Genomic DNA, 72089 nt, shown 5'->3' on the forward strand with positions numbered 1-72089 from the left:
TTTTCCTCTGATTATCATTAATTGCACAGATTTTTCCTTTATGAAGTACTTTTATACACCATTTTGTTTGAAATTAAATACGTGTCCATTGTATCATTTGTCTTTGTATCACTCTCCTTTCTTTTTTCAATGCCATTCTGACACTCATGATTATTCCAAGTTTTCAAATACCTAATATTACATTGTTAAAAGAAATTTAAAAATGTAATTTATTTTAATTCCAATACCCTTATAATGTAATATAAAACCACAAATATAAGTTATAGATATTTATTTGATTTATTAATTGCATCAAGATACTTACCTGGGACCAAAATAATATATTACATGAAATACTATGTTAAAATTAAAAGTGACATATTACAAAAGCAGTATTTCAGTCTTTTCAAACTTCCATCCTATCCCTGAGCATTAACCATATTTATATACAATCATAGAATCATAGAATCATTTAGGTTGGAAAAGACCTTTAAGATCATCAGTCCAACCATTAACCTAATGCTGCCAAGTTCACCACTTAAATATGTCCCCAAGTGACACATCTACACGTCTTTCAAATACCTCCAGGGATGGTGACTCCACCACTTCCCTGGGCAGCCTGTTCCAATGCTTGACAACCCTTTCAGGGAAGAAATTTTTCCTAATATCCAGTCTAAACCTCCCCTGGTGCAACTTGAGGCCATTTCCTCTCGTCCTATCACTTGTTACTTGGGAGAAGAGATCGACCCCCACTTCACTACAACCTCCTGTCAGGTAGTTGTAGAGAGCGATAAGGTCTCCCCTCAGCCTCCTTTTCTCCAGACTAAACAACCCCAGTTCCCTCAGCTGCTCCTCATCAGACTTGTGCTCTAGACCCTTCACCAGCTTTGTTGCCCTTCTCTGGACACACTCCAGCACCTCAGTGTCTTTCCTGTAGTGAGGGGCCCAAAACTGAACACAGGACTCGAGGTGCGGCCTCACCAGTGCTGAGTACAGGGGGATGATCACTTCCTTAGTCCTGCTGGCCACACAATTTCTGATAGAAGCCAGGATGCCGTTGGCCGCCTTGGCCACCTGGGCACACTGCTGGCTCACATTCAGCTGGCTGTCAACCAGCACACCCAGGTCTTTCTCTGCCAAGCAGCTTTCCAGCCACTCTTCCCCAAGCCTGTAGCGCTGCATGGGGTTGCTGTGACCCAAGTGCAGGACCCGTCACTTGACCTTGTTGAACCTCGTACAACTGGCCTCGGCCCATTGATCCAGCCTGTTCAGATCCTTCTGTAGAGCCTTCCTACCCTCAATCAGATCAATGCTCCCTCCCAACTTGGTGTCATCTGCAAACTTACTGAGGGTGCACTCGATCTCCTCGTCCAGATCCTTGATAAAGATATTAAACAGAACTGGCCCCAGTACTGAGCCCTGGGGAACACCACTTGTGACTGACAACCAACGGGATTTAACTCCATTCACCACCAATCTTTGGGCTCGGCCATCCAGCCAGCCAACAGCATGCCCGTCCAAGCCATGAGCAGCCAGTTTCTCCAGGAGAATGCTCTGGGAAACAGTGTCAAAGGCTTTATGCAAGTCCAGGTAAACAACATCCACAGCCTTTCCCTCATCCACTAAGTGGGTCACCTTGTCATTGAAGGAGACCAGGATAGTCAAGTAGTTACATATATGAATATATACATATGCTTAGGTGTGTATACCTATATACATAGAGAGAGATGCGTATTTATGGGAGGCTGCCATCTTTCAGCAATGCTGAAGGGCACTGAAGTTTGAGAAATCTAGCCAATGACTTCAGCAGTAAATGTAACAAGATGAAGACTAATACTCAACCTTTTTCTGCTAGTAGAAGAAACAAACTGCTCAACTGGTGGACTTCTCTGAAGAACAGCTGTTTACCACACACAAGAGGAAAATTTTCTTAATCTTTCTGAGGCATTTTCTTAACCTTATGAGGCTCCTGGAGAAGCCGATATCTCCTTAGAAAACCAGGACTATGGATTTATGGCCATGTACACCAAAGTCTCCATTTAAAAACCCCACAACTGTTTCCCTTTTAGCTGATCAGTTAAGCTGATCTTAGAAGACAATGCAAGGTATACAAGAAACAAAATCCAATACAAACATACAAAACCAGCAGCATATGCCAGACAGTATCAAGGAAATATCACAGAGATTCCACCTGAGCATTTATTATCAAAGCTAAAGAAAACTGAATGCAAGAGAATAACTACTGAAAGTGGATGATCTATGCTTTTAAAAGTATCTGATAGTACTAAACTAGAATAGCATTGCTGACACCTTCCATTGTTAATGAGCGTGCAGCTCACAAAAAGTTTCCTATTGTTGTTCATAAATATGGAGTTTTTTAAATGTGTAACAGACACTTTGCATTTAGGTTTCTGCAGGAGAACATTACTCTAGGGAGGTATGTATGGGATGGATGTACTTATCCACAAGGAAAGGATGATCCTCTTAGCTGCTAACATAACTGTCAGGAACAGTTTCTTCTCATATACAGGAAAATCCTTTAATGACAAATGTCTCTGAAACCTGCTGTCTCAAGCTTAAGTGCCTGATTCAACACTAAATTTATTCATTCAAAACCTCCCCTTTTCCTTGTGTTGGTAACCCAACTTTTATCCTTATACTAAAGGACAGCAGCTGTTTTCCTGAAGACAGAGGAAATAAGACTCTTCTTCTTTCAAAGCAGCTGTAAATAACATTTCATGGAGCCACTAGTAATATAAGTCTTACAACTGTGTTTATAATAATTGGCATTTCTTAATGAGCGGCAGAACAGTTTTATAAATAAAAATGCTGAGTACCTTTGAGAAGTGTCAGGAAAAATCACCATTCTGGAAAACATTTGCTAGGAGAATATGATAAGCTTTCAAATCAATAGTTATAACTGAATTACTAGGAAGTGATCCAGACCTAGTTCTTCTCTTACTTCTATCAGTTAGCTTCATTTGACTTATGGTAAGAAAGCTATTCCTGATTTATACCAGAGTCAGAAAATAACCTTTATATTTCATAACATTTATATCTGTTCATATTCCAATAAGACTATTTATTTTTCTCCTTTGAGCATCTCATCATTGTTGGGTGCCATAACATTTATCCAAAGTGTGACTGGAGTTGCATGCTTTTTGTTTCAAAAAAGCATGAGGTAAAAAGCAAGTGGAAACAAAACGTCTACAGATTCTACCTCCAGACACAGTAATTTTTATGTTATCCTGGGTTTGTCTTTTGGCATCAGACTAGTCTTTTGCTGAAGATATTACTATGATGCTGCAACGTAAAATTGTAAGTTTCTTTGTTGTCTTTTGCAGGTCCTGCAGGAGAGAAGTTTTTTGAGTTTATACTTTCTTTTTTAAAAAAAGAAACTGCAAAATACCAACGAATGTGACTTAACTATTATGGTCTGAAGCAAGACTTTCTAAAATTAAAAAAAGGGAGCTAATCTATAAGGTGATTTCAAATAGGCATGGAACAGTGATCATAGAGCCACAGCCACTAGAAACATTGTTAACATATTTACTCCATCTATAATATTTATAAGTGTAGATGATTGTGATAGTGATGATGTAGGTTTTACAACACATTAAACATTTATCTCACTAAAAGTCCAGGTTTCCTTTACCATGACAGTGCTTCTGAATTTTGCTAATATATCTTGCAAAAGCAATTGCCTGAAGACAATTTGAATAAACACTGTCCTAATGGAAATACCATGTTTATAGTGCACTTGGACATTTAGGACAGGGAAAAACTGCTATACTACATCAGATGTTCTTTTTTAGTGCAGTTATATAGTTAAATATTCTTAAAAAGGGAGAAAACAAATATTCTTTTAATCCCTCACTTGCAAGAATACTATATTTTTTGTTAATTTAAAAGAGCAAAGATAATATGGGAGACTAGTGTGCAAAGGTGAATATTATTTAGAAAATTATTATCAGAATTCAGAGGCAAATATATTCATGAAAGAAGAAATGCTTTAAGTTTTTTAAAAACTTCCTAAATCAATAGTGATGGCCAACATAGAAACCCCTAAATGAACAGATTAAACGCTGTTCCACTGCTGCTAAAATTTAGGTTTACACTATGTAAAATTCTGATAAGTTTTTTAGATAAAAGAATTTGGTTATGTAGTTTATCAACAATGTAAATATTGCAGGCATAAAACACTGTAAAAGATGCTTGAAATACTATGAGTGTCTTTCTTTCAAAGATAGATTATTAGCCTGCAGATCCAATAATGTTTCTTTTACAGATTTTGCCTTTCTCATGCTGTTGCACATAATTATATAAAAAGCACAAACATATGTACTTGCATATGTTTTAGCAAAAGTTGATCTATACATTTTCTTCTGTGTTTTTTTTCAAAGATAAATTCTCAGGATTTACGACATATGTATCACCTGTGCTGTGTAGTGCTTGGAGTCTTCATAGTTTTGGAAGTAGCAGCTTTGTCCTTTTGGATTACTTCATTATTATATCAGGAAACAGTAGTTTAAAAACTTCAAAAATCAGTTGTATTTTAGTTGTTGACTTTTACTCTGAACAAATAATCAATCAGCCATTAATCATAAAATCATAGAATCGTAGAAGCATAGAAGTATAGAATGGTTTGAGTTATGAGGGACCTTTAAAGGTTATCTAGTCTGACCTCCCTGCAATGAGCAGGGATATCTACAACTAGATCAAGTTGCTCAGAGCCCTGTCCAACCTGACCTTGAATGTTTCCAGGGACGAGGCATCTGCCACCTCTCTGGGCAACCTGTTCCAGTGTTTCACCATCCTCATTGTAAAAAATTTCTTCCTTATGTCTAGTCTAAATCTACCCTCTTTCACTTTAAAACCATTACCCTGTGTCTTATCGCTACAGGCTCCATTAAAAAGTCTGTCCCCATCTTTCTTATAAGCCCCCTTTAAGCAGTAAAGGCTGCAGTAAGGTCTCCCCAAAGCCTTCTCTTCTCCAGGCTGAACAACCCCAATTCTCTCAGCCTGTCTTCATAGGAGAGGTGCTCCAGCCCCCTGATCATTTTTGTGGCCCTCCTCTGGACCCACTCTAAGAAGTCCATGTCTTTCCTGTACTGAGGACTCCAGAGCTGGATGCAGTACTCCAGGTGGGGTCTCACCAGAGCAGAGTAGAGGGGCAGAATCACCTCCCTCAACCTGCTGGCCATGCTTCTTTTGCTGCAGCCCACGATATGGTTGGCTTTCTGGGCTGCAAGTGCACATTGCTGGCTCATGTCCATCTTTTCATCCACCAGTACCCCCAAGTCCTGCTCTGCAGGGCTGCTCTCAATACCTTGATCTCCCAGCCTGTATTGATACTGGGAGTTGCCCTGACTCATGTGCAGGACTTTGCACTTGGTCTTGTTGAACCTCATGAGGTTCACATGGGCCCACTTCTCAAGCTTGTCCAGGTCCCTCTGGATGGCATCCCATCCCTCAGGCACGTCAACTGCACTACTCAGCTTGGTGGCATCTGCAAACTTGCTGATGGTGCACTCAGTCCCACTATGTCATTGATGAAGGTATTAAACAGTACTGGTCCCAGTACGGACCCCTGAGGGACACCACTTGTCACTGATCTCCATCCAGACATTGATCACCACTCTCTGGACCATCCAGCCAATTCCTTATCCATCATATAGTCCATCCATCAAATCCATCTCTCTCCAATTTAGAGGGAAGGATGTTGTGGGGGACCATGTCAAAGGCTGTTGTGTTAAAGGTTAAAGGAATTTGGCAGAAAATAAACCCCCTTGCGTTCCAGTGTATCCTCAGATGTCAGAGGGGTTGGGGGCGGCTAGGTTTAGTTTCTGCGTAATGTCCAATTCAGCACTGTAAGTCCGGTAGCGTAACTGTCACGATGATGGATGTACTTATAGCAAACTGCACTCTCGGCTTAGCTGCGTTCAACGCACGAGAATTACCAGACTTAGGGATTTTGGTTGCGTTACCGAACTATCACAACTAGAATAATGAGCAGCACAGTTTATTAAAGCAACAGTACAGGTTCTTTTGGATTGCTGATGATGAATACGCTGTCTGCAAAGCATGTGCAAATATTGAATACAGCGCATGAAATCAAAAAAAGAAAGCAACTCTAAATAGAAAGATTTCTAAGTTTCCCGGGGAAGCATTTGGTACAGCCGAGTGTTTGAGTCTCACCCAAGAGGGGTCCTTATGGGGGAGAAGGGAGGCTCAGCCCATCGACTGGTCCCAGAAGTCAGTGATATCCTCCCAACTTGTCTGTGATGGTATGTTCCCTAACAGTCTTCCTCTTTTGTGGTCTTTTTATACTATTTTTTCTTTTAGGTGAAGTTTGAGTGACTCTAGTCATACATACCTTTACTTTGATTGGTATAAAGTTCTCTCACTTTGCTTTTAAAGGTAAATGCTAGGAAAAATTCAGAGCACATGCTCTGTGGGGGGCTGGTTGCACCTTGGAGGTGGGTAACTTTTGGGATGGAGGTGTGTTTTGGTATTATAATGAGATTATAATGAGTAAAGTTCACCCAAAGGACATGATGTTACATGTCAGTTCCCCAGAACTGGGCATGTGTGATATAAATCAAAAGTAGGGCATTAGGTTGACAGAACCCCCATTATTTTACCTCCTTGCTTCAGTGGATTCAATGCAGGGACCAACCGTTCTTGTTCCTATCGTTCCAGTTCCCTATCCCTGTGATCACAGAGCCTGGCTGCAGCATCTCCACTCCGCTCCACCCTCCGTGTTACTTTTCAGAGTTAGCACACCAAGTTGCCCTGGTGTTGCCAACATCAAAAAGTTGCAGGTTATGTTGCTTAGGGCACTACCATGGAACCGATTTCTTGCACATCCACTGCATTCCACCCTGGAGGTTCACCTTCCCTTGAGGGGGTGGGGTGTCATATCGATAAGTCACCTCCAGCAATCATTCCACAAAGGCCTTACAGAAGTCTGGATGATATCTGTAGCTCTTCTCTTGCCCACTAATGTAGTCACTCCATCATAGAAGGCCACTAGGTTGGTCAGGCAAGACTTGCCCTTGGTGAAGCCATGCTGGCTGTCTTGAATCACCTCCTGGTCCTCCGTGTGCCCTAGTATAGTGTCTAGGAGGATCCGTTTCATGATCTTCCCAGGCACAGAGGTGAGGCTGACAGGTCGGTAGTTCCCAGTATCCTCCTTTGTACTCTTTCTAAAAATGGGTGCAATGTTTCCCTTTTTTCCAGTCACCGGGAACTTTACCTGACTGTGATAACTTTTCAAATATCTTGGAGAGTGGCTTGACAACTACATCAGCCAATTCCCTCAGGACTCTGGGTTGCATCTTGTCAGGTCCCATAGACTTATATACGTTGGGTTCTGCAGGTGGTCACAAACCTGATCTCTTACAGTGGGAGGGACTTTTTCCCCCAGTCCCCATCTTGAGATCCATCCACTCGAGAGGTGTAGGAAGAGAGGTGGCCAGTGAAGAATGAGGCAAACAAGTTGTGGAGTACCTCAGCCTTCTCCTCGTCCATTCTTAACAGTTTGTCGGTCGTGTTCATGGGTGGGTGGGTACGCTTTCTTTGACCTTCCTTTTCTGGCTGACATACATATAGAAGCCCTTCTTATTATTCTTTTTGTCCCTTGCCAAGTTCAGCTCCAGCTGTGCCTTGGCCTTCCTTACCCCATCCCTACACAACCGCGCAATGTCCCTATACTCTTCCCAGGATACCTGTCCCTGCTTCCACTGCCTATGCATTTCCTTCTTGCCCTTTAATTTGATCAGCAGGTTTCAAGTCAGCCATGCTGGTCTCTTGCCTTCCTTTCCTGATTTCTCACACCTGGTTATTGAGAGTTATTGTGCTCTAGGGAAAGTGTCCTTAAAGGTCTGCCAGCTCTGTTCTGTTCCCTTGTCCCTGAGGGCAGTTTCCTAGGGGGTCCTATTGACTAATTCCTTGAACAGCTGGAAGTTTGCCTTCCTAAAATTCAGGGTCCTGACTTCACTCTTCACCTGACCCATATCCCTCAGGACTGCAAGCTCCACCAGTGCATGATCACTGCAGCCAGGCTACCTCCAACAATCAACAGCTGAAATACAGCTGATTGATTATTTGTCGATAGTAAAAATTAAACCTATTTTTTGTATCCAAAAGAAGGTAAGTACTGAGCTCCAGTTTCACAAGAAGTAGTTTTGCTCTGCCTAAGATTGGGTGCAGAGCCTACGCAACTGTGTCTGATCTCATTACCACACTATTCTCTGACAGCTCTGTTTTCGTCAGTCACATAACTATTCATAATGAAATCTTCTTATAAAGCTTCAAAAGAAGCTACTGAGAATATTCACTACTTTTTATATTCTGGTTTTTTTTTTACTTCTGGGCCCTTTCAGCTTAATAAGATGGCGCACTGTCTATCAGTGGAGTCAGACAATTCCAGCTAAAATCTTTCTACTTTATCCTACCTTATACTTTGACCTTAGATGAAAGGTAATTCCTGCAACATATAATACAGCTTACAGAGAGACACATTCAGTGATGTTTATTAAGGTATTTCTATTTTTTTGCTATTGATTAATATAAAAATTATTAAAACATTTCAGGTATCTCTGAGCCTTGTAGAGTGATATGTTCTACTTCTTTAAGGTTTTCAGAAGAAATCAGTCATGTGGCAATTATTCTCTTATTTCATTACTTCAAAAAAATGAAGCACTGATTTTGTATATGTTTGAATATTACAGCATTATCATTGATAGAATTGCTTTTGAAAGAGTAGAACAGGATAAGGTGGCAGGAAATGGTCTGTTATGTGATATTCCTGCAAGATACTTCCTCTGTTGTACTTTCAGATAGCTAGGTTTAATATAGAGATAAATAAACAAAAGATGCAATATGGGCATATGCATATACATATGTGTTTACTGGCTGCATAATTTAAATAGGCACACATATATATGTCTCATATGTGAACACACACAAACATTAGTATATACCCCACCTTAACTTAAGCAAGTAAGGAACATACCTATGGGAACTTTATGGAAACATGGCTTTCTATATAGACAGTGAAGAGAAAATCTCCACAAGAAAAGTCAGATATTGAATGTATTTTCTCTCTCCTAACTTTATAGGGAGCTTAGGGCAACCCTGCTGCTTGTTCTAAGTGTCTTACTTTGATACTTAAATAAGTACCACTGTAGATAACGGCAGATGGGTCAAGGCTAAAAAAGAGTAAAAGGAGAAGTTTTGGCCATATCAGCTTTTCTGTGAGAGCTGATTTCTGTGCAGGAAGAAAATGCTGTACCTCTTCATTCTTTTTTCTGATCTTTTCCTTTTCTATATCCTTTGATTAAGGCCTTTATCAGTGAAGGCTCAACAATTCGGGAATTTCAGTTTTATACTGCTGCAAAGTCCAGAGGATTTAGAAAAGGCTGTGAATGGGAATCACTTATGAATAATTGTGACATTCTACCGATTCCTAGATAAAGCTATCAGCATTATTGGATGTTTTTAGACAGGCAATCAACATTGTATCATTAATAATGGCAAACAGTAGAACAACTGACAGCAACAGGAAAGAGGTTGTGGTTGTTATGATAATCTTACTCATGTGCAAATCTATTAAATAAAAAAAAAAAAAAGATATGTGAATGAGAACACACACAAGCACTCTAGTACCTAGATTAGCCCAGGATAATGCAAACAAATAAAAATTACATATTTCTTCCCTGTTGTGGCCACCTGTGTCCAGGAAAGATTTACCCTTAGAAAAAGGAGGTAGAAGTTTCTCCATCAGCCAGCACCTTAGGAAGGTTTCTAACTTATAACAACATTTAACATTATACATGACTTTCCAAGAGCTCTGACACTAATAAGCTGCTTAGGGAGTATGTTGAATTGGTGTACCCTTTGACAGTTGCCATCACTTCTCTTCACTTTTAAGTCTGTTTTGGCTTCTGGAAGATTCCTTAATAAAAAGAAGAGATGAAAGTTGATCAAAGGTAAGCATTCAAGGAAAGCTTTTCAAAAGCAGTTAGTCTGTGTGAGCCTGTCCCCGTGTAAGGAACATCAGGCTGAGCTTGATCACTTTTGAAAATGTTACCTCTAACACCCTCAGGAACTATGATGTCTTCCTAGTAGTCAGTATGATTATATGCCCAAAGGAAAATACAGGCCACTGCCATGAAAGGTTAATATTCAAGCTTGGGTTTTGGAATCTAGATCATGCTATAATAAAAGGGAATAGCTTATGGGAATGGGGATATAACTACAGATAATGTGGCAATGTGTTTCCCCACCTTATCAATACTGTGGTCTTCCACAAATACAGAAAGTAAAATGTTAATTTATGATTTAATTTAAATATCTGCTTTAAACAATTGCCACTTCCAGCTAAGGCAGCATCACAGAAAAATTCCTGTTCTGAACAATATGAAAGCAGCAGAGAAAGGAGAGAAATCAATGACAGAGCGTGAGTACTTTCAAATTAATTGAGAGGGATAACGTAAGAAAGTCACTTATGTATATAAATAAACAAACAATACTACAAAAGGAGTACCAAAATCATGGTACCATAACAGAACATTCTTGGGCTTTGAAGAGATTGATCTGTATGACTTTCTGATATAATCACAGATTGTGACAGAGGCTTGTAAATGTTAATGACCTCTCATGAGGAAAAAGAAGAAACAAAATGGAGACAAAAAAAAGGTAATTCTATTTAAATCAGGATCATTAAACTGACATTAAATAAAAATATCACAAATAACATCCATATTTGTTGATATATTAATATAAAGAAGATAAATATTAATATGAATAACTTACTGGGAAATAAATTTACACTTCTGACCCTGTTTTTAAATGAAAGTTTTATTTTGTTGGGTTTCTTTCTGCAAGAATGCCAGGTAAGCAGGATCCTCTGAATTTATCCACAGTGACATCATTATTCTCAGGAGAAGAGGTTTGACCTAACCAAAGTAATGGATATTATACATGTATATGGACTTTAAGGTAATTATACCCCATTAGGGATTAGGTAAATGCTAAACTCTTGAACTGCTTGGCAGTAATTTTTCACATGACTGGAGACTTAAGATATAGATTCATTGGAGGGTTTATGGGATCATTATCCAATACACTGCTAAAAGTGCATTTCAGCAGTCTCTGTTTCTAGTGTAATTCTCACCCACAGCTATAGAAAAGATGCCAATGGGTATACAGATCTAACCTCTATGGACTTGCATTAAATAATCATTGGATAAAATATAAAACCAATACAGAGGCAGGGATGAAAACATCATCTCATTCTATCTAAGAATTGTCCTAGCCATTAGATCAAAAAGGTCTTAGTTAATCTTGTTAATTCTTTCTTTTTTGAAAAATTAATCCTTAATTCTGTTATGCAGTGAGGAACAGCTGCATAAGAATATGTCCACAAAAAAGAATAACCTGCCAAAAACCTGACAAAGCACAGGTTTGACTTCTTCTCTTACAGAAAAGAGGAATCTACAACATCTTAAATAGATATTGAGTAAAATAGATTTTTTTTTTTTTTGAGGGAGGTGATGTGTTATTTAACAGAATGAGGTAAAAAAACAAAAAAATAATGTGGTACAAATTCTGGCCAAATGTATCTAATCACTTCCAAGATTAAGATGTATAAATTCTTGATAATATGTTTTTAGTATATATATTTCTGGTTTTGGAGTGTCTTGTTGATCAGATTAAGGACATTTCTATTCATGGTACTGGTTGCTCAGAGTCCCTTTCCTGCATGCCTCACTATTTCATAGAATCATAGAATGGTTTGGGTTGGAAGGGACCTTAATATCTTCTAGTCCAAACCCCCTGCCATGGGCAGGGATACCTTCCACCAGATCAGGTTGCTTAAAGCCCCATCCAACCTGACATTGAACAATTCCAATGATGGGGCACCCACAACTTCTCTGGGCAAACTCTTCCAGTGTCTCAGCACCATCATCATAAAAAATTTCTTCCTCGTGTCCAATTTAAATCTACCCTCTTTCAGTTTAAAGCCATTGCCCCTTGTCCTGTCATTACAGGCCCTGGTAAAAATTTGTTCCCCATCTTCCTTATAAGCCTCCTTTAAAGCATTGGAAGGCTACAGGAAAGTGTCCCCAGAGCCTTCTCCAGGCTGAACAACCCCAACCCTCTCAGCCTTTCTTCACAGGAGAGTTATTCCAGCCCTCTGACCATTTCCATGGCCCTCCTCTGGACCTGCTGTAACAGGTTGTCCTGGGTTCAGCTGGGATAGAGTTAATTTTTACAGGAACCTGGGAGGTGGGGGGGGGGGGGGGGGGGCATAGCCGGGGCAGCCGACCTGAACTAGCCAAGGAGCTATTCCATACCATGTGACATCATGCTCAGTATATAAATGGGGAGCGGGCCGGGGGGAGGGCTCTCGACTTTCAGTGGCAGAGCGTCGGGTTCCGGGTGGTGAGCAGTTGCACTGTGCATCACTCTTTTTTGTATATTCTTTCATTAGTACCGTTGTTGTTGTTGTAACCTTTTTTTTGTGTTGTCCCAGTAAACTGCCCTTATCTCAACCCTCGAGGTTCCAGGTTTTTTTTTCTTTTCTCTCCTCCGTCTCCTCCCTATCCCACCGGAGGGGGGCGGGAGGAGTGAACGAGCGGCTGCGTGGTCCTTTGTTACCGGCTGGGCTGAAACCACGACACAGGTCTATGTCTTTCTTGTACTGAGGACCCCAGAGCTAGATGCAGCACTCCAGGTTGGGGTCTCATGAGAGCAGAGTAGAAGGGCAGAATCACCTCCCTCGACCTGCTGGTCATACTTTTTATGCAGCCCAGGATGCAACTGGCTTTCTGGGCTGCAAGCGCACATTGCCACACATTATACACAGAATGTGATAGCAAGGCTTTTGGATTCTGCAATAGCAGTCAGGTACTTAAAAAATAGTTACCTTGGTACTGAATGTTGAAATATTTAGGAGAAATATGTCTATACATCTAAATAGTAGCTCTACCTGAGTGATGTAGTTGATGAGTAATATGTTTAGAAGTGGGTTGTATGAGGATCAGCATACTGAATTTCTCTTGGACTGAACATCATGCACGTTGTTCAAAGGTATATGGAAGATCAAGCATTTCTGCATTAGGTATTGGAGGGCATTTGACAAGCACCTGGAACAGAATTTCCAATTAAGTTTTTTTCTATAGGAAGGGGATTTTTTTCTGGGGAAAAAAAAAAGAAAGCAATAGTTTACCTTCATCAAACCTCATTAAAACTGCTTCAAAAAAACAACCAATGAGTGCCATGGGATGATCAGGAGAATTTCTTCAAAAACATACTTCTGTTCCAAACTACAGTTTAATGTAGATGGGGCCTAAAGTAACTTAGCTTGGACTAAACGTTTATGCAACAAAGGCAAGTGTTCAAAATTGTTATGAACTAATGTTGCTGTGGGACTGGAATTCACGATTACTTTTGTGACTCTGTCCCTAAGAACTATTTAAGTAATTAAAGATTCAAGTAGCAAAGGTGACAAATTCTAGGCATGATTTCTGCATCCACTGATAAACCTGCTCTTGGCTTTCATGTGACAAGATCAAGCTCAAAAATATGTGATGTCTGATAATGAAGAAAAAGTATCTGGTTACTAACCACTGCTGTGTTAAGTTTTCTATGTGCAGAAATGATACATTAAGTCAGTTACAGTGTTTGGAAAATTTGCTGTGTTATAGTAGTATAAGATTGCAAGAAGAATATCATAATTTACAAGCAAAATATACCAACTGTTGACAAAAACAAGATATTAAATCAAATGTTAGACAAATTACATTTGTATGTTCAGTGACCTACAAGTGTGTAGGACATCATACATTAATATAATAATTGATAGATACTTATGTACTGAAGGATGTGAGGTTTTGTTTCATCAGAGGTGTCTTATTTTTTAATGTTAATACATTTTAAAGCTTGAAAATTATGAAATAGAAGAATTTTAATTGTCCCTGCAGCATAATTTTGACAAGAATGCCATAGAATATTTCACTTACATCTCTAAAATATTCCATAGTAACTAAGGCTGTGGGTATGCATTATTTAAGTGTTCTTTCTTTACTTGAAAATTGTAAATGGAGAAAAATGGTAATATTTTGTCTTGCCCCCAAGAAAGTGTTTATCTCAATAAATAATGATTTGATATTATACATATGCCAAGTACTGGTTTAATCTGAATTCACTTTCAGTTTCTAATTAGACATCTGTTGAAGTCCATAACAGGAAATCTAATAGAGTTGTGTTGTAATTTGTCAAAGTGATTAATGATTCACAGTGTTAAAGTGTCCATAAATGGAACTCTTATGTGAATCATTATATAAGTTGAAATTAAGATCTTTTGCTTTTATGAAGAATGTTTCAAACTTGTATTATTACCAGCAATTATAACAGCAAAACACCCCAAAAAAGAAAAGATCAAATGGTAAAGCTGTTTTTTTGCCATCATTCCCTAATTGGAATACTTACGCTCAAAGTAACTGCCAAAACTAATGAAAAACATATTTTGTCTCTTTCTCTCTCTAGCTTTTTGACATTCCAAGATTTTAATGAAAATATGCATAGAACTCTTAACTGTACATTTTCCAAGTTGATGGGAAAATTTGTGAAATACCATTCATTCTTTTTGGTACTATTTAATGGGTTACACAAAAAATTCTCTTGTATTGAACTCATTCATTCTGAGGATTGCAAGTGCAGGATGCATATTATTTCCTATAGTCATTTACAGTTCTTCAGAAAGTCAGCAGAAAGTCAATATGACAATTAAGTATCACAGCTGAGTTAAGCAAGTTTATTTATCGCACTCAAGTTTAAAGTATTTTTTCAGTGTTTGGTAAATCTGTGTCTTATTTTGCTTTGGGTTTGATTTTTTAAAAAACATTCTGGACAATAAGGACAGAACATTTCCTTTGCCAAAATAAATAAGCAAGTAAATAAGTAAATAAATCTTATATGTCAGAAAAGTTACCATGGTCGTTGTGAGCCCAGTGACTAAACAATAATTTATTGGGTGAAAAAAATGATGGTAATCTGTTAAGTCACTCATGTTCTGTCATGTGAAATTCCCTTCACACATCTTAGAAGGCAGATGGTATACAAGATTTTCTCCCGCTGCTCTAGAAAAAATGTGTTTTTTCAACAGTGTGTAGCTTATGTGTGGCAATACCTTCTCTTACTCACCAAGCAGGTGGTTGGTACAAAGTACTACAACTCTGCCCACAGTTCTTGTGCACCTTCAAAGCATTTTTAAGATGCAGCAACCTTCAGAACTTGCAGTATTGTGTCTTTTTTTGATAATGGGAATTGTTCCCTATTAGCAAAAGAACAGAACAATTCACAACTGTTTCCAATTGTGAAAGTACATGGTGAATCAGAGAGAACACAGTGTACAAGGTCAAAATTCCATCTGGTTTGCTGGAGCAAGCTCAGTCGTGTTCAGCATGAGATCAACAAGTTCCATTTCATATTGATTGTGCTTTGGAAGGTATCTTATTTAGAGTAGTTTATAAAAATGTATGGCCTTGTAAAGGGTCGTATATGCTTTCCAACACACTTGACTTAAAATAAACTAGAAAACATGACATTTAGAGGTTACAGATAATTTTTTTTTAATGGAAAGAAAAAAAAAGATTAATCCAATGCTAAAAGAAAAGAAATCTTGTACTTTATTAACACCAAGGAATATCTGAAATTCCCTATCTGCCTGCAAAATCATAAAGAATTATTTGAAAGCAGTATATGAAAATTGTAATACTTCAACAGATATTAATAAATATAAATATGTGCAATATACGAAAAAAATGCCGTATAATGCCTTAAAAGTCACTCCACAGAATAACAATATATTTGAGCACTTAAACTGATGGAAATTTATTTTTGGAAACAGACATAGAAAAACATCCTACTTGGTAGAATATTTAAAACTTAAATTTATTGCCAAAAAAATCCCAACTTCAATTCTTATTTTCAAATATTTAAACCCAGGATCTGATACTACTGTGAACCTCTGTTATCTCCCACTAAGTTACATGATTAGCTTGAAACAGATGTTGAGACATTTTCTTTACCATTACAAATTACTGGAAACTTAAGATAGCTGTAGGCACTAAAATGCGAATTCTTTTCTTCACAGCAAATGTCTGAGTTAAACCACAATTTTTTCTACTCAATTAAGAAAATCACGTATTTTAAAACATTTTAAGAATTAAAAACAAGACAAAATAAGACAAACAAACAAACAAACAAAAACTAGCCCTTACAAATCAAAGCAAAACTGAAGTGGATATTTGAAACTGTTCTGAGAAAACGAAAAGACAGACATTCCTGCACTTTGAACATTGTGAATAGAGTTCTGTAGTCCAACAAGTAGAACCTAACCTTCACACTTTAGCAAACTTAGTTATCTACAATGCTTTCTGATATGACTGGACTCTGACAGCAGTATTAATATATTGCTTTTCCTTTTGTACAATATGTGCTTCTCACATACTGTGTTACAGGTGGTTACGTACTTAAACTTGTGTAACAGCTCAGAAGTACTTAAGTGAAACCAAACAACTTAAAATAAAAGATTTAATTGCATGAATGGATTTGTTCACTGACAAATCTCATGTTGACCATGGCCAAGTCATCCCACTGAAGATTTACACCTGAAAAGGGAATGTAAAAGTTAATTCGGATGTACTAGACTACCTGAGACTGTTACTCCCTGGATAAATTCAGGATGCATTGCCAAGAGCCTCTGGAATACAACTACACTAAGCTGAAAGGGCAAAACTAGACTGTTTGCATGATGTGTGACATCAGGGGAAAGTAGTCCCCCTTTGAACATCATACGTAGTAGTCGTTGCCTTGAACAATCTGGCAAATTTTGATAAAAGTACAGAAAAGTGAAAAAGGCCTAAGACTTATGGATCATATTTTCACAGCATATTTACCCCATTTATTTAGAAACAGAGCAAATCAGAGTTAAAGCTACTGCAGGTACGCCATGCTGAAGTACTAGCAATTTGCTGTATCTTGTTCTTTTACAAAGAGAGCTGTGCCTGCTGCACCTGTGTCTAGACTGTCAAATTTTAATCTGAGGGGCTGATAGTCACCAGCCACTGCTGTATTTTCTGCAGAAATCCCTTATTAGGTCAAGCACACTGCCTTTCCATCAGGGATAGATGATGTCCAAGTGTCTTTAGGACTATTAAAAATGTGTGGTTCTTCTTTGAGCAAATACACTTGCAGATCTGCCTGTGGTTCTTGAATCTAATATTCATTCTCTGTAACATTAGTCAAATTATGGTATGTCTCTTTCCATCTGCAAGTTAGGATAATCCTACTTTCTTTTTCCATGTGAAGAGTATAAGACATTCAAGTAAGGGATGGTCTTCTGATCTTTATGTAGTGACCTGTTAGATTGTACTGAGATAAAAATTATTAACAACTACTTTAAAAATTGTCATAATAAATTACTTTTTACATGTCAGAAAGACCTGCACTTGAGGATGGAAGGATGCAGCATAATTTAAGTTATACTTACGTAAGTGTAGTTATATAGCATAAACTATAACTTAAGTTATAGTTTACACTATAAACTATATCAAGACCAACTGAGCATTGATTCCTAGATCAAATAGACTAATATTGACCCCTTATGTCCAGGTCTTGCATCCTGTGAAGCAGTCTGGTGACTTATTATTTGGGATAAGTAAGTCTGGCATGATATCTGCTCTACCGTTCTTTGACCCCACAGACCTCTTTAGCTCCCAGTAGCCACTGTGCTAAATAATTTTTCATTCTGGAAGAAGAAATTTGAGAAAAACAGAGAGGTCTCATGTCTGTAGCCAAGGAAAGGAACCCTGAGCTGAGATGTGAACATTTAGCATGATGTCACTAAATACCATGGTGGGGACAGGGCTGTTTAACAAAAACGGGCCTTGATATAATTTTGCTTTGCCTGTGCAAATATTATTTGGCATAATTTTTGGCATGACAAAGAGCCACCAAATCACTGATCTAACATAGCTATAAGCCCTTAGAATAACTATAAACCACAACAGAATTTTTGAAGTAACAAACTTCTGTTTTAATACAATAAATACATAAGGAACAGAATAAAACATAGGAAATGAAATAACAGTGCAGTTAAGAAAGCTGCAGAACAAGCACAAAAGGCAAGATTATCTCCGAGTCAGTTTTGGGGTACCAACTCCTCCAGAGAAACAGCTTCAGGACAAGGATACAGTGACCAGAGGACACAGTAACTGGATTTGGGAAGTGACCTAGCAGAAATAATTAACAATCAGTCTGGAAAAATGAGGATCTAAGGAACAGAAAGGCACAGGGCATAGTGTCTGGAGGGGATAAAAAACAACCCAAAAGATTACCCAAGCAGAATCAGTAGAGCACTGAACACCCCAATGATAAGAATCAACTACTGCAAAGCATCCTTTCCAGGGCACCTTGACACATGAGGCAGGATGCCCCTGGATGCTTTATGCCATGAGTGTGGACTTTCAGGATCTGGGGATTGCCTGTCATAACCATAATGCTAGGCTGCTAGTATTTCTATGACAACTTGACGTTGTATTTGTTAGAAGTATCCACTGTCTTTACCATACTTATCTCACAGTTATCTCATTATGGTAGTGGTCTACTACTATGGTTTAGTTTATAGTTAATAGTTGAATATTGCTAAACGGTAGTTTTATCCACTACAGCTGTGCTTGTTACACAGGCTATTGATCAATGTAAGCTATTAAAAATCATAATATATACCTTAAGCAGTCAAAACTTCTTTCCTTACCAGACAATACTGCTGTAAAATTTCCCCTGTAAAACTTTTCTTGCTACGTAATATGCCATAAACTCTTTTTCCCCTGCTTATGCATTCCATGCACAACACATAATTGCATCAGCATACTTTATAATACAGAAACATGCTTATGGACACCAATTGCTATTTATATCTCATGTGAGAACCTCTTTCTTGCTACATGGTCCTATGGGCCTTTGTAAATGTAGATGACTGAATGCGGAGATGAATCTCACATGTAACTCTTGGTGCAGGGGTTGACCCACCTGTTGTGATTCAAGATCTATTGTCTCTCTGTGTGGTAAAAGATCTCTGAACAAAAGTGACAAGAGGGGATGATCACATCACATGCTGTAACCCTCCCTTTGGATCCTTCTGTTTACAAAACTTGGAACAGTATAAAAGTACCCTGCAAGCAGGATACACACAATTTAAGAGCAAAAGGACTAGGAATAAGACCACGCAGGACTAACCAGCTACTATGCAAAGCATTACTACACTCACCATGCAAGTGATGCTCCTAATACATCTTTGCTGACCAAAGTCTTCAATCAGCAGGGTGATGGTCAGCCTCTATTACTGCTTGAATTGGTCTAATCCTCATTGCTCCTTAGTTGCCACCTTCTGATTTTCCAAATGTAATTTTTTTCTCTTTAGGGTTTTATACCTTTCCACGGCAGTGATTATTATCTTGAATATTGGAGCTGCTATTACTATCTGAACAGTTATACTTTTGTCTGTGTTTTTACTTATCCTGAAAGGCTTTAGCTTTCTTATGCTCCCACATATTAACAATTCATTTTCTTATTAAAATTAGCTGTGGTCACACAGCTGTGCTGCATCAGATGACTCCATGAATCACAGGTGGACAAAACTCCTTGGATGAGAGTTAAACTATGGAGCTCAATGTAGCTGCTAAAATATAGCTCTCTACTCTAGTGTCATCTGAAGATGTGTATATTTAGACACATGCCTGGCCTCTATCTGCAGTAGAGGTGTCTCATAAATCATGTGTCACATCTGGCAGTGACATGTGGATGTCTAGGATGCCTTAGAGTGTTTTAAGTGGCCTTAGGTACCTGTGTTTAAGCAGTTGATTTGTGTCCATGGTGTTAGATGTTTGCTGTAGGATTTGACAAGTCCACCGTTAGGAGGTCACAATGAGTCTGTAGTGGAAGCTACTCATGGAATGTAAATTTTGCTTTGTAGAAGGTTTTATAAACATGTGCTTAGTGTTGCAGCGCTTACTTCAAGGCCCTGGATTGCATGCATCCAGAAATTTTAGCATATGGTGGGCCATATTTGAAGTCCTCTACTGGAAGCTCAGTGAGTTTACCATATTTTAGGAATCCATTCTTTTAGTGAGACTATCTGACAGTCCTGTGGCAATTTTGGACTCCTACTAGGCAGTAAAAAATCATTTGGTGTGGGGAAGTCCACTAGAGGCATACTGGATCTGGAAGGTTGTATTGCCTTCTCCCAAAGTAATTCCTTAGTTCTGGGGGACTTTTATTTGGTTGGCTCTGAACATAGCATCTTCCATGGGTTTATTGTTTCATTGCTTGGAAGAGACTCAATCTTTTATATTTTAAGACTCTGCAAAATTACTGGGACAGAAGCAACTGAGGTTATTATGACCTAAATTTCAGTTTGCTCTCTCCCATCAGAGTAGGCTGGCACTGGGAACAGGATGGGAGGTTCTCCTTCTATCAGAATCTTCAAGGCATCAGCATCCAGAATCTCCAGGGTGAGAGTAGCTGTATGTACCCTGAACTATCCTATGTTTCTCTTATATTCACACTTAAGTGGATAAGTATCACACATTTTTTTCAAATAGACCCTAAACTTCTGCAAGATTAAAGTTGAGTGCTAATTTCAGCCACCTTGTTGAACAGGCTGAACTCCAAAGTCAAGATGATGGCATCAGTCTCCATGTTTTGCTGTTAACAGGAACAGTTTGTTTGATGAGGCTAACTTGCTATTCTATCCAAATTATTTTCAGCAAGGCAGGATTATTCAGGTCCTAAACGACAGGTCCTAGCCTTCCACCATTGTGATTAACAGCTCCGGAGAGCGAACTTAGTGCATAACATTGTTAGCAGTCATTTAGGTCAAGGCAACCAACAACAGAGCAGGACACAATGTCTGAGTCCTCATGGTCAGAGAATGAGGTCTCTGAATGACAAGAACCATACCTAGATGTTCATAAACCCCCTTTTACACTTTTCCCCCAGATAAACAAAGCATAAATACTAACCAAGCCCTTTCTAAATTCTGCTAACAGAAATGAATCCCTTCCATACTCATGCACAATATAACAAATACACTCAATCCCTTCTCCACATACATATAAATTAGACATTTGGCTTTGTTTCTGCAGTTCCATTAACCTTTGTGAGTGTATTTTCCTTCACCAATTAAGTCAAGAATGTAGTGGTTTGACCCTGGCTGGCAGCTAAGCTCTACCCAGCTACTCACTAACTCCACCTACTCCCAGAAGGATGGGAGGAGAGAATAGGAAGAGCAAAAGATCCCAAAACTTGTGGATCAAGACAGAAATAGCTTAATAAGTGAAGGAAAGAGGAAGAGGAAAGAAAGGAGAAAAGCAAACAAAACAAGTGATGAAAAGGCAGTCACTCACCACTTCCCATAGTAGACTGATGCCCAGACAGTCCCTAAGCAATGGCTACCTACACAAAACCCTCCTCCCTTCTGTTTTTTATAGCTGAAGATGACTCTATATGGCATAGAGTATCCCTTTGGTCATTTTGGGTCAGTTGTCCTGGTTATGTCCCATCCCTACTTCTTGTGCACCCCCAGCCTACTCACTGGGGAGCAGTGTAAGAAGCAGAGAAGGCCTCGACGCTGTGTAAGCACTGCTCAGCAACAACTAAAACATGGGTGTGTTACCAACACTGTTTTGATCACATACCCAAAACATCACACAGCAATGGGCTGCTATGAAGAAAATTAACTCCATCCCAGCCAGACCCAGCACAAAGAAGGAAAGGTAGATGTGGCCTTCTTTGTACAGCTGGCAGAAGCCTCATGTCCTTGTCCTTATGGGTGGCTTGATCCAAAAATCTGCTGGAAGACCAACACAGCAGGCTGTAAGCAAAGCAGGGTGTTTGTGGAGCACATTGTTGACAACTTCTTGACACAAGGGGTTAAGGAACTGACAAAGGAAGACACTCTGCTGGAAGTGATTCTTACAAACAAAGAACTGGTCAGGAAAATTAAGCTTGGAGACAGCTTTGGCTAAAGTGACCATGGAATGGTGAAGGTCAGGATCCTGAGAGGAGGAAACAAGGCAAATAGCAGGATCACAACCCTGGACTTCAGGAGAGTAGACTTTGGCCTGTTTAGGGACCTGCCTGGAAGAATGCCAAGGGAGAGGGTCCTGGAGAGAAGAGAGATCAGGACAGTTGGTTGATTTTCAAGGATCACCTTCCCCAAACTCAAGAACAGTCCATCCCAACGAGCAGGAAAGCAAGCATCTGTTCAACATCTTCATTAATGATGTGAATGTAGGGACAAAATGCACCCTCAGCAGGTCTGCAGATGATACCAAACTAGGAGGAGCATCTGATAGACCTAATGATTGTGCTGCCCTTCAGACGGACCTCAACAGGCTTGAGAAATGGGCCAAGAGGAACCTCAGGAAATTAAAAAATTGCAAATGTGAAGTCCTGCCCCTGGGAAAGAATAAACTCATGCAGTAGTACAAGTTGAGGGCTGACTGACTGAAAAGCAGCTTTGAGAAAAGGGCCTGGGGTTATAGTGGACAGCAAGTAGAACATGAGCCAGCCATGGGCCTTTGCAGCAAAGAAGAGCGACAGCCCTTCTTCCTTGGCTGCACTAGAAGTGCCAGCAGGTCGAGGAAGGTGATTCCTCCTCTCTACTCAGCCCTGATGAGACACATTTGGAGTACTCTGTCCAGTTCTGGGATTCCCAGTACATGACATGTACTTTGCACAAGTCCAGCAAAGGACAACAAAGATGATAAAATATTGGAGCATCTGTCATATGTGGAGAGGCTGAGAGAGCTGGGACTGTTCAGCGTGGAGGAGAGAAGAATCAGGGGGGACCGAATCAATATGCATAAGTGCCTGATGGGGTGGAGTAAAGCAGACAAAGTCAGATTCTTTTCAGAGGTATCCAGTGACAGGACAAGAGGCAATAGTCACAAATTGATCTACAGGAAATTCTGTTAAATGTAAAAGAGAAAAAAATCACAATGGGTTTAGTCAAGTCCTGGAACAGGTGGTGGAATATCCATCCCTGGAGCCAGTCAAAACCTGCCAGGACATGACAGTTGTCCAGCAACCTGAGCAACCCATCCTAGCTAACCCTTCTCTGACCAGGGCAGTTGGACTGATCACCAGAGGTCCCTTCCAACCTCAGTAATTTTATGACTCTAATTAGTTTACCACAGAGTCAGGTATGGAAGGCTGTTCTTAAGCCTAAGAACCAACTTTCCTTGAAATAAATTATACTTTTCTTTCATCTGCTGTCCTCCTACACCTTCTTGAGAGTTCTGCTTCTTCAGACTTGAGCCCTCCAGGCAGCTTTCAGTCCTCGGCCATCTGGCCTGAGAAGATGACCCATACTTCTCCCCAGGGGAGGGAAAAGTGTACAAAGAGTCCCATGAATATGTACAGAGAAAAGGAAGTATACTACTTAAAATATAAATATGAATATTTCTTTATACAAAACACACAAAAATACAGGACAATATTGCTTCTCTTTTCCTAAAAGACTTAGTCTAAAGGATTAAAACACACTGAGACAAAGTGAGTGGGATTTATCCATAAATTCTAACAGCCAAATTTAGTCAAATTTAGGACATCTGCCAAAGTAAGGGTCCGCATGTTGAATCACATGTCTAAACTTCTAGAAGCCAGCACAGCTCAGATAAGTATGTCAATGTGTGCTGAGATGCATCAGAACAACACATTTCATTGTGAGCCTTCATATGCCCCATTTAGGGGTTTTTTTTAAGTTAAAGAAACATTTTTTTTTTGCCACTGTCTTCTGGCTATGATCCAAGCACATAAAAGTGAACAACCTTCTTTTCTCAGAGTCCTAGTAATGTCTCTGGGCCTTTCAGTCATTATCACATTTTTATAGATGTTAACAACAGGTTAACAAACTAACCAGCTAGCTGAATAATAAGTAGGATGCTCTGCAGCCTGCAGGAATAGCATTTTTACAGAATGCATACAGACATATTGAGAGATACAATGTGTGAGTTGTGTTCATGGGGGTGTTGTATGAAAGAAGGGAAGTGTCCTGTGATGCCTTATACTGCTGGAATTGAAATAGTTTGGAAGATTGGGTGGGAAGTGTTAAACTAGCTCTTTCACTGTCCATATTGTTTGTAGGGAGCAAAAAATTTTCATAATTGCTTTTTTATTTTCTCCTGAAGGAAGCTTTCTGGTTTACTAAAAATGAATATCCAGGGACAAACCAGCATAAGTCCAGTGCAAAGGACCTAGGGACCAGAGCTTTAGGGTGAAACACAGAGTGACCAGACAGTATAAACATACCTAAAATCTGTTGTCAATCATTTCATTACTCTCTTGTAATGAATCAAGTTAATTGAAAAGAATACATGACTGCAGTAGTAGCTTTTGTATCTCTACTATCTGGTCACTGAACATACTGGAAAGAAAAAACATAATTACAAATAAAAAATATATTGCAGAGATGTCATGGCAACAACCAAAGGAAACTAGAGAATAGGTCCCTCAGGACAATTTTCACCATATGAGCAAACAAGGGAACAGGGATGAGGGAAAAGCAATACAGAAATATACATGAAAGAAAACCTACTTGTTACCTGTTTAGGAGACAACTAGTTCTTGTTAGTTCCTTTTCTGGTAAAACACTGGTTTAGTTTTACTTTGTGAGTATGCATTCTCAAGCTAAGCGTAACTGCTACCTAAGTCCTGCTGGCCCCCATCAAACCTTCCCTGACTGTGAAAGGAAATATTCACACGAAGGAAAAGGGCTACTGTGCAGGCACCCATGTACCCCACCACTGCCGAACGGCTCACTTAGCAGCAGCTGTCAAGTATGCGAGTGTAACCAGGGGGGTGTGCACTTATGGGACACACAAAACTGTCTGAGAGGGTTTGTGCCTGAAATGATCGTGTTAGAGAGGAAGACAACCATCAGCAGGATTAAACAGCAACCAGGAAATGACAGACGCTTCTGAAGAGGTCAGTCTTAAAAGAAGTACAAAGGAAGCATGGACATTTGTGACGTAGGGAAAGACCGTGGAGAGGAAGCAGCAGCTGTCAGAGGGGGTCTGTCCCTGCTGACAGTGTCCGCAGGGCACCCCGATCCCTGCCCAGACCAGGCAGCGTAGCCCCCGCGGTGGGGTGCTGGGAGCAGCCAGCACCCAGCAGTGGGCTGGCAGAGTGGGGGCAACACACAGGGAGCCCACTTCAGGGCACAGGGACACCTCCCAAGATGCCTCCTCACCATCAGGTGCATCAGGAACGGCAGACGGGCATACAAAAGTGGGGAAGTGGTGACAGCAACCCCTACATCCAGGGACTGTATGTGCACGTGCCCGGGCTAGACCTTCACAGGATTAGCTCTACAAGGCTGTTTATAAATTTGTAGGTGTTTATTAGCATCTCCTATTTTATCTATAATTGTGATTTATCTGTTGTATTAAGGATGCTGATTCTGAATATACAGTTCATGGATTGCCAATTAGTTACATGTCATTAATAAATCAATAAACTACTTCAATCCTGATTTCATTTAAACCACCTAAGTTGAGCAGTTTTTCCTTCTGACAGGATAGTGAAAATGACTATCCACAGTCTCAAAAGGACATGCTCTTTTAAATGCCCTCTGATAAAAAGAGCAACTTGCTGGTGCTGCTTGCAAACTGCATCAATAAAATGTGTGATAGCATGCTTTGCTTTTAAAACATCTGAATGAAGCTTTATAGCCTTATTGTCTTCAAATCCTTAACTCAGAATTCACCAAAGCACTTGAGTCACTTAATTTTTATCAGGCTTCCTTGCAGTTTTTGGAGCTTGGTGAGGTTCTAGAAATTATGAGTTCTCAGAAATAATCTCTACCCAGTTTAACACTGCTTAAGAAAAGTTTGCTTTGTTTTTAACTTCCTCACTTTCCACCCTTCATGTCAGAATATGGAACTACAGTAGAAGGTACACATCTACCTTCTTCCTCTTCCCTTGTCTCCCCTGTCCTCTCTGAAGCAGATCACTGTAGACGGATGTGATGATATACTCCCCTTGGACATACTTTGTATAGAGCAGTATGTGCATTATAGCAAATTATATGCACCTCAAATACAGTTGCAGGCTCAAAGGTTGTTTTCCACCTTGAGCTCTGTGACCTCTGCAACACTTGGGAAAGGTTACAAAAAGCCAGGTCTAGTGGATCATTTTCTTTAAAGGACTGGGATATCTGGAGTGAAGGATGCAGTCCATCTGACTGATAATAGAAAAATCATTGTTTGCTGGGAAAGAAAGTATTCAAAAGAGGCAATCAAAGTGGAGATGACATTCAGAACAACAAAATTTGGGACAACAGTATGTGGGTCCTGAAATTCTGGGGCTGTTAAAAACCACACTTTTCCCTATACACCATCTTTGTATTGTGGTTACCCGTATTCTAGTACATGGAGTTCTTTTTACAGTGTGATTAGATAAATGACAGTACAGTAACCAATTTACAGCATGACATGGTCTTTGTGTAATGCAAATTGACACTTAAATTATGTTATCTGCGTTGGTATCTGGTGCAGTGACTTTTAGGCATATCACACTTGCTATCCTAATGCAATATTTCCAGTCTCCACTTGCTAATAACACTTTCAATTACATGGGGAAAAAATAGCAAGGTCTCATTCCAAGAGACAAAAACATCCCTGTGTTAAGGCCTAGATATGACTCTCAGAATCCGTTCTTATTTTTCTCACCCAGAAGTGAACACTCCACACCATCATTGTTTGTAGATGGAATTCATATCAAATATCTACAAAAACAGTGGAAAAAAACCCCATGTACTATCTGCCCCTGAGACAGTTTGATGTTTGCCAAACCTTTCATCTTTAAGAAGTAGGTTACCTCATCCATTTTTTGAATTGTCCTTTGGAGGTGCCAGTACTTTATTTTGATTGAAATGGAGATTTGACTAATAAGCTCCTGCCTTGGTTGCCTCTCTTAAGTGGCTAAAGTGAGATGGAATCTAGGCTAAGGATTTGAGTAATATAAATATATCAATCGGTAATCTATGAACTGGACAAATTAATAAATCAATTCATTTTTTACTTTCATGTTTTAATTCCACCTGAAGTACTTTCATTTAAATGCTTTCATTACAAATTATTTATATATTTAAACAATAGACCATAAAAACCGTTGTCATTAGAATTTGTTTTCAAATGCACAACATTGTCCCTCTTCCTAGCATTTAAAATAACTTACATTCTTACTCATTTAGCATGGTTCTATATATCTTTAAATCCTGAGACTTGGCAATCTGTGCCACTTAAGTGGTAGAATAATAATGAAATAAGTCATATTACATTTTTATGCCATTATCTTTGAAAGATAGTCAGACAATTAGGGGGAAGACATGCAAGCCAACTGGAGTCTCAGCTTCTTGCTATTTTTCTAAGACTGTCATTCATGAGACTAGCAATGATAATGATAAATATCTACTATATGGAAAATGCACATAAGAGGATTACGGATGAGTTTTATACCATTAGAGATATACCAGTTTGTTCATTTCCACTGTACCTAATTTGTACTAAATGTAAAATGATAATGACCCACCTCAAGCCCTTGACTAATTTGACATCCTGGTCTGGTTCGTATTTTCATATTGCTCCTGATCCAGAATGATAAGACATTTATCTAGTTCTGTCATTTAGTTACGCTGACCCTGTTTGGGGTTTTGGGTTTCTTTTGTTTGGTTGGTTAGTATTTTTACCTCTATGAATGTCCTCCTGGTTTGGGTTTGTGTGGTGGGGTTTTGGTGGCGGGGTTTTGGTGGCGGGGTAGGGGCCGCAGGGCCGGCTCCTGCTGGAAGCTGCTGGAAGCTTCCCCGGCTGGGAGCCGGACCCACCTCTGGGAGAACAGATTCCAGAGGGGAAACCTGCCGGGAGTCGGGGGATCGGGATGGGAGAGGAACCCCTGTGCAGATCCCGAGGGCAGGGAGGAAGGAGGGGATGCCCCTGCAGCCCGTGGGGAGACCAGGCGGCAGGCTGTCCCCCCCCAGCCCACGGAGGGGAGCGGGGGAGCAGATGCCCACCTGCAGCCCGGGGAGAGAGGAGCCCACGCCGGAGCAGGGGGTGGAGGCCCCCCAAGATGGCCGCCGCTCCCTGGGGAAGCCCGCGCTGGGGCAGCCTGGCACTGAAGGACTGCGGCCTGCGGGAGGGACCCGTGCTGGGGCAGTTTGTGAGGAACTGCAGCCTGTGGGAAGGAGTCACCCTGGAGAAGTTCGTGGAGGATTGTCTCCCGTGGGAAGGAGTCACGTTGGAGAAGTCTGTGGAGGACTGTCTGCTGTGGGAAGGACCCCCCGGCGGAGCAGGGGAGGAGTGCGGAGTCCTCCTCCCCCTGAGGAGGAAGGAGCGGCAGAGACAAGGTATGACGGACTGACCCCAACCCCCATTCCCCGTCCCCCTGCGCCGCCGGGGGGAGGAGGGAGAGAGAACCGGGAGTGGGGCTGAGCCGGGACGGAGGGAGGGCTGGGGGGAAGGTGTGCTAAGGTTGGGTTTTACTTCTCAGTGTCCTTGTTTTGGTTTGAGTGGTAGTAAATTAAATTGATTTTGTTCCTTCCCGAAGTCGAGTCTGTCTTTTGCCCGTGACCATAAGTGGTGAGTGATCCCTCCCTGTCCTTGTCTCGACCCATGAGCGTTTCTTTATATGTTCTCATCATCATCCCAAAGGGGGAGGAGTGAGCGAGCGGCTTTGTGGTGCTTTGTTGCCAGCTGGGCTTAAACCATGACAACTGGGTTAGTCAACTTTTTTCATAGCAGTCAGTGTGCTGTTTTGTTTTGGATTTGTAACAAAAATTATGTTGACAGTACACCAATGTTTTAGCTATTGTTGAAGAGTGCTTACATAGCATCAAGGTCTTTCTCACTCTGCCCCACCAGTAAGTAGGCTGAGGGTGAACAAGAGGCTGGGAGGGAACACAGCCAGGACAGCTGACCCCAACTGACCAAAGAGATATTCCATACTATATGATGTCATGCTCAGTAGTAAAAGCTCAAGAGGAAGGGGACATGTTCATGATTATGGCATTTGTGTCCATTACGTGTGCTGAAGCCCTGCTTTACAGGAAATGGCTGGACATCTGCCTGCTGGTAGGAAGTAGTGAATGATTACCTTCTTTGTCTTGCTTCCATTTGAAACTGCTTCACTTATTAAACTGTCTTTATCCCAACCCATGAGTTTGCAGCTCTTGCTCTTCCAATTCTCTCCCCCATCCTGCTGCTGGAGGAGTGAGTAAGTGACTGGGTGGGGGCTTAGCCTCTGGCCAGGGTCAACCCACCACAGCAGTTCAGGAAGATATTTTCTTTAAAATGTGCTATATTTAAATGCATTAAATTAAGCATGTTATAATAATGAAAAAAAATCTGATACTATAGATTAAGATAGATGAAATACCTAGTTGTATAAAATTTTGTTTGATGTAGAATTCAGTGGAAGCACTGCTGAAGAAGCTTCCTAATAATTCTTGAAAACAGACTTTAGTATATCTAATATAAAATGTAAGTGCTTTAGGGTATATATTTCAGGGTTGAAATTAGGGAGTATATAAAGTGATTATACCTGGTTTTAAGAGGTATTTAGATTCACTATTTATGAATTTTGGGTTTTTTAACTGAAAGTTGGCTTATTTCTTCTTTATAATCTGTTTACTCACTACAATTCCTTACCTGATATGCATGCTTTCTGTCTGTAATTTTTTTCATATGGTTTAACATATTTTCATTGTTATGTCTCCTAACCATTCTATAACCTATCTTTATTCTTTAAAATATAAATGTTTCCTACCATTAAATTTTCTCTTTTTGTGTCATTACCTTTGTATTTAAATCCTAACCACTACTAGTTAACAAAAACAATAGAGTCCAAAATAAGCATTGAATCATCAACAAGGAGCTTCAGGCACTGAAAATTAAATCAACACAGGATCAAAAGCAAAATATGTAACCACTTAAGGCAATGTGAAAAGAACAAATTAGTTGTAATGATGTTAATAAATATTGTTTCCAGATTAATATGATACCAATAGTAAGGAAATATATAATGTAGAGCAACATGTGCAATTACAGTGCCTACAGACTGGGTTATGAAATGGATTACATTATGGATTATGAGACATGGCCAAATGTCTTTAAGCAGGAAGCATGATTACTTGTAGAGGGTCACTGTGTGTCCCATTGTTCTTCAGCTGTACAGTGTAGTCAGGGTTGAAACATTAACATCCTAATGTCCCTAATGCTGAAACCAGGAACCACCGCCTCAGAGAAGCAATAAACACCAAACTTTCTAAAAAGTCATCAACAGTATTCTTCTGTCCCTGCAACTGATAAGGCTTTATTTATGTATTTATTAATTTCACGTGGAAAGTACACATTTGGGTTTGGGTGAATGGAATTATTTACCTTTTGTTTAGCACATTCAGATGTAACAGGGACAAATCTTCCACCTTTTCTCATTGAACTCCAGAACTATTAGTTTCTAGTTCCAGTAAACCTGAAATTCTCATAAACTGAGACCATTATTTGGTTTGTCTGCTGGTTTCACCCCCTGCTTGCCCAGAGGAAATTAAATCACAAATTAATGAGATCCATTAATATTGTGCTCATCCAGTGTGCCGAAAGGTACTTCTAAACACCTGAATTTTCTCTGTTACCCTACTTCCTCTGCCTGTCCTCCCCCCTTATGCCTCACTGTTGATGCATTTCCACACCATTTGGAACAATGAGAAACATAGGTCTTAGCTTCAGTTGGCCGTGCCGATGTACATGATTTGGTATGATTTGGCAAGTCTATCCCCAGCCCCAGTTTTTGTCTCAGACTGCTGCTTCTCATCTTATGAGAAGTCTGCTTGTATACACACATGTAAATGTGAGTGTGCCCATGTATGCACATGTATAAGCATACACACATACATATTTATAGCCAGATTTCAGCTTCTATCTTGATACAGAAATGTCTGGGTAGTCCCAATAACATTTAAGTTAGCATTTATCTGTTTAATCTTTTTGTATGCTCAGATTTCCACATCTGAGATAATTACTTGCAGCTCCTTAATAGACAACAGAAAATAACAATTGAGAGATGTTGTTCACATATCATAGTATATTATATTAATATCTATTTTGGAGTGTGATTATTCTCTCCCTAAACCTGCCTGTTTCCTCCATTGACTAAAAAGGGTGTTTGAATTTGATACATATATCTACATTCAGTGAACTGAATCTGACCATGGAACAAGAATCCTGTGTGCAGACTGGATGTACCTTTTAATTGGCTAGGTTTCTCTCTAACCCTGTACCTTGACTTGATTAAGTATTTTGCACTCAGTTGTCTGAAAAGGACAACACAAGAATACCAGTTGTAACTTTTTTAATATAAGATACATCCAGTTGTAAGTCATTTCTTATGATTAGATATGACAGCCCCACTAGATACTCTCTAGAATAATCCTTTTTTATTCCCTGGGAGTATTGCAGCGTGTTTTGATCTTCCTCCAAGATTTAAGAATATGGCTAACAAGATGACACTTAGCTATCATTGCAGGAGAGAAGAAGAGTTGGCAGACAGTTCTGCCATGACAAAGCTAAGGAGTTAAATAGTACTATGAAACTGAGCTTCGGGAGGGGTTCACCTCAAGATTAAGCCAGTTCAAATCAGGTTTCTATTGTAGGAGTCTGCAAATGAGCAAGATAGCTAAGCTTCCATTGTAGCCAATAGGAGAAACAGTATATTTGCCAAGATGTAGGTGGTTTTTAGTATCAGTTGGGACTCCTTAGGTCATCCTGCCTTGCCTCCAGATGCCTCTCCAGAGAGGCGGGTTTCCCATACATCATCTTTCTTATTTGCCTGTGCCCTGCAGTTTCTTGAATATTTTGTGGCATCTCAAATGGTGCCTGATTGAGATAGCCATGTTTAAGCAACTGGACTGAACCCTAAGTCTCTACTTCAGTGTGTGGAATCACTTTCTGAGCTCCTTCGAATGAACATCTTCTTAAGGGCTCTTTCTGTCTTTGAATCTCAGCTGTTTTGTGGTTCTGTATGAAGCAGTTAAAAATCAGTGCAATTATTAATATTGGTATTTCTTCTGATTTTAACTGTATCAGTGAATGCTCTAGGAAAACTAGTGTTCCTAAAGGTCATTGTCAGTATATATGAAAAAGCCAAATTACCTTTCTGTTTTCCTATTGGCCTTAAAGCTACCTACCTTAAATTTTGTAAAATTACATAACTGTACCAACTATAACAAAGTAGGAGGGCATCGGCTGCCCTGACATTGCTTCAAAGGCACAAGGATGATATCTCTTTGGAGGAACACTTGCAAATGGGCAAGTTCCTTCTTCAATTCAGAGACTACTAAACTAGTTTAACTGTTTTGCTTCATGGCATGGCTGGAAAATCATCAAATATGTAGAATATAGATAAATAGATAACCTTACAAGGTGCAAATTTCACTAATAGCAGTTATAAATATTTTAAAAATAGGAAACAAACCCAAATTAAAGTAGTTGATTTCATAGCATTAATATATTATTTCAAAACACATCATATAACCAAAGAAACAAGACTGTGGTTTATGAATATTCTAGCAATGAAAAAAATGTATTGTCTTTTAATTAGTATTAGTACTACATATAAACTGGAAAGATAGCCTGTGTTTTTGATGACTGGAGACTCAATACCTTGCTGTTGTTCCTCTCTGCTGGCAAACCAACAGGCTGCTTCTGCTATAAATCACTCCAAACCAATTTAATATTAGTGCAGATACAATATCAAAGGCTCTAGTAAATGCTTTTCATGTCATCACATATCTTTGCCACCAGCAGGCTTACAAGGGTTGTTTACTAATTTGAATGTAGAGACTGTCAGGGCAATGATAAATGAAGCAGCCCATTACAGTGAAGGACGTTATTAAACCAACTAAAATTATGACTTTAAAAGTTAGTGGAAATCTTTCAAATATACTTATGAACATGCATAAGTAGAAACAATTGAAATAGATTGGTAAAATACTTTATCTTAAACTTGTATCTTAGAAAGAATATGCATCTAATAAACAATAGATATATCACATAAAATGAATTACTGTAAATACAGTACATTAAAAATCACTGTTGAAGCAGTCTGTGGTATATGCTTCTAATGTGGAAACTGAGGAAAAATATGCAGTAGTGTGTGCAAAAAAGTTTTTTTTTTTATTAAAGATTTCTCTCAACAGTGAAGTGGGTGTGGGTATGACTGTGGCTATGGGTCAGTGTAAGAGTGGGAGAGGGCTAATTGTGAATTAATTTCATGGAGAATTAAGGTAGCAAATCTTGTCTCTGAGAAGTGAATAATGAAACAGCAACCTTAACAAATACACATTTTGGAACTATTACCGAGATAGATTTTAACAGCCAATTTAGAAATTATTTTCTATGTAAAATTTTTTATTGTTTTAATACAAGAACTTTTAAATGTTTTGATCAGGGGTTTTTTTTGTTTAGTTGGTTTTGTTTGGTTTTTTTGAACATGGTCCAGACACTTGTAGCTGGCCTAATGAGAGCACCCTTTAGGAACTCTATGGCCTTAAGCATGTTATTTTTTCCTTTTATCTCTCAATAACAATATGGACGTGCAAATACCAATATTAAGTGCACAATCATTTTTTAAAAAATAAACTTAATAGGCAGAGGAGTATTATTCTAATAAATCAGCAAGTTTGGAAGAAAAATAATAATTTCAAAGATAGTGTTTTTATGAAGGCTTACTTTTCCAGAAATATAACAGATCACTGTACATTCAAATAAATCAGTATCAATTTTGTATGTAAGAAAATATACTTATTTCATATATGTATTGGAATGCTCTTTAATTTATAGGAGTTACAAGCCAAGATCTGTGCTACCATCTCCAAACCAAATACATTTCACAGCTTTGTTCTACTTAGCATTCTAACTACCAATATATTTCATCACTACTGCTATTAAACTATCAACAATTCCTAGTAACTGATGGTTTGCATAGCATGAAACAGTTTAAATACCTTTTGGATATAGTTAAATATGCTCAAATTTTCTTGCTCAAAATTTTCACTTCCAAAATATAGGTAAAGTTCTATGAAACTGTTCCAATAACATTACCGATTATTCAAATAATCACATTACATTTTGAATTACAATTATTATTTTTTAGCATACATTTGTCATAAATTGTATCAGTATCATCTTCTTCACAGTCATAAAGATTATTATGCACACATAAGAATACATGAGGTTCTCACACAGTTAGCTAGTATATGCGCCTTTCTAGAGATACTATGTCCAGGTTTAAGCACAAAGCAGATTAAAGACCATCTAGGAGAGAGCAATAAAAATTTTACAAAATATGAAGTATGAAGAATTACCTATTTACCTTTTTTTAATTCACAGGTAAGAAAAATTAATGAGGTGTAGGTAAGAAAAATTAATGAGGTGGTATACATAAAAGTGAAAATTTTAGTTACTCTCAATGTCCAGAGACAGCATTGTCAGACTCTATTGATCCAGCTATCCTAATCCCATGAAATTTAAACACCACCTTTTTTAGTGGCTTTTGGTTGTGCAAAAATGGCCACCTAGTTGTGTTTCTTGTAGGTTTGCCTTGACTATTGCAATAATCAAAGCGATACATTGTATTCATTGCTATCTCACATCCACATCTCCTTTTCAATAAATTGCCAATAACATACCCTTCAGCAACACATACTTAATAGAATAAAACCTGTAATTCTTACTGCATACTACTAAGTACTAAGAAGTTTGGATATTCTACAGAGAGGTTTAAAGAGAGGTCAGGCATTGCAACATCTGTGAAGTGCTTCATCTAACTGAGTATCTATTAGACTTGGTGGGAGGTAAGAGCATTTCATAGGAAATTGGTAAAAATAAAATGACAGATATTATTTTTAAAATACATCGGTAGTATCAATCTGCTGCAAATTAATTTTATCTTTTACTTTTTTATTTATAATACAAAATCATTCATAATCATGAAGACTTGGTAGTGTGTAAACCATTAGTGGGGCATTCATCTCATTTAATTCAGGCCACCTAAAAGACGCACTAAAGCTAGGAATCTTACTGCCTTGCATTCCTTCTACAGTCAATGGAGATACAGGATACAGGTGTGGAGTATATTGGCAAGGTATTCACTATTAGGTGGAATCATTCTTCTTAAAGGAGCTATTGCAGTCAGTCATTATTCACCTCAAACTTGACTGGAAAAATAGTATAAATGGGAATCAGGCATTCACAATTATCCTTGTTGTGAATATTATTTTATACTGTAAATAAGCATATAATTAGAAGCGATATGAATTTATTTAGCCTGATACTAATAATGCTGTATGTATTCCTTCTTCTTGAATGCCTAAGGGAGAATTTGGGGTTTGAAGATACAAAAAGTGAACCCAACTGAGCTCACTTGGCAATAAGAACGCGGGGCCTCACATACCAGTGCTTTTAATTTAAAGCTTTGAAGAAGCTTGCTCCAGGGGCAAATATGAAGTACAAAAATTTATAGGTAGAACAATTTCAGGGTGTACAAGCTTGGTTTTCCTTTGCTTGACTGGGATAATGGGGGAGAAAAAAAGTCCTCATAAAATGAAATGGGCTCACTGACAACTTTTCCTGAGAAATATTTTGTATGATAGCAATATGCAATACATTTCAAGTGGGAAAGTTAAAACATCAACAACAACAAAACCCCTCAGTTACTCAGTAATTTTTTGAGGTTATTGGTGTTATGTTGCTTAAAATTAATATAATATCAAACATTCATATAATATTTCTATGTATTTTTTGTTTATTTAAAGCTATAATGAGAAAAATTAACAAGTAAAAAGAACACAGCCACTCAGCTGTACAAAGGGAACTCCTGCAGACCTCATTATGTTTGCAGTATTACACTGCCTGCACTGAACACAATCAAAGACACACATGAATGCCAGTCTGCTTTTATTACGCTCGTAAAGAGCAATCCGGGCTCATAAAAAGTGTAGCTGGCAACTTTGTAAAAACATAACAGCTTGTTTGTAGTGGTTCCTTCATAGCTATCTAACAAAACAGTGCTTTCCAAAAAATAGCTAGCAGCTATTTATGTTACAACTGCCTTATTTGTCACTGTGAAATGAGTATTCTCACTGTATTCTAGTTCATAAAGAGAACAGACCTCCCCTACCTACTGTTCAAAATCAAATGAAAAAAAAAAAAGTTTGATGTATTCTAAACATTAAGGATTAGAACTGCCTGAATAATACAGAAGTCACCTTTAGACAGATGCATTCAAATCCCACTTTGACATTTTTATACATTTTATTGTTCATTTTCTGAATAATCTTATATGAACACTCTGTTCTCACAAATATTTAGGGCATTAATATTCTCATTAAAAATATTAATACTTCCTGTGGACAGCTGCATTCTTTTTTCATTTTTTACTCATCATTCATCTGCTTATTTTCCCATTTTAAGAGTTTCAGTTATTCAGTCACAAAAAAGATTATGTGTCACCTAGGTGAGCTGTCCTGCACTGAAATGAAAGATGGCAAAAGGGAATAACCACAGAAGTCTAAGAACACTCACAGATGGCATTTTATTTCATTTTTCAATGGGAACTATTCACAGCTAAAGAATACATTTGTAAAAACCTGTACTGGTTCACAAATAATCTGTTATCATAAAAATGGCTTACTTTGTCAAATAGCTTATTCACAAAATAGCTTGACAGTTTCTTGCTTTATTATGCCTTCAATCATGAAAAAGCTCCAAAGGTTGACTGTCAGGATTTACCCTACTTTTACTATATAAAATCTTACGTATTTCAAATGGTTTGCATGGAGGAAAAAAAAAAAAAAAGTGCAAACACAAGCTTACGTCAATTAGTTTTAATTTCTCTCTGACCTGGAATAAATTCTGACAGAATTATTTACAGTCAGATTCAGTTAAATTTAAAGTTGGGTCACCAGCTTCTGTCATCATTTGCAAAAGTATTCTTTTTCTAGCATGGAATCCTTCCCCATCAACATTAAGAAACAAAATAACAAACTAGATGATGCAAATGGCAGAGGTAAATTTTGTCCTTCCATTTCCCATATAAACACAATGCCCTGATTTAGGCATTAGTACAGCATGAAGAAAGAAAGAAAAAAAGGTTCCCTTTTGAGGGCTTTCTGTACCTTGCCATACTGGGAAATTTTGGCAAAAACTCCTGGTTATATCAAAGAATTTTGATTTCCACGGGACTGAGTTCAGTTAATGGAATTTCTGTCACAGATGGTGGTATGCATTAGGTGTGGTTGTTGAAGAGATGACTCATCTTGCCTGATTATCTTTTATCCAGAGGTTGAAAAGGCCTGAGGAAATTTTTAACACACACAACCCAGCTATACATGGCCATTTTAAGTGGTATCCTTCTTCCACAATTGTCGCAGTTTAAGCCCAGCCAGTAAAAAAGCACCATGAAGCCACTTGCTTACTCCTCCCACCCAGGCCCCGGTGGGATGAGGAGGAGAACATATAAAGAAACGCGCGGGGGTCGAGACAAGGACAGGGAGGGATCACTCACCACTTATGGTCACGGGCAAAAGACAGACTCGACTTGGGGAAGGAACAAAATCAATTTCATTTACTACCACTCAAACCAAAACAAGGACACTGAGAAGTAAAACCCAACCTTAGCACACCTTCCCCCCAGCTCTCCCTCCGTCCCGGCTCAGCCCCACTCCCGGTTCTCTCTCCCTCCTCCCCCCGGCAGCGCAGGGGGACGGGGAATGGGGGTTGGGGTCAGTCCGTCATACCTTGTCTCTGCCGCTCCTTCCTCCTCAGGGGGAGGAGGACTCCGCACTCCTCCCCTGCTCTGCCGGGGGGTCCCTCCTGCGGGAGACAGTCCTCCACGGACTTCTCCAGCGTGAGTCCTTCCCACAGGAGACAGTCCTCCACGAACTTCTCCAGGGTGACTCCTTCCCACAGGCTGCAGTTCCTCACAAACTGCCCCAGCGCGAGTCCCTCCGGCAGGCCGCAGTCCTTCAGTCCCAGGCTGCCCCAGCGCGGGCTTCCCCAGGGAGCGGCGGCCATCTTGGGGGGCATCCACCCCCTGCTCCGGCGTGGGCTCCTCTCTCCCCGGGCTGCAGGTGGGCATCTGCTCCCCCGCTCCCCTCCGTGGGCTGGGGGGGGACAGCCTGCCGCCTGGTCTCCCCACGGGCTGCGGGGGCATCCCCTCCTTCCTCCCTGCCCTCGGGATCTGCACAGGGGTTCCTCTCCCATCCCGATCCCCCGACTCCCGGCAGGTTTCCCCTCTGGAATCTGTTCTCCCAGAGGCGGGTCCGGCTCCCAGCCAGGGAAGCTTCCAGCAGCTTCCAGCAGGAGCCGGCCCTGCGGCCTACTCCCCTGCTACCAAAACCCCGCCACACAAACCCAAAATGCCAGTACATCTGCTGTGAGTTTAAGGAGAAAGTTTTAATCAAGAAATAATGTATGTTTTGTTTTGTGCTCATTAGTATCTTCCTGGTCAGTGTCCGGAACATATGTCAAACACTAGACTTTATTTCTATTATTTGAGCGTGTAAGAATTAAGAGCAGATGAATCTATTTCTCCAAAGAGTTTATTGTAGTTTTCACTATGTACTGATACTGAAATTTCCAAAGAACCCTCTGTTCCTCTCTTCTGTTTTTCATACAAATTGGCCTATTTTTCAGCAGTTTCTAAAAAGATATTTCAAAATGTTGTGAAAAAAATGAATCTTAAATTCCAAGGAGACATTACTGTGTGGAATGTATGAGAAATGTTAACACCTATCTGCTCTATAACTATTCTCATCTCTTGTAGCTTCATGACTTCAAATGGTGTTCTGGTTTTGTCTGGGTTAAAGTTAATTTTCTTCACAGTAGCTAGTATGGGGCTGTGTTTTGGATTTGTGCTGAAAACAGTGTTGATAACACAGGGATGTTTTTGTTACTGCTGAGCAGGGCTTACACAGAGTCAAGGCCTTCTCTATTTCCCTCTTAGCCCCACCAGCAAGCAGGCTGAGGGTGCACAAGGAGTTGGGAGGGGTCACAGCTGGGACAGCTGACCCCAACTGACCAAAGGGATATTCCAGACCATATGACGTCATGCTCAGCATATAAAGCTGGGGGAAGGAGCAAGACATTCAGAGAGATGGCATTTTGTCTTCCCAAGTAACCATTATGTGTAATGGAGCCCTGTTTCCCTTGAGATGGCTGACCACCTTCCTGCTGATGGGAAGTAGTGAATGAATTCCTTGTTTTGTTTTGCTTGTGTGTGCGGCTTTTGCTTTGCCTATTAAACTGTCTTTATCTCAACCTGCAAGTTTTTTCACTTTTACCTTTCTGATTCTCTCCCCCATCCCGCCGCAGGGGGGAGTGTGCGAGCAGCTGTGTAGGGCTTAGTTGCTGGCTGGGGTTAAACCATGACAAATGAGCAGGGAACTATAAAAAAGTATTCTCATTTTACTGACATACCTGGGGAAAATAAATGGCACCTACTGCTTTGGGTTTGGTTGTCATGGATATAAGAAGCAGTAGCTACTCTTTCCATAGCCTACAGTTGGACAAAAATTAAAAAGGCCAATGAAAGAGCATAAACATTGTGGCAATGATGAACGACAATGATAGTAAGGAACATAAGATCAGACTAAATCTTAAAATCAGTGACCTTGCCTGCAGACACACATGATCCAGAGCCTTATCTTCTGATTACCTCACAGACTTCTGGTCAACATGAGTTTGTAGGTCATACTTCCTTTCAGTTCTGCAGTCTTTCATCAGTACTTCTGGTAGGTCTTGATGTCTATAAAAATACTCTTCCTCATGACTGTAAAAAAGGAAGAGCTAAAAATAGAAAATTTATTTCACATCAGGAATTTGTGATTTCTCCACACAGTGGACTTGGCCCAGAATCCACCCTAACATTAGGAATTTTAGATGAAGACCTTGAGTTTGAAGCATCAAACGCTAATAACCAATGGCTTAGCTTCCCCTAGGCAGGTAGTAGATAGCAGACTACCTCATCTTCATCAACATGAGACAGAATGCACCCTCAGCAAATTTGAGAACAATAAGTAATGTGAGGGAAGGAAAAGGCTTGATATTCCAAATAGCAGACCCTTATCCCAGAGAGACTGTGATAAACTTGAGCATTGGGCCAATAGAGACCTCATGAAGTTCAGTGAGCAGAAATGCAAAGATCTGTGCCTGAGAGGGAATAAGGCCGCATAGCAGCAGGGGAATCTGGGAAGCAACTGGCTGAACAGCATTCCTGGTGGAAAGGACATGGGAGACACAGTGAACACTACGCTGAATATGAGCTAACAGTGTGCTTTTATCTCAAATAAAGCAAATCTTGCTTTATGCTTGCTATGCTACATTAGGGGAAGTATGATCAGCAGAATGAACAAAGTTATTATTCCTCTCCACTCAGCTCTGGTGAGGCTGCACCTGGAATACTGTGTCCAGTTTTGGGTCCCCCGATCAAAAGGAATGTGGAGATACTGGAGAAGGCGACCAAGATGGTCTGGAGCCTAGAGAACATAAATGCAAACAGAGATTGAGAGAGCTGGTGTCCTGGTTTCAGCTGGGATAGAGTTAATTTTTCTTCCTAGTAGCTGGTGTAGCGCTATGTTTTGGGTTCAGTATGAGAAGAATGTTGATAACACACTGATGTCTTCAGCTGTTGCTAAATAGTGCTTAGACTAAGTCAAGGATTTTTCAGCTTTTCATGGCCAGCCAGCAAGAAGGCTGGAGGGGCACAAGAAGTGGGGAGGGGGCACAGCCAGGACAGCTGACCCAAAGTGGCCAAAGGGGTATGCCATACCATGTGACGTCATGCCCAGTATATAAACTGGGGGGAGTTGGCCTGGGGGGGGATCGCTGCTCGGGAACTAACTGGGCATCGGTTGGCAAGTGGTGAGCAATTGCATTGTGCATCACTTATTTTGTATATTCCAATTCTTTTTTTAGTATTGTCATTCTATTATTGCTATTATTATCATTATTAGTGTCTTCCTTTCTGTTCTATATAAACTGTCTTTATCTCAACCCACGAGTTTTACCTTTTTCCTTCTGATTCTCTCCCCCACCCCACTGGGTGGGGGGGAAGTGAGTGGGCGGCTGCGTGGTGCTTAGTTGCTGGCTGGGGTTAAACCATGACAGCTGGTCTTCTTCAGTCTTGCATAGAGGAGGGTAAGGCATGATCCAGCAATGGCCCACAACTACCTGAAGGGCAGTTTCCAAGACAGAGATTTGGTTTAATTATATTAGAATATAAATTACTGAATAATAATTAATATGCTAACTGGCATAGTAACATTATTGTAATGCATGTTAATTGTAGTATACAGTAATAGTCTTTCAGTGTTTCAATCTGCATTACAGTTGAGGACAGTTACATTATTTATAAAAATCTTGAGAAGAATTGTTAAGAGTAATTATTTTTTCCAAAAGCAAATTCATGACTTACTCCTACTAATTCATATTTTTCAACCCTTGAAAACAGAATTGTATGACAAAAAAATAGTAAAAATAAGTACTCTGGAAGATGACTTAAAAAAATTCCTCTGTTTCTTTCCATCTGATATAACTTATTTTGTTTTATTTGTAGGTAACATGATTTATATGTAAGGTTAACAATTTCCTTGGGTATTGTCTCTCATTCTTATCCTTTCTGGGATATTAATAACCATTATTTTGGGGCTTATGATAAAAATCACCACCTCTATTATGATACAAATAATTTATACATATTTTACAGTGATTGTGAATAATAGAGCTTTCAGGTGTCTACGGCTTTAGTAACCATTTAGTAGAAGTTCTTTCATTTAACGTTACATTTTAATACAATTTGAATTAAACTAGGTATTGAGGGTTGCACCTTAGGCAATTGCTCCTCCAACAAATAATTGTCTTGGCCTGGTAATTATTCTTCATATTCAGCTTAAATGTTACTTCTGTAAATGTCAAGATATTTTGCATTATATTCTCTTATTCCATCCTGGATAATATATTGTTGTATGCAGTATTTTTTTTTTCAGATATTTCTTCAGATAGTTATAGAATATGGGTAATATTAAAAGGATCTGAACTCTATATTCAGAACAGATTGAGGCTCCAAAGAAATCTGTCTATTAAATTGCCTGCCTTTTAGTATAATCTCACCTATCGTTAGGATCTTAAAAGTTTAGAATGGTAGTCTAGGTTGTATTTCAGGATGGAAATATACTTCACCTTGGGAACCCTGCAGGTTTGTTCTCTCCCTCTTCTCTCCCTCTTTCTTGCCCTCCCTCTGTAACTACAAAGAGAATTTAGGTTGACTCAGCTTTGGGACCATTCTGACAAAAGTATTTCATTGACAGCAGATAAGGTAAACACCAGCTGGTATTTACTAAAACTGTTCAGTAAATGAAAACTATATTTTGCCCAAGTTGGCAATATTTCTCAATCTGATTCTTTTCCAAATTATCATGTAAATTAAAACATGAAATATAAATTACCTTTCCCTACACTTAGACAACCTTCCAATATTCTGAATTAATCCGAGGTAGAGAAGCTACCTTTGGCGCTCTCATACATTATATGCATTCTGAATAAACTAACATAGATTCATCTTTAATTACATGGAAGGAAGGAAGGGAAGAAGAGTGGGAGGAGGGGATTGAGTAAAAGAGAGGGAGGGAGGGAGGGAGGGAGGGAGGCATGCATGCAGGCCAGCATGTTTGCTTGCTCGATGGTAATGGAAATATAGTAAAAAATTATTAACTGAAAAAAAATCTGCAACGAGTATTCCTAATTTGTTAATGTGTTTTTTTCATGTGTACTTTCCTCTGAACACATGAAAGGGATATGCCACCTTAAAATGCCAAAGTGAAATTTTCCAAATTACATGCTAGTCAATGCCAGACTCATGATGTAGTTAAAAACTCTTCAAGTGAAACATGGAGACTTTCTTTACTGTTAGAAAATAAACTTCCTACTCTAAAATGCCTGCGTGAGCCCAGTGGTCACAGTGCAGTTTATTACTCAAAACTAATACATTGGTAGGAGTATGCAAGCATTCTTAATCTATGATCACATATAGCTTCACCTCTTACAATACCATGGAACATGATAGACACCTGTAGTGGAAGAGTTTGGAGAAATATAATTTTTTTTTCAAATTTCCTTGTTTTTAAACTTGACAGATTCTATGAGCATTCCAATTCCCACATTAATTTCTCAGTCATTGATTAACTGTCTTTTTAATGTCATAGTCTCTGGATGTGGTGGGTTAGGCTTGGCTAGCAGTCAAACTCCCACCCAGATGCACACTCACTAACCCTCCTCAACAGGAGGGGGAGAGAAAATAGAAGGAGAAATCTTGTGGGTTGGGAGAACAACAGGGAGATCGCTTACCAATTACTGTCTCAGGCACACAAGGCTCAACTTAGGGAAAATTAATTTATTACCAATTAAAATAGATTCAGGTAGTGAGAAACAGAAAGACAAACATTAAACCAACACCTGTCCTCTACCCTTTCCCAGGCTCCACTTTGCTTCTTCACTCCAGACTCCTCTACCTCCCTCCTGAATAGTGCAGGGAGGCTGGGAGGTGAGTGGGTATGATCAGTACAGGGAAGTTTCTTTCTGCTGCTCCTTTTTTCTCACATCTTTCCTCTGCTCCAGTGTGTGCTCTCCATGGGCTGCATTTCCTTCAGGAATACCCAGCTGCTTCAGCATGTGGTCCTCCATGGACTGCAGTGTGGATATCTGCTCCAACCTGGTCTCTTCCATGGACAGCACGGGGAACATCTGCTCTGGCATCATGGAGCACCCCTTCCTCCTCTTCTGAACTTGGTGTTCCCTTCGCTGATTCTCACTCTTTTTGCTTTTTCCCCCTCCTCCTCTGCCTGTTTATTGCTTTCCGGCCTTTCCTAAATATGCTTCTGCAGAGGTACCACCATCTTGGCTAATGGGCTCAGCTGTGCCCTGTGGTGGGTCCATTTTGGATTGTGTCTGGCACAGGGCAGCCACTGACCTCCTCACACAGAGGCCACCCCTGCAATCCATGCTACCAAAATCTTGATACCTTTACCCACTACAATAGAGTAGACTTTGGAAAAAAGGAAGGGGTGGGGGGAAAACCAAACAACTCTTACATTTTTATAAGGAGTACAGCAGAAGATAAGATTATATAAAACAAAAGTTTAATGTACCCAATTCTTATCTGTAATCAACATTTATCTTAATAACTAAAGCAAGAAAACAACCATTCTGAGGAAACCTATGTGAAATGTGCAGCATGTGAAACATATTCTCTTTATGTAACTGAATGGGCAGAGACTATGTACAGAAGATTTATCTCTTTATCCAAACTGAATAGTATGTCATTCCATGGATAGTTTGAAGATTTATTGAAACACTTGTGGCTATTAGCACTATGCTACATTTAGAAAGAGTGTGTGAATATGGACCAAAACATATAATAAATGATTCACAGTGACTGGTTGTTACTGAAGGCACCCAGTTGAAGCACAAAGGACACCTGTAACCTATTTAACTTTCTTGTTTATAAAAATTCTATGATTAATGAAAAATATTTCTTCAGTCCCTGGGCATTGGGAAGAATGCCATTATGTATCAGTTTGACTACCTATCTGTAGTAGGGCTAGGTTGTCCTGACGTAAAAGGTAACACACAGACATGGAAGAAGGTAGAAGGGAGATGACATTATTGACTAGTTCACTAGTGCAGCTGCAGAAAGAAAATCTTCCTGTTTAACCCAAAGCAGAAATGTAAAGTGAGGATGGCAGATATGTTTATTGCAGCAAAAACCAAAAGTTGGTGAATGACTAAAACACAGGTAGTTTCTGGGTCAGTAAAGTGTTTTAGTAATTTCACCAAGCATGTTGCACTAGGATTATTACAATGATCAAAATCATAAAGCCATCATCTACATATGCACTTATAATAATAAACACTTAGTGAAATAATTGATGTAATTTACTAACATTAGTAAAACTTTGAGGAGTCTGAATGCTCAGAATTTTCCAATATTGAGTTAAAAAATAACAGTATTCTTTGTGGCATGCTAACATAAGTAATACTGTATCAGGTTCACACATAAAACTAGATTCTTCTGCCAAAGCAATACCAGTGATGGACATTTCCTGCACCAGATGGTGGAGTCTGCTGTATGACTTCAGCTGCACAAAAGCAGCAGAAAAGCCAATGGATGTTCTCCACAGAAATTTCTGCTTAGAAGTCCTGAGTTCATGAACAGTCAAAACAATTTTTTCAAAACTAATCTTGGAACATACCTACAGGACAACTCAATTGCCCGTAGATATCCAGTCTGAATTGTCTGTGCCTGACAAGCTTCAAAAACATGGTAATTTTTTCAAGTAACTAAAAGCTCATCTATTATTTCTAACTGTATTTGTTGGTCCAATAAAATATTTTACATCTATGAACAGTGCATAATTTAGGCAAGACAGCCTGTTTTTAAGCAGTTGGGCTGATGAATCCCAACAGAATTCAAAGCATATATTAATTTTTGTAGATTTTTAATCTCTAGTTGTCCAAACAGTCCCTTGGCATCAGGAATCACTGGTATAACTTGGTCCTAACAGTATTTTATAAAATGTATAGCTATTCTTTAGCTGATGAGAACAACTTTTAGCTTTTCATTAGCTCTTCATTTGTTCTCAAAACTACCAAGAAAATATATAATTTAGCACTAAAACATCCTAAGTATTTTAAATAACTCTTCATTTGAAAATGCAGTGAATGAATACAGGCACTGAAATACCACCATCTTTTACTTCCACTAAAATTAAACTTCAACATAATAGAACATTTTACGACTTTATATGAAAAAGTGTGCATTTCAATCTATTCTCTACAGTCAGGAATTTTAACAGAGCTTTTTAATGTTCCTGTAGATCTAAGAAATGAATAACATTACATGACCTCAGTCAAGACATGTTTTATCTGGTGTAAACTGATATATGGTACAATTAGAACTTAGGCTCACAGAATTTTGACTTAGTAGACACACCTTCATGCCATGGAGTTCTTTGAGCAGTTAAAAGATATATTAACTTCCTTAATGGTCTATATTTTTGGGGGGCCTATAAAATACAAATATTTGAAATTACTAAAGCAGAGACACCCACAGAATTAGCCATTCAGACTGTCATACAAAATACTGCATTCCCAGAAATAAAATCCTCTACAAAAGAAACACCAAACCCACAACGAAGCAAAACAAAAAAAACCAAAACAACAAAAGGCTCCACCCTTAATGAAGTCATTACAGTATAAAAATTCTTTATGATAGCGATAATTAATTCTTTATGATATTACTACTGTTCCTAAGTCTTTACTTTCAACTTACCCTCTGTATTGGGTTTACCTGGCAGGGTTTTCGTAGTGGGGGGGCTGCAGGGGTAGGTGCTGTGAGAAGACACCAGGAGCTGCCCCCATGTTGGGCAAAGCCAGTTCCAGTGGCTCCCAAGATGGACCTGCCGCTGGCCAAAGATGAGTCCATCAGCAATGCTGGGTGATAACATGTTTCAGAAAGGGTGAAAACTGCTGGGCAACTGCAGCCAGGGAGAGGAGTGAGAACATGTGAGAGAAACAACCCTGCAGACCCCCAGGTCATTGCAGAAGGAGGGGGAGGAGGTGCTTCAGGTGCCAGAGCAGAGATTCCCCTGCAGCCCGTGGGGAAGACCATGGTGAGGCAGGCTGTCCCCCTGCAGCCCAGGGAGGTCCACGGTGGAGCAGAAATCCACACTGCAGCCTGTGGAGGACCCCACGCTGGAGCAGGTGGATATGCCCTGAAGGAAGTTGCAGCCTGGGGAAAACCCACACAGGAGCAGACTCCTGGCAGGAGCTGCAACCTGTGGAGAGAGGAGCCCATACAGGAGCAGGTTTTCTGACAGGACCTGTGGCCCTGTGGGGGACCAATGCTGGAGCAGTCTGTGCCTGAAGGATTGTACTCATGGAAAGGACCCATGTTGGAGCAGTTCTTGAAGAAGTGCAGCTTGTGGGAAGGACCCACATTGAAACAGTTTGTGAAGGACTGTATCTCACAGGAGGGATCTCACACTGGACCAGGGGAACAGTGTGAGGAGGGAAGGAGCAGCAGGGACAACGTGTTACAGACTGACCGCAACCCCCATTCCCCATCCCCCTGCACCGCTTGGTGAGAGGAGGTGAAAGAGTCAGGAGTTGAGCCTGGAATGAAGGAGGGGTGGGGGAAAAGTGGTTTTAGTTTCGCTTTTATTTCTCACTATCCTACTCTGTTATTAATTGGCAATAAATTACATTAATTTCTCCAAGTTCAGTCTGTTTTGCCTGTGACAGTAATTGGTGAGTGATCTCCCTGTCCTTATCTTGACCCATGAGCTTTTTGATCATATTTTCTTCCCCTCTCCTGTTGAGGAGGGGGAGTGATAGAGCGGCTTGGTGGGCACCTGACAGCCAGCCAAGGTCAACCCATCATACCCTTCTATTTCATTTCCTTTGCCTGCTACATCCAGCAAGACTTATCATCACTGTCCAGAGGACTAATCTCTTTATGTCTTATTTAAATTAATTGATAACCCAGAGATAACTACAACAGTGCAGTAAAGTGTGTAACTTCCTTGATTCTATGAGAGGGAATTACTTTTCCATTTACTATCTTATCAGAAGTACAATGGGAAAACCCTTTGGCTTACAGCACTAAATGGGAGAGCTTTTATGGAGGCAAATGTAGAAAACTGCAGAAAATTTTGACTACAAGAAACACAAAAAGAAGTATTTGGTTTTGTGTTAAGAAGCTAATGACAGCATGTTTCAAATGACATAAAACTTAGTAAGCTATCTGTGATGCATAACATACGGTACCTAAATCAGGAACTCATGTTAGGAGTCTAATTAAATTTTAGGCATCATTTTTGTCACTTCATATAGTCTAGAGAGGCAAGCAAAAAGCTCGTGCAAAGGGTGATGAAAAGCAGAATACCTTACAATCTTATTAATTTATACAGTTCATAAACTTTAATATCTGACATAACTAAAACAGTATAGTTCCTACTTCAGATTCATCAGTCTGCCAGATAAATGAATGAGAAACTTGCTATAGCCAGTTAAAAGAAACTGAACATTTTTTCCTCATCTGAATAAAAGTAATGCCCAATTCATTATGTCAGTCTTACACTTACAGTATTCACACTCTTCAATAGCACCAGTTAATTCTATAAATCTCTGATATTAATATTCTCAAAATCCTGTCAAAATTATATTTACTTTATGTGTAAAAACTGCATGAATGGGAAACTCTGAAGTATGAATACTGAGATAAAAGTTTTTCATACGCACATCAAGCCTAAATATCATGGCTGTAAAACAGTAGTATTAACATCATTCCCAAGAAAGTAGTAAAGCTACTGTCCTGGTTTTGACTGGGATGGAGTTAATTGTCTTCCTAGTAGCTGGTCTAGTGCTGTGTTTTGGATTCAGTATCAGAAGAATGTTGATAACACACTGATGTTTTCAGTTGTTGCTAAGTAGTGTTTAGACTAAGTCAAGGATTTTTCAGCTTCTCATGCCCAGCCAGCAAGAAGGCTGGAGGGGCACAAGAAGTCAGGAGGGGACACAGCCGGGACACTACTACTGTCATTTTATTTTTGTTGTTATTATCATTCTTAGTTTCTTCCTTTCTGTTCTCCTAAACTGTTCTTATCTCAACCCATGAGTTTTACCTTTTTTTTTTTCCCCAATTCTCTCCCCCATCCCACTGAGGGGTGTGGTGCTTAGTTACCAGCTGGGGTTTAACCACGACAGCTTTTCACACACAGATATATACATATGTGACTGATCAAAAAAACCCTACCATGGAAGAAGGGTCAGAGGAGATGAGCGCAGGTGATGTGCTTGTGAAGCTCAGGGTAGAATATGGGGAGTGATCACAGCTGCTGTAAAGATGAACTTATCTCAATACAAAGGGGACCAGAGGGTGGCCAGAAGACCGTTTATTTAGATAAATGCATCAGCTGTCACTTTATCAGTTGGGTGGATCAGCTGATTGTGCAAGTGTCCTTCTCTGAGTTAATCAAGAAAAGTTGTGAATATCTTCCTGACTGAGCCAGACCAGCATGGGAGAAGTGTATACGCCTCAGCCAAACCTAAAGTAAAAAAACTGAGCAACCAACAAAATGACTCTTGAAGACAGCAACAGGCTTGAATCTATGTATTCCTTCCCAGTGATTGGGGCTGCCCAGTGTCATGATAGTGAGCATATAGAGATTGGTAATGGGAATCATGTTTGTATTATGATCTAACTCCATATTAAAACTGGTATGTAGCGCTTCTGTTGTGATTTCAATACGTTGCTGTATCACTCTACTAAATCACGTGAAGCATCAAGTATCTTCAGATAAGTAAATTTGGTCTTAAAACATTAAAACCTCCCTGTGTGGTATATCTAAAAGAACCTGGTCAGACAATATTGGACTCTGACAACATATGCATATTCCCTTCGGGAAAAACAAAATTTATGTAACAGTAATTCCATTAAGCCCAACGTATTATTTAGAGAAATGTGATTTTTGCAAGGGCTGATTCTTAAACATTAGAAATATTTGTTGTTATCTGTCTTCTTTTAACATTTGCTTTTCAGTAAGACCTTTAAGCATGTTATTTTCAACTAAAAGGTGTTAAGGCCCTACACCTAATGTATACTTAATTTTTAGCCTAAAGTTCTTATATTCATTTCAGTAAGCATGAATTTGCAGGAACAAAGATTAAGTTATTTGCAAAAATGTGAAGTATGAGTCCAAGGATACAGTTACGGTTTTTGCTTTCCTATTATGTTCTTGACAATGTATCATATTTTTTGCAAGCTGAGCAAAAAGCCACCTCAATTTTATCACTTATAGTATCTGCTGCCCTTTAAATTGTATCATGGTCCTGGAGTTAGATTATATCTTTAAAAGAAATCAACCATTAATAGACCTTACCTTCCCATCTCCCCAAATACTTATCTAAATGCTGAATATTTAATTCTGAGGATAAACATATTTTTTGCTTCAGATTAGTGGAAAAAAATTGTACTTAACATTTTAAAGTTTTATTTTGGCAAGTTCCTTTAAAAAGGTGAAATTTATAACAAATAATCAAACAAACAAAAATTCTTATTAAATGCTTGCTGTAGAACTAAGCTTCCCTGATCGTAGTTTTATGGCTCAAATGTGGCAAACAGTAAACTTGAGAATTATATTTGAAGGCACCTTACAGATGTTCATGAAAATCTTAATTTTCTCATTTGTCTAATGCAGGGGAAGAAGATAATTATGTTTTCCTGTTTTATTTTATTTCAGTTGAAATGGGCTACGTTTAAAAGGATTCAGTACCTGTTACTTCTGCTTACTCTCTTAATTCCACTTCTTTGACCAGAAAGTTTGGTGTCCCACAAGCAGGGTTCAGTACCCAGTGTGCAATGAGCCAATCTTACACACAGAGCCGAGATATTTGTTTATTTCATGTCTGCGCAGAGATGGGTGCCAGCTGGTAACCCCACCAAGCTGGCACGGCACACCACACCAAAGAAAAACAATGTATTTATTCTGTTACATGATTAGTAAAAACCCGCCTAAATTTACATTCATTGGTTAGTAGTCACCATCTCATCTACTATTGGCCAGTTATATTTAAATTAGCTTCGCTTGCTACGTAAATTAGCATGCATGCTCCTTGCAGGTGTGTCTGTGGGGGGTAAGTTCTTCTAGCCTTGAATTGAGTCAGAGGTCATAATCTTCTCCTGCCACCTTTACTTTTCTCCTAGTTCATGTTGCTTTGGCAATCATCCGACCTTCCGCACCTTCTGCAGCAGGATGTTTCCTTTTATCAGTCTTTACTTCCCTCTTTGAGGGCATAATCGTTAGTAAAGTATGCATAGTTTATACAAAGTAATCAGGCTTGCCTATTGAGGCTATCAAGTAGTGGTCCTCTTTAAAGGACAATGTATCATGTTTAACCCTAAACTGAGCAGTATCACCACGGCTAGGCTGTAAATCAAACATATGACTACACTTTTAGTTTACAAAAGATACTTCCTAATTTTTGTTCATAACGAACCAGTCAGAACCTTACAGTCCCTTCTGCATGTTGACTTCAAATTTTGATCTTTTCTAAATGAAGATTTCATAAACAGGTAATTTCAAAGGAAGATGTGTAATCACCACTGTATGGGTACATAATCTTGGAGATATCATCAAAGCTTCCTATGTAACTGGAAGAGCATCTCAAGGGGAGTTCCAGTGGGGCATTCCCCATATCACATTTCTTTGGATTTTTCAAGTTGAATGATGCTAGAGATTCATATTTAAAATTTTCCAAGGCTGTCAAGCTGAAAAATGGTATCAACACTTTTGAGAATGCTGTCAGAATTCAAAATGTTATTGACAAACTGAAGGCACCATCCAAAAGGGAAGTCATGAAATAAATTAAAGGTAAGTGGTAGGCTTGAAGTGAAGAACTTAAATGCCAATTTACCAAATATGGAAAAACTGCCTTGGGAACAGTGCATGCAAAAAGGATTTGGGGATTAGACTTATAAAAGGGTGAATATTAGACAACAATTTGTGAAAACAAAGAAAAAGCATGGAATAGTTTCCGGGGAGATAATACAGTAAGTGCTAATAAAAAGCAGTTGCTCCCTTCTACATGGCATTGCTGAGGACCCTGAGGGAACAGTGCACAATAATGATTGCCATTTACAGAAAGTATTAGGGGGAATAAATGGGACACAATCTAGAGGAAAGCAAGAGAAATACTATGAGGTCTGGAAAACATGACCTAGGTAGATTGGTGGGGAGGGATGGGTGGCAAGGGGCTGCTGAAGAGAAGCTTTCTGGAAAAGGCCAAGGGGACATGATAAAGCTTACAAAGCACAAACCACCGATAAACCTGCCTGGAGTCTTACTTATTCATACACATACATATGGGAGAGAAATATAAAGGAATTAGCTTGCCAGATGCAAATACATACCATGTTAACTAGCTGTGACTGGACCTGTAACAGAACTACCTCCCTTCCCCTCCACTGAGGAAAGCTCTTGAGTGCTCCTCCTGACAGAGTCTCAGAGCACACACTTTTCTGCATTTTGAAGCTCCCACTCCTGGGAGCACCACGAGTGGGAGGCTTTCTCATTCTGAAGGAGTTCACAAGTATGAATTAAATCCCGAATGTTTTCCATGAGAACCTAATGAAGAACAGAAATTCAATTAATGGGTCCTTCTGACTGGGCCTGTATTCTTAAATAAAACAGGCTGATGCTTTGGCACTGCAGACAGCTGATATGCCACAGGTCTTGTCTGTAAAACTAAATTCTCCTTCCCTGCCCTTCCCTAATATGGTGACCTTGGCTGTGTGGTCTACTAGGTATAGTTTCTCGTCTGTGGTATTCTTTGAATCATGCTCTGCTATTGCTTGTGAGACTGTTAGTTGGCACTGGTCAAAGATACTTTACCGATCTTAAGTGCATTCCAATCCTACTGTTTTGTTGTTGTCCTGTTTAATTTGCTAGTGTAGAAATCATCTTCTGTTTATAAAGTCCATATGATGTTTACTCTATCAATAAACAGAAAGTTCTTTCCTAGAAGTTTCTACTTTGTTTTCAGAAAAATTCTTTCCTTCATATAGGTTTCAGTGGTCTAAAATTTCGTACTTTCCTAGGTTTTCTCACATAATGATAGGCTAGATTTTATTTGGTGGGGTTTTTTTGGTTGGTTGGTTGGTTTTGATTTGTTTGCCATTCAAAAAGGCTTTTTACATATTCATTTTACTTGGTATGATGTGTCTGCTGAGTGAATCATGCATTTTAAACTCCAAAGTAAATGTGGAAGATTCCCACACTGAGAAAAGTACAATTAGATGCAGAGTGAGATATACTTCAAAGGAAAGTGAGTATCAAAGTTGCCATCAACTATGAAATCTTAAGCTGAGTAAAATTAACAGGAAGCCTGTGTTCCCTGCTAAGGGAATGAGTTAAACAAGTTATAGATGCAAAAAAATTCTGAAAAATTAAAGCTGCCTGTAAATTCTCTTATATATTTATACTGTGATGTAAAAAAAAAATGAAGACAATATTTGATATGGAACATAACATTTTATCACATAAAGCATATATGCCATTTCACCATATTTGGATCTCCAGATTCCAGTGGTGCTTGCAGTCATGTACATCACAGTATAATGTAACAGGATGAAGACTAATACTCAACCTTTTTCTGCTAGTAGAAGAAACAAACTGCTCAACTGGTGGACTTCTCTGAAGAACAGCTGTTTACCACACACAAGAGGAAAATTTTCTTAATCAGGTTAGTCAAGCAAGACCTGCCTTTCATAAACCCATGCTGACTGGGCCTGATCATCTGGTTGTCCTGTACGTGCCATGTGATGGCACTCAAGATGATCTGCTCCATAACTTTCCCTGGCACTGAGGTCAGACTGACAGGCCTGTAGTTCCCTGGACCCTCCTTCCAGCCTGTCTTGTAGATCAGCGTCACGTTGGCTAACCTCCAGTCAACTGGGACCTCCCTGGTTAGCCAGGACTGCTGATAAATGATGAAAAGTGGCTTGGTGAGCACTTCCACCATCTCCCTTAGTACCCTTGGGTAGATCCCATCTGGCCCCACAAACTTCTCTGTGTCTCAGGGGTGTAGCAGGTCACTAACCATTTCCCCTTGGATTATGGAGGCTTCATTCTGCTCCCTGTCCCTGTCTTCCAGCTCAGGGGACTGGGTACCCTGAGAACAACTGGCCTTACTATTAAAGACTGAGGCAAAGGCAGCATTAACTACCTCAGCCTTTTCCTCATCCTTTGTCACTATGTTTCCCCCTTCATCCAATAAAGGATGGAGATTCTCCTTAGCCCAACTTTTGTTGCTAATGTATTTATAGAAAAATTTTTTATTTTCTTTTATCGCAGTAATATAGTGACATAACCCTTAGAACTGATGACTAGAAAGTGAATTTCAAAGCTATCATCTATGCTAATAACTCACAGTCGTGGACACTCTACAGTCTGAAATACAAGCTATTAATCTAGTGATTTCTGTGTACAAATTATGATATATGATTACAGAAGTCTATCAATGTTACAAGAAAACAATTAGCAGTAACAGCCTGCAAGGAAAAGACATGCAAATAAAGTGGTCATGCAAATTGAAAAATGTTAACAAGGACAAAGAGGAAGCACCTCATTCTCCTGCCTGAGCATGAATGTCCTTGTGGCACAATTCTGGAGAGCAAAAAAGCATGCACTTGTGAAGAATCAATAAACAGAAATAGATCAAACAAGTCAAGAAACAAACTGGTTGCAAGCTTATGGAGAAACAAGACTACAGAAAAGCTTTACACAAGAGAAGCTGCCCTGGGTGTACCTGCTTGTTCTATTAGAAAATAAAACCAGCAGGGTTACAAGTTCAGGGACTAGCCTAGTGGTGAGATCAATAGCAATTACAAGGGGAGATGGCTTGGCTAAGAGGCTCACATCCCCTGCTAAGACACCAAGGCAGCAAAGAAAGGATCTGTTAAATACAAATCAATAACTGCATTTTCATTTCTTACATTTTTAGTGGCTTTTTACAGCTGAAAATGCCCATGGGCCCAAGACCCTCTTTCAGTCCAGACCAGGGCTGTCAGTTCCCACACCAGCAACACTGCAGCAGCACTGATCTCCAGCTCCACCCCAGCTCTGCCCTGCCCAGCCATGGAGGGGTCTGACCAGAGCAGGGTCTGACCCACATGCTGACATCCCAGCCCGGCCTCATCCCATCCCCATGGCACTGTGTCGTGATTTAAGCCCAGGTAGCAACTAAGCACCACATGGCCGATGGCTCACTTCTCCCCTGCTGCCCCCACCATGGGATGGGGCGGAAATTTGGAAGAAAAAGGTGAAGCTTCGTGGGTTGAGATAAGGACAGTTTAATAGGTCAACACAAGGAGAGAAAAAATAATAATAACAATAAGACTAATAAAAGAATATATAAAGCAAGTGATGCACAATGCTATTGCTCACCATCCAGAACCCAATGCTCAGTCTGTTCCCGAACCACAATCACCCCTCCCCTCTGGCCAGCTCCCCCAGTTATATACTGAGCATGATGTCATATGGTATCGACTATCCCCTTGGCTAGTTGGGGTCAGCTATCCTGGCTGTGCCCCCTCCCAGCTTCTGGTGAAAATTAACTCTATCCCAGCCAAATCCAGGACACCCCGCTGTCCTGGGGCTGTGTGTGACCCAGTTCCCCCTTGAGTCTGAACCTGACCCCTGCCCATGGACTGACATCCTGGACTGGCCTTGGCTTGGCCCCATCCTCACTTCAGTGGGCAACAACAGAAATTCAGAAACTCACGCTCTTCTCATAGTGTAAACATTGCAAACAAAACAAAACAAAACAAAGCAAAGCAGTAGAAATTAGTAAAATATGAGAAATAATTTACAACAGCACCCCTCCTCCCCTGCATATCTACCACTTCATAATGTTACACTGAAGTAAAAATATAGTGTTTCAATTTGCAAACTAGAAGATGGCAAAGCTAGGAGAACTTCATATGATCAATTTCAAAAGGGTATTTTTGGAAGCTTCTTGCTGTACTGATGTGGAAAGATTGAACTTCAGACTTTGCAATGTATCTTAAAGCAAAACACTTCCTTGTATTAATAATGCTCTAATAACAATAATTAAAACTTATGGTTATTTTGCTCTTCAGTAGATTAGTAAAACATACGAGAGATGACATTAATATATTCTATTAGTACAATAAATGCTTGCATAATACTTCAAATTAAGTATTTAATAATTACAGTCTAAATTTATATTAAAAACGTGTTATGGTTGCAAAATCAAAACATAGAGGATGCCCAGATTTGATCTTCTCAATAGTATTATTTCAGCTCCTTTATACAAATGCTGTTACGATACAGCGTTTAGTTATATTATTTTTACTATAGCACCTTTATCCCATACCTGTAATTCAATGAGTAAATGTGTGTAATCAGGTTTCTAGAAAAGGCCAACTATGTTTTAAATCAGTTACTGTCAGTAGAATAGTTGTAGATATCAGAAGTTCAATAAAAGGAGCAGGAGCAAAACAATTTGGTCTTGTGACTGTGGAAGCTGACCGTTGCTGTAGAGGACAAAAGTGTCTGCTCTCTCCTCTGCCACTGATCTCTTATAGAGAAATGGAGCTATTCAATCTTTTGTGTGTGTTGGCTTTTTGTGTTTGGTTTTTTTTTCCTTCTTTTGCTTCTTTGTTATGCCTAGGAATAATAGCAAGAAATAACTACTGCATATGTTAGATCATTAACTTTTCAGCATTGTTGAAAGTATTGTGCTTTTACATTAAAGATCTCTGGGGTTTCTTGGGTTAAACAGTAGATAATTATCATTGCTGCCCTTCATTTCAGGTGGCTGGGAAAAAAATTAATTTGAAACAAAGACAAATTTGCTGAGAAAATAAAATGATAAACACTTCATTTCATATTTATATCACCTAATTCCAGGCACTAAACTAAGCTAAGTTTAGAATTTTGTTGACCAAAGTTCCCTCTATGGTCAATTGAAAGAGAAGGGGACCCCAACAAGGAAACTTTATATTGACCAAGTCACTGTCTACTGTCACCATGGGATGAACTTGTTAATACACATGCTTTGATGAAGCACTTAAAAAGAATTTAGGTTTTTGGTGGGTATTGTTTTCAGCTACAGTGCATGTGGGATGGAGTAATTTTAGGTGGAGAATCCTGAAGAATCCTGAGATTGTGAGAGAGCAATTTAGTCTGAACCAGCAGTGAAACCTGGTAGAGAAAAGTTTAATACTGTATTTGTCAGATCCTGCCTCTGCCCAGGTAGGATTTTCTAAATGCAACAGCCTACTATTTCCAACTTGGATTAGAATGTGAATGAGAATGGGAACCATATGTTACAAGAAAATTATCGAGCTTTCTGAGGATTTTGTCAGGAATGTCTCCTTTGGAGTTTTTGATGTTATGCCAATTAACTTTGTCACAGTGAATCTAAAGGGATATAAAATTAATGACTATTTTATTAAGTATCCTAGTATAAACAAGTAAGCAAATAATAGTCTGAAGAAAAAAATAAGATGAACAGGGGTAAATGTGGACTTATTAGCATAAAGTAAAATAAACTCCATCTTATTAATTATGTGATAATGTGCATATTCAATTGACAAGAAGTGTTGATATAGGTATTATCATAGCGTTAATTTGACAAAGAGCCAAGCAGCTCCAGAGATTTGTTTCAATGGATTTAAAAGCCATTATTGGTACTGATTATCTCTAAGGAGCATCTCATTACTAATACCAGCATTTTACAGTTTGATCCTGAGATAGTATTTCTTTTGTTTTCTTGAGGATTTTGAGTCACCAGAACACAAAAGGAAGGAAATGACAATTTGTCTTCCCTGTTCCACAAAGTGAGCTGTGTGTTAAAAAGGTAGGCACCACTTTATGCAGTATAAATGACCTAGTGTAATTGCAACATTAGTATTACATACTGGTAATAGATTGATTTGAGAATTAGTAACAGGAATTTTATTTTGAAACTGTTAATCTGTAGGGTATATAACATTTTGAACTTACTAATTTTTTTCAAAAAGGGTAAATGGATTCTGTGTACCACTTATACTCATTCTGACTTGAGACACTGTTTTGACTGTCTCCTGTTCTGTCCATAGATACTTGCTTGTATCTGCAAGAATTTGAGTCAGCTTTAAGGCTTTAACAGCCTTTTAAAAGCATATACACCCCCCCCACCAAATACCCCCCCCATCTTTTTCTTTCCCAGCTTTGTATTAAATGCTCTGCTGCCATTTGCCTACAAATCTCTTTTGTTTAACAACTTGATTAAGCTGTTAATTGTATTCTCAGCTTGTTCAATCCTGACCTCAAAGATGAGAAAGATTTCTCCCAGATAAAAACAAACACACAGACAAAACCAACCAGACTTAGGGCATAGCATTTCTAATATAAAGAAAAATAGATCTAACTTCCTTATCTTCCTAGAACCGATAACTAAATATATTTCACAGAAATATAACCTTCATATTCCTCGGAATTCAACATTTTCACTGTTGCAAGAATAATGAATTAGTGACTTTGTGCTTCCAGGTGGAGGAATTCCAGGACCAATAGTGAAAGGCCACAGCCAAGAAGAGGAGAAGAAGAGGGAAGGAGGGGAGGAAGGCTGGGTACATTTACTTGAGTTCAGGAAAAACACTGTTTTCTCTGAGTCTATGCAAAAAATACTGAGGAGCAAGTAAAGAATATTCTTCTCCCTTTTGGGAGTGAAACAGATGATAGAAAACATGAAGACAGCTGCTCTTAGATATTAAGGAATAAATGCTTTACTTGCTATGATAATTTATTTGATTATTTTTAAAACAAAATTAAACCAATTAAGAACGTTAAAAACAGAACTCCACAGTGTTCTTTTTATTCAAAAAAAAAAATAATTCCTCACTTACAATGCCTTAGTTATTCTTACAAAACAGAAAATTGGTTAGTTCCATTGGACAAATTATATTCATAATTATTATCTTTTAACATTTGACAATATCCTGAATGTTGAATGTTGTGTTTCATCTTCTATGAAAACAAGCTGTGTAGTGGCAGAAAACACAACAGTAAGAATGTGTTTATATTAAGTAAATAATTCAATTACTGACTGTTTTCATAGTCTGGTTAAGTTTTATTCAGTGTTTGGCCCCAGCCAGCTATAGAACTCTTGTTACAGAAATATTTATAACTAACAGCAATAATATCTTGAAAGAAGAAAAAGTAGTGCCACAATTTTCCTTCCTGTAAGAAATTCTATATATCCGTATTATACACAACATAGGCTAGCTCTAGTGTAGCTATGTATAACTGAGTTTTCCCAGACTTCAAAACTTCTTCAAAACAGAGAACAATCTCTCTTGGTTTGCCAGGTCTTTGAACATTTACATTTCATCATCTGCCTCATACTGATTCTTTTCTAGGAAGTTTCATTTGGCAGTATTCAGCTCAAACAGCTTTAAGATTTTTTTTTCCTTTTCCTACCACGAAACATCTTTGCAAACATTTTATGGAGCAATACTTACAGACTTGAAATACTGATACGAGGGACAACTTTCCAGGTAAGTGCAGGAACTGAGAGTAAGAGGGTGAGGTGAGCTCTTCTCGGTGATCTCATCACTCACATGCAAGAAGCAGGAAGGGGAAAGCAGGTAGGTTTGTCTACAGTTAAGAGCACTAAGGGACAAAGAAAAGCAGCATGTCATAGACATGAAGACATGGGAGGGTGTTTTTCAGCAATCAAGGTTTACTAAACTGCAGAATCATCAAAACAAAAGAAATTAAGGCAAAACCTGGAGAGGGAAAAAGGTTGGAGGCTAGAAGGTGAGGAATAATGTTGGAGATGCTTGGAATAGCTACACTGGGAGCAAATCATGTACAATTATTCACTAAAATTGTCTTCCAGAACCTGGAGCTAGATTTTTCAATTTGTACAGTATGTTACTGACCTCTCTTTGCAACTGTTCCACACAAAAGCTGCAGCCTGTGGCTTTTATCATTTAGACTGTCAGCTTAAGCAGTAGTATGAGTCTGTATTGTAAATTCAAATGTCTAAAATTGTTGAAAATATTTTGATAAAGAAATTAAAATCTAATATAAAAGAGTTTGGTTTGATTAAGAAGTAGAAAATTGTGAAGCATAGGTATGGGAGTGTTAAGTTTGAAATGTAGTCATAGGAACTTAGGAACTTTAGAAAATGTACTATGTGTGACTATAAGAATTCAAGTATTGTCTAAAATCAGTTAACCACAGAAACTTTGACAAAGATTTGTTGGTTTGTAGTGTTTTGTTTTAGGAAACTAGGGAAACCGTTATGGACACCAGTTTGCTGCCTGGAAACCCCTTACCCTTCCCACCTCGATCTAATTATCGAGGATTCCAATCAGTAGAGTTAAGTGAGATTAACCAATGATTGTTTTAACATAAGAATATTAATAAGATGGTGTGACTGAAGGACCAATTATTAGAAAGGTTAAATTTAAGAATAGACGTAGTATGCATTTTTATGTAAACTAATATAGATGATGGTGAGAATCATACTGCGCAGAATCACCTGAGAGGTCAAGAAGCGGACAAGTGAGGAAGACTATGGAAGACCACCAGAGGGCTTCTGAAGACCACCAGAGACCTTCACTGCACTTGCGTAAAGGACATTTACATATGTTAATAGTTTCCCGGAAAACTAATGATTATGTATAACATTTCTCGGAAATCTAGTGAATATGTATAACAGGTGTGCATTTAACCTGCATAGTTAAACCAGACAGATGCACACGATAGGTGGAGCGATCCCCCATGTGCCCAGCGCTGCAATAAAGGAGTGCCTGCTTCTTAACTTCTCATTGCTGTTAAGGAGTTTTATTCCGGATTTCGGCAACAAAATTCTCAGATGATACAACTTGGAAGGCAGGATAATAAAATCTTTGTTTTCATTTTGCACTTAACGTAAGAAAATAACAGGAAAAAACTATCATAAAAAGTCTACAGTTTGAGATCATGAACTCAAAGACCATAAACTTCACAGTTAAGTTTTGTTTGTCAAAAGTAATTTCATCTGTCTTGCCTTATATTTAGATGTCTCTTCAAAGCAGCATTAATTACAGAATAAGAATGGCTGAGGTTGGAAGGGAGTTCTCGAGGTCACCTAGTCCAATCCCTAAGGCTTATGGGGAGCCTGCCCCCCCCCTCCTGTTTAGGGCCCCATAGAACGGGCTTCCCAGGACTACATCCAGATGGCTTCTGAATATCTCCAAGGATGGAGACTCCACAACCTCTCCAGGCAACCTGTGCTAATGCTTGGTCACCCTCACAGTAAAAAAGTGTTTCCTTACATTCAGAAGGAACCTGCAGTTCTTCAGGTTATGTCCATTGCCTCTGGTCCTGTCACTGAAAAGAGCCTGGCTCCATCTTTGTTGCACCCAACTTCAGGTAAATATATATGTCATGGTTTAAGCCGAGCTGGCAACAAAGCACCATGAAGCCGCTTGCTCACTCCTCCCCACCCCAGCCCCAGTGGGATAAGGAGGAGAAAATATAAAGAAATGCTCGTGGGTCGAGACAAGGACAGGGAGGGATCACTCACCACTTATGGTCACAGGCAAAAGACAGACTCAGCTTGGGGAAGAAACAAAATCAATTTCATTTACTACCAATCAAATCAAAATGAAGATAGTGAGAAGTAAAACCCAACCTTAGCACACCTTCCCCCCAGCCCTCCCTCAGTCCTGGCTCAGCCCCACTCCCGGTTCTCTCTCCCTCCTCCCCCCGGCGGCGCAGGGGGACGGGGAATGGGGGTTGGGGTCAGTCCGTCATACCTTGTCTCTGCCGCTCCTTCCTCCTCAGGGGGAGGAGGACTCCGCACTCCTCCCCTGCTCTGCCGGGGGGTCCCTCCCGCGGGAGACAGTCCTCCACGGGCTTCTCCAGCGTGAGTCCTTCCCGCGGGCTGCAGTTCCTCACAAACTGCCCCAGCGCGGGTCCCTCCGGCAGGCCGCAGTCCTTCAGTCCCAGGCTGCCCCAGCGCGGGCTTCCCCAGGGAGCGGCGGCCATCTTGGGGGGCCTCCACCCCCTGCTCCGGCGTGGGCTCCTCTCTCCCCGGGCTGCAGGTGGGCATCTGCTCCCCCGCTCCCCTCCGTGGGCTGGGGGGGGACAGCCTGCCGCCTGGTCTCCCCACGGGCTGCAGGGGCATCCCCTCCTTCCTCCCTGCCCTCGGGATCTGCACAGGGGTTCCTCTCCCATCCCGATCCCCCGACTCCCGGCAGGTTTCCCCTCTGGAATCTGTTCTCCCAGAGGTGGGTCCGGCTCCCAGCCAGGGAAGCTTCCAGCAGCTTCCAGCAGGAGCCGGCCCTGCGGCCCCTACCCCGCTACCAAAACCCCACCACACAAACCCAAAACATGCAATTCTCCACTAAAGTGCTACCTTCAAAACTCTCTCAAGTGACAAACCATCATTAGCTTTAGCACCCTGATGGATTTATGGAGCAGTTCTTTGTAAAGCTAAAACAAAATACTCAAAGCTTACACCTGTTCAGAAAGGTTACTTCGTGCTCCTGAAATACAAGTGGAGTATAATAGGGCTGTTTGCTGATGTTATTTAGGTCTTGTCTACGCTAAAGAACCTCTGGCATTAAAAACATGACCCCCACAGTAAAGACATAGCATTTGCTGTCTGAAGGAGTTAATCTGCTGGTTTAGTTGTAAAACATGCAAAATGAATTAACCCAAACTTTTTTTTGACAAAGCAAGCTTCAGCCCAGGAGATTTGCCAGTAATTGCTGCCCTTTAATTCAGCTGCCTTCGGAGTTTGCTCTCCATGCCATATGTCCTCAGCTTTATGACACTGCCCTGGGAGTCCATCTTAAAAGCTTTGGTGAAGTCAAGGTATATACTGCATCTACTGCTCTCAGCTCATCCACAGAGGCAGTCAGTTCATCATCAAAGGCATTGAGCTTGGTCAAGCATGATTTTGCCTTGGTAGATTCATGCTGATTGCTCCTGATGACATTCTTGTTCTTTCCATATTTGAGAGCATATTCCAAGAGGATGTGCTCCACATTCTTCCCAGGGACTAAGGAAAGATTTCATAGCTTATAGCAACCTGGGTCCTCCTTCTTGCTTTTCTGAAAGATGTGCTTTGTATGTCTTCTTTTCGGTCTCCAAGGGTCTCTCCTTAAGTCAGGGATTTTTCATATCAGGTGAGGGAAGGGGATACAGTTGTGAAAAAATGATGGAGAATGAATGTGATAGCTGTTCCTTCGCAACAGATACTTAGTCAAAAGAGAAAACAATACGCAAAGATGGCTATGAGAATTGTTACTATGACTTAGTATCAGTTGTATATGAAAACAAGTATGTTTGTTCTACCAAATTTGCAAAGTGAAAAAGGAGATATTATTTAGATGGGACAGATACAGATTTGTGTATAGATCATGAGTTAGAACAAAAGAATAATCCTAACCATGCAGAATCAAAGGTGGGAATCCAAAACTGGAAAAAATGCACACTGAGATGAAATGGAATTTGAAATGTATGTTTATCTGTCTAGAGACTGGTAAAATTCAAGAAGAAATTAAAGGAAATCTTAATTAAAAAAAAAAAAAGTTTTGATAGTCTATTCCAAAAGAAAATACATTTATATCAGTATATCATCTGTATAAACCAGGAGACTGAGGGAAGACTTGGGCAAAAAAATCAGAAGGGCAAGTGAAGCTAGCAAAGTCTGACAGAGAATAATGGACTGGAAGTTTTAAGAGGTCTATGATTAAGTGAATGGATGGAGAAAAAAGGATTTGTGAAGATAGTGGTTGATGAGGACAGAAGGTTGTGGACAAAAGGGTTAGCAGACAGGGAAATACTTTTTGTGACAATAATCTGCATATATATTTAAATTTTGCATCAAAATGTATAGACATTATCAGCCCACAAGTTCTTCAGGAATTTTAAGGCCAGCATTTCCTCTCCTTTGAATACTGATACCCTAAATCTATTTTGTTTTATTTTTTACCTTTCTTTACACACATGTATCTATATATGTCATATATATGTATGATTGATTATTCACTGGTCTTCAAGGTACCATGAGATCTAGTTTATTAGTTGATACCACCTTTTCTAAAAAATGGAAAAAAACAGAATTCAGGAATTCTATGATTCTATGAAAGTGCACAAGGGAGATGTAACTGGTGAGTGGAAGAACAGTAAAACCTCTCTTGTCCTTTCCTGCTCTCACACTGAAGAAACAGCACTGATACTGCTTCACTGAATTTGTCTACATAAACATCTTATTAACATGCCATCGACAGCCTAAAGTTTGGTGAAATACAAATCTTGATGGTACTCTAAAATGTGAGGTATCAGATGATGCACAGCTTCTAAGTGTAAACCAGACCTCAGCTTCCTCTTTAAAATACAGACTCTCAGTAAAGCCTTTGAAAAATTATAAGCAATTTAGGACAGTAGGTCTCACTGTGGTTTGCTTCACTGATGGTACTGTAAAACAGGCCAGTCTACAGACTGTCACTGGGAAGGTTTTACATACTTCTGGAGCCTTTTGAGTTTGTTTTGCAAAATATACAAGACTTAATGTCTTTAAATAGGCCATTCAGTTCAAATACTGTGAGAGACTGAAAGAGTTAACGTCTCAAACATTGTGGTGGGGCAAGTTCTGAGTAACAAGGAACCTGCATAGCAAGGAACAGCAGGTGAAAAGCAGCTGATCAGCACCCCTCAGCAACAGGAGGGTGTGACATGCCGGAGGTTGTGCAGTTCCCGGTTCTGACGTGCTGAGTGGGGCAGCTCGCCGTGTGTGGGCAAAGATAAACCGCCGTCAGGACTGCAGGGAAGGGGACATTACTCCCCAGATAGCCCACCGACCCATTTCCCGAAGGTTCTGGAAGCCCAAACCGCCCATCACACCTAATTAGCCTAATGAGCTCGAGTGCCCGCCCGAAGGAGGGGCCAGGAGAGGATAAAAGGGCGCGAACTGAAGCTCCGCGTGCGCGCGCCCTCCAGGACAGGCCCCCTCGGCTGAGGGGAGCAGCGCTGGAGCCAGGGCCGGTGAGAGCGTTCTTCTTTGTCTCTCTTTCCCCATAACCGCTACACCTCATCCCTTTCGACACAAACCGCTGACCAGGTCTGGGACTCGGAGCGGATCCAGCCGTCGCCGGGCTCCTCTCCGAGAGGGAGTCTGGAAAGCGAGGGGGTCCGCTCTGAACCTCCGGACCCGACGGGAGGGCTCGCCTCGTTCTCCTCCCTGAACTGATCCCTAAATAGGCAAGGCTCGTAGTATATGTTTGGTGGCGTATGGTTAGCACGTGTTACACGGTTTACTGACGTAATTTCATGCCAATTCTTGAGAGAAACCCCGCCATCTGCTGTTACACCTCCCACGTTCAGGCTGCTTCTGCCGTAAATGAAACGTTCAACCGGTCGTTTGGTGTCGTTTCACCTTAATTCGGCCCCAGGGAATTCCGAACTCGCCACGACCCCTCCCTTGTCTGTCCAGCCCGGGTTGTGACAAATACTTATGCCCATTTAATGAGCTATTGGCATACAAGGAAGCACACAGCCATATTTCTTTCTTGTTATTTTTGGTGGCAGCAAGATAGAGATCTTTTTAACAGAAGGATACCCTGTGTTGGTTAAGGAGGACCTAAGAGGATTAATACCATGGATTGCCTGCATAGTTATTTTGCAGTAGTTTATACACACAGTAACTGCACAGATAATAAATTAAAAACAGGTTCTACTGTGATTTTATGTAGCCTATAATCTATGCAAGTTCATGTTCAGTGCTTCAGGTGTCCCCAAATTTAAGGTAGTCTTGCTTTAGGAAGGATCCTTGAAAGAGCGAGTCAATGGCAGGAGAAACAGAAACTTGAATTCTGGCTAATGATCCTCCTACTCATGATAATCATAGTTCATTAATTGCCTTGAACTATGACATCTATTCAGCAGTCAGAAAATCTGTGCAGAAATTTTTGCATTCTTTCCAGTAACTTCTACTAATGATCCAGTGTCACCACACCATAGTTACACTGTAGATGTCTCTATTACTATAATACTTAGCCTCTGGTTTTGTCCCTAAGTTGTTGAAAATTCCAACAATAACTTTGCAAAGGGGTAGAAGAAGGAATATCATCACATGAATTTTTGAATATCAGCCAAGAAAGATCTATCTGAATAAATTTCCTCCTTTCTATGACTGTCTTAAAAGGGATGGAGAAGTCGAAGAGTTAGTTTTGCTGGATAAGCAAACCAGTTTATAATCTCTGACTAGATGGCAGCAGTCAGTTGGTATTACAAAATAAAAAACATCATCCTGTTTCAGAAATACTGCTTTCTTTTGGGCTTGATTTTTTATTCTTTAGACAGAAGGAATGATCCAAAACCTGTTTTAGCAAATGAGCAAACTTCCCATTTCCTTCAGTGTGTTTTGCATCATGCCTTCAGTGAAAAATTTCACTGTCCAAAGAAATTCACATCTAAAATTTATAATTTTGTAGATTCAATGCATTATATGGTATTGAGATGGGGTATTTCAATGTATTTCTTGGAGTTACAATATGCATTAAGTGACTATATTAGACTTTGATCTCGAGTAATGTTGGATTCAGGTTATTAACTTGAAAAAAAAAAACCACCACATGAAAGGAATGTTTTAATGTTGCAATTTGTCATTCCTAAAATAGGTTAGAAATCATGTCTGATTTGTTCCTTCCAACATGGTTACAAATGCGTGAGCAATCTAAAGGTTGCTTGGAAAAAAGGCTTTCTGCTAAAGTGAAGCACGGGATTGAAGATTTTGATGCTGCTGTTTTGTGATCTGATTTATAGCTATAAAAATACAGAAATAATGTTAGGTCATAAAAAATGTGGTTTTATGATGTTCAGGGAGTTCAATAGAAAAAGAAATCACATACCTGTTTTTTAAAATGAAATTTAAAAATAGAATGGAGTCACCCAGGAAGTCCCAAAATCACAATATTTATTTGCTTTTTCTTACATTTTGCTTAATTCAGATTTTCCTCATAATGCAATTAAAAGCAAACAAAAAATGAACCAGCCAGGCTCCCATAATATGGCTGCAACTGTTGTATTGAAAAAATACTGTTTTTTCTGGCCTATGTATACTTCAGAATCAGACAAACTATGACCTAGTGATTCCACTGATTATAACAGGAGCACAGGGGACTAACTCCATTGCACTGTAAATGTCCACATGCAGTCAGGTCAGACTTACTGAAAGGTCTTTTTCCATGAAGGAACTATTGTCTTCACTACTTACTGTTTCCTAACTTAGCTGGTCTTTTTGGTCATGTCCCCCCAGGCCAACCTGTCTGACTTTCTTCATATCTAAAGCCACTTAGCTGTTGCTATCTGGGCTACTATCACTTTCTAATTTCCCAATCCAAATGTGTTATCTCAATGTAAAGTTTTCAACAGTTCATCTGTGCTTCTTTTTTCTTTCCCACATGTACCTAAATTGTTAAAAGATGTCAGATGTTGTCCAGAGCTTTTGGTAAGCTTCTCCCATAAAAATTATCTACCCTTCTTCATTTTCCCAGCACCTACTGGAATCATCTACTGAGTTAACGCTGCACAGATGCAGTCAAGGTTTCACTTATCTGAGTAGTGCTTTTGGGTAGGCTTCAACCTATGACACACTCACTGGAAATATGAAACTTTTAAATATTTTACTAGTTTTCCTACATATGATTATTTCATTTGTTAATTAAGAAAATTTAAGCCTTATTACAGCTACCTGCTGTCCTTCAGGAACAGAATGCTCCAGTGTGGGTCCCTTGCAGGTCACAGGTCCTGCCAGAAAATCTGCTTTTACATGCGTTCCTCCCCATGGGTTGCAGCTCCTGCCAGGAGATGACTCCATAGTGGGCTCTCCACAAGCTGCAGCTTTCTTCAGGGCACATCCACCTGCTGTGCCATGGGTTCCTCCCTGGGCTGCAGGTGGATATCTGCTCCACCGTGGACCTCCCTGGGCTGCAGGGGGACAACCTGTTTCACCATGGTCTTCACCACAGGCTGCAGGGGAATCTCTGCTCTGGCAGCTGGAGCACCTCCTCCCCATCCTTCTTTACTGACTTTGGTGTCTGCAGGGCTGTTTGTCTTACATTTTCTCACTCCTCTCTCTCAGCTGCTGTGCAGTCTTTGTACCATTAAATACATTATCACAGAAGCACCAACAGTGTCACCAGTTGGCTCATCTTTGGCCAGTGGTGAGTTGTCCATCTTGGAGCCAGCTGGAACTGTCTGACTGACATGAGGAAAGCTCCTGGTGTCTTCTCATAGAAGCCACCCCTGCAGCCTCCCTCCCTGGTGCCAAAACCTTGCCACATAAACACAATACAGGCATTTGCTTTGCCTTACAAAGAAAAATTACATATGCAGTCTAATGGTTTATGGTTTCTCATGAATACCACTCATAGTAACAACCATGCAAATGTTATTAAGTAACCATGTAAATCACACAGACCATAACTACTTCCTGGGCAAAACCTGACCACTCATGAAGATAGACAAACATATGGAAAGTCTCTGAAAACAACATGATGGGTAGTTTGGGGGTTTTATTTCATTGCAAAGCTCAACTGCACCTAAACCTTCAGTACCTAAAGTAGTGGAAGAATAGCGACTGGATCCCATAAACAAACAAATGAACAAATAAGTAAACTCTAGAGTGCAAAGTGAACTTCTGGTTGAAACGAGGTATCTGAACCTAAAGTCATGAAGTAATAATGCAACTCCTGTATATCTGTTGTTTACCCCAGAGCTGCATGAACTTTGTATGTGCCTTGCTTCCTTAAGTTCATATTTCCCAGGTCCTAGAAGTGCATAGAAGTCAGCATCCAACATTATACAGGGTAAAATACATTGTATCTCAGAATGGGATTCAGTTGACTAAGCATGGGCATCTAGTACTTGCTGAGATGCCCTAAGGTATGCCATCTGGCCTCCAGCTATTCTGCAGAAGGACGTGACTTTCTTCTTGGTCCAGTGTCCCATTTGTCAGGCTCATGTGGATGTCCTGAATGCCTTAAGGCATCTCAGATAGCACTGCATTGCTTTGTCTGGGTAAATGAATAAAGTCCCAGAAGCCTGGCACTTAGAAGTTAGATTTTCAGCTGCCTAAATATTTCACTGAATCTATACTATTGTGTATAAATATATTAAAATGACAGAAGAAACGACATAGGAATAAACCAGCTGTTTTAAAAATCATTGTTTTATAAAACAGAATACATATTAAGATCATGTAAGTGTTTACCATTCTTCAGTAGTACTTTATTCTGAAAAACATATAACTCCTGTGGTATTTTTTTATGGTTTCTCTTATGTTCTTTTCCAGAGCATCATAAAATTCATAAAAGAAGGATATTTTACAAGATCATCTGTCATGCAATCTTATCACTCCAGATAAAATTGCTTTTTCATTGCGGTGTTTTCTTATGGTTTCATCTTTTACACAGGCTCCCATATACCCACTATCCATTGTCTCCGGTTCATAGGATTTACACAGTCCACTGCTCTGTGAAGATTGTGTTGCTGAAGGTAAAGTATCCAACAAAGAATTAAGTTTCAAATTCAAGTCCAAACTCCTTTAAAAAAGTACAACAGCTCTACTCAGCTCTGGTGAGGCCACACCTGGAGTACTGTTTCCAGTTATAGGCCCCCTGGAGAGACATGCACATCCAGTGAGTCCGGTGAAGGTTCACAAAGATGCTCAAATGATCATTTGTCCTATGAGGAGAGACTGAGGGAGCGTGACTCTTCAGCCTGGAGAAGGCTTTGGGGGGAAATCTCATCAATGTATATAAATACCTGAAGGGAGGGTGCAAAGAGGGAGGCAGGCTCTTTTCAGTGGTACACAGTGACAGGACCAGAGGCAATGGGCACAGACTGAAACACAGGAGGCTCTCTCTGAACATCAGGAAAGACTGTTTTACTGAGGGTGACTGAGCACTGGCACAGGTTGCCCAGACAGGTTGTGGAGTCTTCCTTCTTAGAGATATTAAAAACCTGAATGGACACAACCCAGAGTAACTTGCTCTAGTTGACCGTGGTCTAAGCAGGGAATTTGGCTGAGATGATCTTCAGAGGTGCCTTGCCACCTCAGCTGTTCTGTAGTTCTGTGAAAAAATTATACAGTTGCACAGCAAGGAATGAAATGAAAATGGCTAAGTAATCCTTATAGCCTAAACTCTGCCCTCCCCTGCCTTTGAATGTATTCACACACATATACTTATAAAATGATTACTGTGTAGAACAAGATTCACACTTTTGTCTCTTAGGTTTTTCAACATAAAATTTAAAAAAAAAAATGTCTTTTAAAGATGCTTAGACAGTGACTAGTGAAATTTACATGTCAGTGCACCTATAAACTCAAGTTTTCCAAAAGTTCTGTTTCAGTCATTGCCTGGCTTTTCTTTATTTTTTTAAAAAAATTCATACTTACCCATATTTAAGACACAACTACACAGAAGACTGTGTGTATATATAATATATACATATATAAAAATATGTGAAAACCTGAATGATTAAAAAGTAGGGTTAGTGAAGATTAATGGAGAGAAAGTGAACATCACGTAAAATAAAATTCTGTCTGACAGATATCGTAACCTCTAAAGACAACTAGGTAAAATATAGTATTAGGACAAAACAAAATTTTTAACTAAAACTTAATTTTTATTAAACATAATGTCGCTGGTGAAAAAATTACAAAATTATGTCTGGAGTGAATTGTTTTCTCAGCCTCAATTGTGAATGCTCTGTGATGGTACAAAATACAAAGAAACATCATTTGGATGTTTATTAAGAAAGTTCACAAGTTAGTGCTAGTGTCAGAAGATGCCTGTAAAATCATAGTGATTTTTCTAATGGCAGCTGTATATCACTTCTGACAGTTTTAAATGGTTTTGTAGATCTACACAACCAGAAGGAAACTACTTCATCTAGTATGCAATGTGTTTCTAATTTAGTCTGAAAAAGTGTCTCCAAAGGTGATTTAGAGAGATCGTAAAACAAATTTTGTCTACACTTCATTATAATGAAATGAAAATGATAATAGAGTTTAAACTGACAACATATTAAAATTAATGCAATAATGTGATGACATTAAGACGATAAGTAGATTTTTACAACAGTTTACACATGGAATGAAGTTTTCTAAAGAGTAAGCATTAAAGTAAAAACTGGAAAAAGCACATGTGGATAAAAAAATCTGCACAGCAGTAGCAGTTTTAGTCTTCAAAGAGATTTAAGATGAGGTATAAAAAGGTAGTGTACTTTTTCTAACATTTATGTTAAGTGAAAAAGAAAAGTACTAAAACTACTTAAAAAGCACTTGGAGTTTTAATGAATAACTTTGCAGCTGTGCTTAGACAAAGCTTGTACTTTGAAATGGGAATTCAGCAACGATTACAAAGATTCTCACCCCCCCTTTTTTTTTCTTTTTTTTTTTTTTTTAATATTAATTACTTGGAGGCAAATTCCAGTATGGTGGGATTTTTAAAAGGTCTTTGATGGCCTAATTCACAAAAGCCAATGTGAACAGAGGTAGGTTAAGACTCAGGGTTTTGAAAAGGCTAATTTCTTAATGAGTTGTTAGAAAATGCACAATGAGGCAGTGAAAGAAAACATCAATATGCCTATATTTTTCTTATATGATGGAAGTAAAGCAGGGCAACAGAAAGCTACAATTGAGTCAGTGTCGGATCTGTGTTAAAAATCACATGGCATTCATGTTTGAGTTAACGTAATTAGATGTTACTGTTGATTTCAATATTCTGTTCATTTTCCACATGCGCAAGACAGTAGCAACTGTGAAAAACAGATCCAAAGGACTTCGGAAGCTAGACACAGTTTCTGCCGCTATAGAAGTTGGGCAAAATTTTATCTGTGATATTATCAAATTTCAGGAAGAAAATATTCCTTCAGTTTTCTAGTTTTATATTGAGGAGCAATCCCAGTGGTTGTCAATCATCTGTTTAAGGGAATGAGTCATAATCTTCACTGCAGCCAATTATTAACAGAAGTATGAATGACCGATTTAATTATATAATTTTAGAAAATAGGATGATTCCTTCCAACTTGTACTGATAATAGTAATATTGAAATAATGCCTAGATATCTCAGTATGGGATTGGTCCAGTCTGTTTAGTACAATGCATATTGTGAAAGAAAGAGAGAGAGACCATCCTCATGATTTAAATGTATGAGAAACTGAGGAGATACTCTTAAGGGCAAAAATTATATGGGACCTCAACGTAGAAGTGCAACTGGGAACATACTTTGTAGCAGATATTATCCAGTGCAGCTTGTTAGTGTCAGCTCAAGTCTTTTCACCACT

This window comes from Harpia harpyja, chromosome 4 (genome assembly GCF_026419915.1).
Source record: "Harpia harpyja isolate bHarHar1 chromosome 4, bHarHar1 primary haplotype, whole genome shotgun sequence".
NCBI classification, from domain to species: domain Eukaryota; kingdom Metazoa; phylum Chordata; class Aves; order Accipitriformes; family Accipitridae; genus Harpia; species Harpia harpyja.